This window comes from Euleptes europaea, chromosome 3, assembly GCF_029931775.1.
Source record: "Euleptes europaea isolate rEulEur1 chromosome 3, rEulEur1.hap1, whole genome shotgun sequence".
Classification (NCBI taxonomy): Eukaryota; Metazoa; Chordata; class Lepidosauria; order Squamata; family Sphaerodactylidae; genus Euleptes; species Euleptes europaea.
The window spans coordinates 13,703,406-13,774,888 of NC_079314.1; the positions used below are offsets into that span (position 1 = coordinate 13,703,406).

The 71,483-nt window shown below is 46.5% G+C and overlaps 2 protein-coding genes across 2 annotated transcripts; both read right to left on the reverse strand.

Annotated features, from left to right (window-relative positions):
- Positions 1–19,870: 19,870 nt before the first annotated feature.
- On the reverse strand, positions 19,871–28,319 carry LOC130474675 (protein NKG7-like). Its single transcript, XM_056846373.1, has 4 exons — positions 28,145–28,319; positions 27,012–27,158; positions 23,026–23,154; positions 19,871–19,914 (listed from the first exon to the last, which is right to left on the reverse strand). The coding sequence occupies exons 1-4, from the start codon at positions 28,317–28,319 to the stop codon at positions 19,871–19,873; spliced, it is 495 nt and encodes a 164-aa protein (XP_056702351.1).
- A 6,290-nt stretch (positions 28,320–34,609) lies between these two features.
- Positions 34,610–41,698, reverse strand: LOC130474676 (lens fiber membrane intrinsic protein-like). Its single transcript, XM_056846375.1, has 4 exons — positions 41,536–41,698; positions 40,444–40,590; positions 37,933–38,061; positions 34,610–34,653 (listed from the first exon to the last, which is right to left on the reverse strand). The coding sequence occupies exons 1-4, from the start codon at positions 41,696–41,698 to the stop codon at positions 34,610–34,612; spliced, it is 483 nt and encodes a 160-aa protein (XP_056702353.1).
- Between the last annotated feature and the right edge of the window lie 29,785 nt (positions 41,699–71,483).

The window sequence follows — 71,483 nt, forward strand, 5'->3', positions numbered from 1 at the left end:
TATTTATTTATTATTTACAAAATTTGTGTGCCACCCTTCTGCCTTTGCAAGGGCCACCAAGGTGGCTAACAATATTATGTGCAATAAAACCACATTTTAAAACCATGTGAAACCAACCCCCCAAGCACACAAAATAATTTTAAGTGTTAAAATACACATAAAACGTAAAAACAGCAAAGCGATTTTAGGGTTCATTTAAAGAAGCGGAAGGGCTGTGCCTCTCCAGTTGAAAGGACCAGGTGATGTAGGGTTGCCAGCTCCAGGTTGGGAAATACCTGGAGATTTTGGGGATGGAGCCTGAGGAGGGTGGGGTTTGGGGAGGGGAGGGACTTCAATGGGGTATAATGGAGGGTTGCCAGGTCCCTCTTCGCCACCAGTGGGAGGTTTTTGGAGCAAAACCTGAGGAGGGCAGAGTTTGGGGAGGGGAGGGACTTCAATGCCATAGAGTCCAATTGCCAAGGCAGCCATTTTCTCCAGGTGAACTGATCTCTATCGACTGGAGCTCAGTTGAAATAGCAGGAGCTCTCTTGCTGCTACCTGGAGGTTGGCAACCTTGCTATAATGCCATGGAGTCCACCTTCCAAAGCAGCCATTTTCTCCAAGTGAACTGATCTTTGATGCCTGGAGATCAGTTGTAATTGGCAACCCTACGGTGATGGTCATCCAGCTTGCCAACCAAGAGACTAATTTAGAAAGCAAACTTGGTCAAATACAGGCCCAGTTCAAGCAACGGAATGAAATCTGTTCCAAAAGAGTTCCTTTCTCAATGAGCTAACACGTTGTCGAGACAAAGGACTCAAAGAAAGTCAGGGATGGGCAGGGGAGAGGATCCACCGGGGGTCCCAAAGCAAGCATGTCTCTCCAGGTTTCTGATTCCCAATACAAACTCATGTGTTTCCCCTCAAAATCATGCTGCCCTCTAAATATATAAAGTTGTGCCAGGTCCCATGTGAAACAGTGCAGGCTCCATGTTGCTGATATGGCTCTCCAGCTAGGCCAAAGAGGTAGCTCAGATTCCGCCTTTGGAAGTCATTTCGGTACACGGGTGTGAATTCTGTGGACGAGCCAATCTGGCAGGAGAGAAAAGTCATGTGATGAGAGCAGAAAGTGAATGGAAGAAGAAGAAGAAGAAGAAGAAGAAGAAGAAGAAGAGTTGGCTTTTATATGCCGACTTTCTCTACCACAAACCGGCTTACAATCACCTTCCCTTCCCCTCCTCACAACAGACACCCTGTGAGGTAGTTGAGGCTGAGAAAGCTCGAAGAGAACTGTGACTAGCCCAAGGTCACCCAGCTGGCTTCATGCGTAGGAGTGGGGAAACCCACCTGGTTCTCAAATCAGGATGCCCATCCTTTACTGCAGTTTGTATCCTGTTTGGGAACATGGTAACTTGTTATTTGATGCTGTGAGAAAATTGCTGAACAACCGCTTGCAGTAAAGGATGGACATCCTGATTTGAGATGACTGAACAATTGGAATATTGTAGTGGATGCAGCCATTATCCCTTTGGGGAACTTTCTTGTGAAAAACTTAATAAGCTGAATTTGAACAAGTGTGTACACTGTTGATGATATAAGTGGGACTGAGGAAGACTCCAAAACGATCGTATCCCATCTTACTCTTCAGTTTCAAGAAGCCAACTTTGGATGTTATGATACCTTGATACCTTATATGGACATTAGAAACTATACTGTACATACTTAGTTTCACAGTCACTTTTTGTATATATTTTCACTTGTGTGCAGCACATCATTACAAGTTTGTTATGCTATGTCAGTGTCAGCATTTTCCTGTACTAATACCTGGAGGTTGGCACCCCAACTTATACAAAGTCCCTTGTTTACCTGCCCAGGGAGGGAGTACCCATCTCTAACCCCAATTTCCTGCCCCCGAGGAACTAAGGAGCAGGAGAAACAAATAGCCTCCACATTGTGGAGCTCTAGGAATTTCCCCTAGTCTCGGTGGTAGAGACCATAGAAACTAGGGGAGGCTGCCTAGAGTGTCACCTACAAATCTGATGGTGGTCCGCACAACCCAGCATTATCTATCCTAACCAGCAGCTGTCCGGGGCCTCAGGCAGCGTTTCCTTTCCTAGTCCTTTGACCCAAGAAGATCCCTGGAACTGGAGATGCACCTTAAATTAATCTATCCCCAAGAGAACTCCTTCACATTTCAAATGAAATCAGGTTCTTCTGGTCACCCCTGACTGCTATGAAACAAAAAGAGCAGAGACATAAATGTCCTACTGTAATGATGTGGGGTTTCTGGAAGCTCTGTGGGTTTCAGTATTACCATTCTGCACATACGCACCAGTTATGAAGAAGAGAGGTCCAGGTACCCAGCCCAAACCGTAAGTCCATCCCAACGATGGTACCATCACCACTCCGCTCACAAAGACGCCTCCTGTGAAAGTGCCCAAGGCAGCCAAGGCAGCAAGCCCTAAGAATCCAAAAAAGTGGCACTGAGATCCCCAAAGGCAACCGTGCTGTTCTGTAGCAAGATACAATTCTTTACGATGATGGTAGGACTATGCAGGTGCCGGAGGTTGACTTCCAAAGACAGGCTTTCCTTCTTTGGGGGTTTTTAAGCAGAGGGCTAGACGGCCATCTGACAGCAGTGCTGATTCTGTGAACTTAGGCAGATCACGAGAGGGAGGGCAGGAAGGGTTGTGTCAGTGTTTGACTCTTGTGGCCCTTTCTTGAATGCCCAGGGAAATGCCAATTTCCACTTTGGGGTCAGGAGGCAATTTTCCTCCAGGCCAGATTGGCCAGGGATCCTGGAGGAAGCTTTTTTGTTTTGTTTTTTGGACATCCTCTGGGCAGGGAGCAGGGGTCCCTGGGGGAAGTGTGGGGGGAAGTAGTTGTGAATTTCCTGCATTGTGCAGTGGACTAGATGACCCTGGCGGTCCCTTCCAACTCTATGATTCAGACACTTATTTTCTGTATACTCAGCCCAGCGTCAAACATTTTAGAATTCGTTTGAATTTGCATTTTTTTAAAATGTTCTAATTCAGCTACAATTTAGAAACATACAGGCATACCGGAGAAAACAATTGAACCGGAAATAAAGGAAGGTCATGAGGAAATGCATTAGAACCACTGAAATATACCTGCAAAAAAGCTGGCTTTAGATGTGAACTTGGTCACGGTGCCGGCGGCAAAATAGGCTGGACTAAACGAGGCACAAAGATCAATGAAGGAGACAGTACCAATTAGCAGTCCAATGATCAATAAGGCTCGGGTAGCGTGGATGTAACCTGAAGGGAGACACAAGGCAGAGAGAGAGAGAGAGAGAGAAATGAACTAAATGTGTGTGTGTGTTTATTTAACTTATTTTATAATTGGGGTTGCCAACTCCGGGTTGGGAACTTCCTGGAGATTTGGGGGTGAAGCCTGGGGAGGGCAGGTTTTGGGGAAGGGAAGGACTTCAGCAGGGTATAATCTAGGGTTGCCAGGTGGGTGGTTTCGGCGGGCAATAGTGGAGCGGGGCTCAAACCTTGGGGGTTTGAGTGCTACAGTGGCCGCAGCGATGCGGCGCTTCTGGGAGTAAACCTAGAAGTGGCGTCAATCGCATTGGGTGCAGCCGCTTGCACACGCAACCACCCCACCCCAGCCCTTTAATACCTCCACCAATGGAAAGGGGGGACCTGGCAACTAGGGTTGCCAGCTCCGGGTTGGGAAATACCTGGAGATTTTGGGGGTGGAGCCTGAGGAGCCTGAGGAGGGCGGGGTTTGGGGAGGGGAGGGACTTCAGTGCCATAGAGTTCAATTGGCAGAGTGGAATTATAATATAACTGCAATAGAACTTTAGATATATAAGTAAATTGTTCCCATGTTAATTGATTAGTAGTGAGTATTTCCAGATGTGATAGCATAATTATTATGAGAACTGAATGGCATAATGGATATAAAACAAGTAGGCTTACTTAACAACTGTACATATATCCTGATTTTCTATAGCAATTTTTTGGTTTTAGAATAACTGTAATTTTGTAACTTACAAAATAATGTCTTGTCTACGAAATGGAGCTTTAAGTAATTATGTTATGTTACGTGTCCTGTATTTTTGTGTGTGTTTTCTATTGTGTTGAAACATTATATACAATTTAAATTTTTTAAAAAAAAATTGGCAAAGTGGCCATTTTTTTCAGGTTGGGTTGCCAGGTCCCTCTTCACCACTAGCAGGAGGTTTTGGAGGCAGGGCCTTAGGAGGGCGGGGTTCATTAGCAGCTTGTATCTTATTGAAGATGCCTGCAAGATCAGACCTTCAAATCATGGCCTGAGAAAACTGCCTTCGACCCCCTTCCATCTTTTTAAACGTTGTAACCTCTAGCCTGATGAAGAGCGCTGGTGAGTTTGAAAGCTTGCAGAGTTTTGTGGCTGTTTGGCTGGTCAAGATAAAAAAGTATGACATGGATTCTGTTCTGGTAGTTAGCCTGGAAACCAGCAGGAGTTTGGGGGTGGGAATAAAGGAGGTGCAGCATCTTGTGCACCACGATGTCCCTTCCTGGGTAAACCTGGAAGTGACATCAGCTCTAGGAATCACCGGAAAGGGTTGCCAGATCCCTCTTTGCCACCGGCAAGCGTGTTTTGGGGTGGAGCCTAAGGAGGGCGGGGTTTGGGGAGGGGAGGGACCTCAATGGCATAGAGTCCAATTGCCCAAGTGGCCATTTTCTCCAGGTGAACCTGAGGGAAGTGTAGAATTTCAATTTATTTGATTTATTAGTTATTCACAAAATACTTATAAATGAGCACAAAAGTATACTTGTAAGCTGTAGTTATCTATATAAGCCAGTAGGGAGCGGTATATCATAACAAAAGTTTAAAAGTTCTGAACAGGTGTCTATGATGTCAGAGACTGGTACGAAAAGTTATAGACATGAGCTCATGGAAGGGCGGGTATATCACGAGACTGCTGCATCATGCAATCTGATCTAACAAAGGACTCTAGAAGTGTATAAATATCTCTCCATTTTGTATAATAATTCAGAGGTGTGGTTTAGGTCGGGAGACCCACATTCTCTCTTATGCTGGCATAAATAAATATACCTCTTGCTTCTATTAAAAAAAAAAAAAGATCTTGAGTCGTCTCTGTTCATGGTAAATCTGGCCAGTGAACAGGGGAGTGGCTATTGCAGCCAACAAACCGATCTCTATTGGCTGGAGATCAGTTAGAATAGCAGATCTCCACCTAGTGCATGGAGGTTGGCAACCCTAGCGGGAGGCCTGGCAGCCCTATCCTAGGCTTGCCAGGCCCCGTAGCTTTGCAAGCCATAAAGTTCCCATAGAGTTTCAGCTGAGGTTTCCATAGAGTTTCAGCCGAAGTTGCCAGAGAGTCCATGTCGCCTCTGGGTAAACCCGGAAATGGCGCGTGCGGAGTGTGTGCATGCGTGTGCCTGCTGTGCCTGCCGGCTCTCAGCTGGCGGGCACATCCCATTTTACCCACCATCACCGGGCACCTGGCAACCCTACCCTATCCCCATATGATATACAAATGATGACTTCTTACCTTGCATGTGCATTCCAAAGGGGTAGCATATGGTATCGTTGCAAATTTTCCATAGGCCTGAGTGGCCAGTGGTCTCCACCCAATGGGGAGAGGCCAGGACAATGGCGAGCAGCGTGATGCTGATGAAGCAGCAAGTCAGAGCACTGAGCTTTATGGCGTCCATTGCAGGGAACGATCAGATCTGTGACGGCCCAATACGTTTGCAAGGAACCTAGAGAACAGAGCCTTTATTGTTACCGTATTTACCCAAAAGGGGAGCAGAGTATTTTCTCCCAGGCATGACACTAAGAAAAAGAGAGGGTTGTCTTACATTCGCATGCAATTTACAAGCATGTACACCAAGAAACGTTTTGTGTGTGACCTTTTTTTGGGAGTCGTCTCACTTTCACTTTTTAAGTAAATGCGGTATTGCTAGGGTTATCATCTTTCAGGTGGGGGCTGGAGTCCTCTCAGTATTACAAATGATTTCCACATGACAGAGATCAGTTCCCCTGGAGGGAATGGCAACTTCAGAGGGCGAACTCTGTGGTATACCACAAATTCTAGGTGAAATCCCTCCCCAAATGCCTTCCTCCACAGGCACTGCACCCAGATCTCCAGGAATTTCCCAGGCCAGCATTGGCAACCCTAGGTATTGCATGCCTGTGAAAATCTATTTTTATATTGTATGGATTATATATTGTATAATTAATGTTGTCAGCTGCTCTGAGTGGCCTAACAATCCAATAAATAGGCTTGCCATTTTCCCGGTGACCCTCAGCTGGTTAGCGGGCAGAAGCAGGATCACAAAGGGGAGGAAGCTATCAGTGCGGTGATTCGGGTTGCCAGGTCCCTCTTCGCCACCGGTGGGAGGTTTTGGAGGCAGAGCCTGAGGAGTAGGGTTGCCAACCTCCAGGTAGTAGCTGGAGATCTCCTGCTATTACAATTGATCGCCAGCCGATAGAGGTCAATTCCCCTGGAGACAATGGCTGCTTTGGCCATTGGCCTCTATGGCATTGAAGTCCCTCCTCTCCCTAAGCCCCACCCTCCTCAGACTCTGCCCCCAAACCTCCCACCAGTGGGGAAGAGGGACCTGGCGACCCTACTGAGGAGGGCGGGGTTTGGGGAGGGGAGGGACTTCAATGCCATAGAGTCCAATCGCCAAAGTGGCCATTTTCCCCAGGTGAACTGATCTCTATCAGCTGGAGATCAGTCGTAATAGCAGGAGATCTCCAGTTACTACCTGGAGGTTGGCAACCCTAGTGATGATGTTTATCCCTGAAACGCCACCATTGCAACAGGGACGCTCTACCATTCTCCTCCCCAAAACTCTATGGAAACTCTATGTAGACAGTGCTACAGTGTCCTGCGCCATGCCAGTGCTTCTGGGGTAACCCAAGAAGTGATGTCTTCGCACCAATCATTTCCCCCCCTTCAGTGGGCCTGCTTCCGCCTGTTTACCAACAGATCGCCACCCCTAGCCCCACATCCTGAATCTCCTGCCAATGGCATGGGGGGATCGGGCAACCTTACCAATAAATTGTTGTTGTTGTTGTTATGATGATGATGATGATTATTATTATTATTAAAGTGCCCTTCTTAGCTTCCACTGCCCACAGGTGACCTGATAGGGAAGGGCCAACATCACTTGTATGCACACCTGAACCCACACCTATCTACTGGTCGTGGACTGTAATAATACATAACTGGAACCTGAACTTGAACCCACACCATCTGATGACTGCATTGATGGCTGGCAGATGAATGCATGAACTCTCCACTCAAAAACTGTTTACGATGATTCTCATAAACTGCCAGACTGCACACATTGGTGGGTTGTTTTTTTTTAAATACCGTTTTCTCAAAGTGCAGCTCATACAGAAAACAGAAAACAAAACCTTTATTGGCATTTACAGTAACAAAGCCAACAGGTAAGGCAGCTAAATATGGATCTAAAAAAAGAATGAATACACAGTTCATCAGTAAATTTTTTAATAAACAATTAAATGAGGATTCCCCTCCTTCTTTCTCCCTCCTTTAGGACCTTGGCCAGGAACTTGGCTACTTGAGTGGTAACTTTGAAGCTTTTGTCATCCAATAAATGGCCTATGTTTCCAGTAGTCATTGCAATAGTAAATTGAGGAAGAGAGCTAATTAAGCTACATCGAAGTTGTGTGAAAAGTTGACAGTACAAGAGAATATGTTGTATTGTTTCAGGTTCTTTGCATTGACACCTACAACATCTTGCTTCGCGTGGTATTCCCTTGTATCTACCACTATCAACAGCTGAAGGGAATATATTAAATCTGGCCAACAAAAATGCTCTACGGTGAGAGGGTATAGTTAAGTTAGAAAAATACTGGGCCACAGAGTTTATTTGATAAGAAAGGCCTAAAAAACGAGGGGAGCAGATACACACACCTGAACCCACACCTATCTACTGGTCGTGGACTGGAATAATACATAACTGGAACCTGAACTTGAACCCACACCATCTGATGACTGCATTGATGGCTGGCAGATGAATGCATGAACTCTCCACTCAAAAACTGTTTATGGTGATTCTCATAAACTGCCAGACCGCACACATTGGTGGGTTGTTGTTTTTTTAATACCATTTTCTCAAAGTGCAGCTCATACCAGATGAAGGTTGCCAGCCGTTTTACGGGCCCCTCCTCTGTACTTTACCCTAAAAGAGTGGCTTTTTTTTGCAGACATTGGCAGCTGATGGTACCAATCTCTGTCGTGGGAAAAACTTCACCCACTGATTCCTGCCAACTTCACCCACTGATTCCTGCTATTAAAAGTGCTGGAGGAAACTATTTATGTGTGTGTGTTTTTCCCCCTGGTCAGCAACCCTGCCACCCCTTGGCTCATATGAAGCAGCCAGCGGGACAGGGGAGACCGGCAGCACAGATTTTGTCTGATAAAACACAGGCACCGCTCTGTGATTTCTTCCTGCACATGTCCCTATTGTGGGCACAAACCATCCACTATAGCAAAGTGTGCATAAGCACATTGATTCCTTGCTTCTTGATGCTTAACTGGGGTTGCCAACCTTCCGGTGGGGCCTGGAGATCTCCCAGAATTCCAACTCCATCTCCAAGTTACAGAGATCAGTTCCCTTGGAGAACATGACTGCTTTTGAGGGTGGACTCTATATAGGGTTGCCAACCTCCAGGTGGCGGCTGGAGATCTCCCTCTATTACAACTGATCTCCAGGTGACAGAAATCAGTTCCCCTGGAGAAAATGGCTGCTTTGGCAATTGGACTCTATGGCATTGAACTCCCTCTCCTCTCCAAACACTGTTCTTCTCAGAGTCCATCCCCAAAATCTCCAGGTATTTCCCAACCTGGATCTGGCAACCCTAACTCTATAGCAAGGGGGTCAAACATAAGGTCCCAGGGGTGGATCCAGCCCCTTGAGAGCTCTTATCCGGCCCACGAGCCCACCCACCCCCACTCTCAATCTGGGCTGGCAAGGTAGGGCCCAGCCCGACCAAGTTATATTTATGTCATATCTGGTCCTCGTAACAGTTGAATTCGACACTCCTGTTCTATAGCATTATACCTTACTGGGGTCCCTCCCCACTCCAAACCCCCAGTCTCCAGGAATTTCCCAACCTGTAGCTGGCAACCTATGGTTAACCAATGAAATTCATTTCCATAAGACATGGTGGTGACGGTTGGCCTACATGATCTTTTTTTTTTTAAAGTCAGTAGACACAAATCCATGGATGGGAGATATATCAGCTGATGGATACGTGTACCTGCCATGGTTAGGAGCAATCTACCTCTGAAGAGCCTAAACAGACAAGGGAGGGCTTGTAACATTCATGCCTGTTTCCTTGAATATTTTTTAGTGTAATCTAGTTCGCCTTTGTTGGACGGAGGATGCCGATATAGATAGGCCCATGGTCTGACCCAGCAGGGCTCCCCTTATGTATTCTTGAATAAGTTCAGCCAGTTTGTCCAATGTAATAAACAAAATCAGCTACAGAGAAAATAAGAACAAGGCTTTTTCCAAAACAAACCAACAGAAATGATAGTTTTTCACTTTAACATCTGGCACAGGTGCAAACTAACCGATGTATAAGATGCCCTTTAGATGTTCTCTTCCTTACTTTCACAATCACGTTGTCTGAAAACTCACCGGCGTTTCAAGCTATTGAAAACAGATGCCTTCCCCACCCACGGCCGTGGATAGATGCTAACTGCTCACCTGGCTGTGTGTCACCTTGTCCTTTCTTCCGGTGAAGTGGCCATTCTGTGTCGAGCGAGTCTGGGAGATGCTCTGGCTTGACCACCCTTGGCGTACCGTTTTTATCAAGGATGGGCAGGATTGGCGCCTCCTCCATGCAAAGTCCACACAAACCTGGTAGGGACCGTTCCCCATCCCTCCAACCATTTCTCTTCCCCACCAATATGTTTCTCAGCCTGGGTCACGTCAAACTTTGTTGCTGCTCTAGGCAAACATTCATTCCCCCACCCGTCTTGGACTTTGGCATTTGCTGGAAGGAGAACTGCATTTTGACTTCATGGATCTTCCTAGCAGCAGGTGTGGGGTGGGGGGTGCATTTGGGAAATTGGCAAGGGAAGCGAAGAAGAGGCATTTGATTAGCCCCTCAAACATTTTCTTGGTGGCAACCTCTAAAAAGGATATTGCAGAGTTTGAGAAGGCACAGAAAAGAGCAACCAAAATAATTAGGGGGCTAGAGCAACTGCCCTATGAGAAGCAGTTAAAACGCTTAGGGTTGTTTGGCTTGGAAAGAAGGCGGTTAAGGGGAGACATGATAGCGGTCTATAAAATTACGCATGGTATGGAGAGAGTGGACAGGGAGAAGCTTTCCTCCCTCTCTCATAATACTAGAACGCGGGGTCATCTGCTGAAGCTGGAGGAAGAGAGATTCAAAACAGATACAAGGAAGTCTTTCTTTACACAACACATGGTTAAATTGTGGAACTCCCTGCCCCAGGATGTGGTGATGGCTGCCAACTTGGAAGGCTTTAAGAGGGGAGCGGACATGTTCATGGAGGAAAGGGCTATCCATGGCTAGTAGTCAAAATGGATACTGGTCATGATGCATACTATTCTCTCCAGGATCAGAGGAGCATGCCTATTATATTAGGTGCTTTGGAACACAGGCAGGACAATGCTGCTGCAGTGGTCTTGTTTGTGGGGTTCCTAGAGGCACCTGGTTGGCCACTGTGTGGACAGACTGCTGGATTTGATGGACCTTGGTCTGATCCAGCATGGCCTTTCTGGTGTTCTTATGTTCTCTTTCCCCCCCTGCACCCAAATCAACAGAGTGTAATGCAACATCTTCCTTGCGTAGAGGAGTGAGATCTATGTGCCCAGGGTTGTGGGGTCGGCTTTTTGGGGCCTTAGCTAGTGTTGCCAACTCTGGGCTGGGAAATTACTGGGGATTTAGAAACCTGTGGAAGGTGGCATTTGGGGAGGGGAAGGACCTCAGTGGAGTATAATGCCATACAGACCACACCCCAAAGCAGTCATTTGCTCCAGGGGAACTGATCTCAGTCATCCGGAGATAAGTTGTAATTTCAGGAGATCTCCAGGCCCCTCCTCGAGGCTTGTAATCCTAGGCCTTACTGGTATGGTTTCCAGCTCTGGGTTGGGAAATACCTGGATATTTTGTGGGTGGAGCCTGAGGAGGGTGGGGTTTGGAGAGGGGAGGAACTTCAATGCCATAGAGTCCAATTGCCAAAGCAGCCATTTTCTCCAGGTGAACTGATCTCTGTAGGCTGGAGATCAGTTATAATAGTGGGAGATCTCCAGCCACCACCTGGAGGTTGGCAATCGTCAGCAGGAGCGTCACTCAGAGAATTTCAGGAAGGGCTTATAGGAAGGGCTGCCTGACATGGCTGTTTATGCATGGCTGTTTCCCTTGCGGTCACCCCTCTGCCGACTTCGGGTCTTTGTTCTGACTATGCATGCCATTTCCGATTGCCAGAGGCAAAACGTGGGGAAACTCAGCAAGAGAGCGAGGCCACCTCTGACAATCGGAAATGGCATGCAAACAAAGACCCGAAGTCGGCAGAGGGGTGTCTGCGAGTGACACAGCCATGCATGAAAGACCAGAGAATTTCAGGAAGGGCTTATAGGAAGGGCTTGGGTTTGCCAGCTCTGGGCTGGGAAATACCTGGAGGTTTTGGGGGCGGAGCCTGAGGAGGGAGGGGTTTGGAGAGGGGAGGGACTTCAATGCCATAGAGTCCAATTGCCAAAGCGGCCATTTCCTCCAGGGGCACTGATCTCCACCGCATGGAGAAGAGTTATAATAGCAGGAGAGCTCCAACCACCACCTGAAGGTTGGCAACACTGGGCGAAAACGCATGGTCGCTTTATCCTCCTTTAATCCCTGTTTTAGCCAGGATCGAACGCACATTAGGCGAAACGCACGCGTTCGATCCAGGCTGAATCCTGGCTGAAACAGGGTTTAAAGGAGGATAAAGCGACCATGCGTTTTTGCCCACTGTTTACCCCGCAAATGCCAACATTGTGACAGGGATTCTCTAGCATTCTCCTCCCCAGACAGTGCTAGAGCGTCCTGCGCCATGCCAGCTGGACAGCTTTATTCTTTTCTGCCTTCACTACTGTATTTTAGGGCATCTTGGGGACAAATTCCCTCACCATCAGATGGCGCTGAGAGCATTTGGGGGAGTCGGGTGCATGGCGGGTATTCAGACAGGGAAGTTGTAAGGGGAAAACCCTGGGTTGCTATCTGGAGTTGAGCCAAAGTTTTGCAAGGATTTATAGCACCTGCTCCAGCGTTTGGTCTTTCTGTGTCAGCTCATTAAAACTTTTCCTTTACGCTCCTCGTGAACTTATGGATTTCTCTATTGGCTGGAGCCGGTGAGTAGATTTTTTCTTCTGATGATGGCGGAAGCCCAGGTAGTCAAGAAACTGGGAAAAATAGGAACTGGGGAAACATTATGTGTGCGGAAAGGGCTGTCAAACTGCAGTTGACTTATTGAGACCCCTTTTGGGGGTTTTCAAGGCTAGAGATGAACAGAGGTGGTTTGCTAGTGCCAACCTCTGCCTAGCAGCCCTGGACTTCCTTGATGCCCTCCCACCCAACTACTAGGGCTGGTATTGGAAGGAAGATATAAGAAGGTCCCGATCCCGATGGAGGTCGGTTTCAGGTCGCCGGCTCAACGTCGACTCCTCCTTCCATCCTTCTGAGGTCGGGAAAATGAGTACCCAGCTTGCTGGGGGTAAAGTGTCAACGACTAGGGAAGGCACTGGCAAACCACCCTGTAAACATAGTCCGCCTAGTAAAAGTCGGGATGGGACGTCACCCCATGGGTCAGGAATGACCCGGTGCTTGCACAGGGGACTACCTATAGCAGAAAGACTCTGCCCTTGTGGGTCAGGGGATACTGAAACCTCTGATTCATTGTTCGTTCTACCAGGATGTCTGCACAAGGTTTATTTCTCCTATGTTTAACAATTTCCCTGGCCAACACAACACATTTTTGGCCAAGATGCTTCTAATAGATGAAAAACTGTAGTTTTCACTTCTGACCACTGTGAGGGTCTGTGTGTCTTTGCCTTGAGTGAGGCCTTTGCATTTGTCTGGTTTCCCCCCCCCTCTCTCTGGACTCGTAAAAGCAGTCCAGGTCAATTCCCTTGGTTCAGGCACGGCGCCTGACGGGGCCCAGGTTGGAATGTGTCTCTTCTCTTCCCACGTTCCTCCCTTGCCCTCTCCGACTCCCTTCCTTCGGCTACGGCCTTGGAGAGTAGATTGTACTAACAAGCTCCCTACTTGCTTTGATGTTCTGTACCATGCACAGCCATTGCTTCCCATAACATATGCTTGACCTCTGCTCCCCTGTAGGGGTTATAATTCTGTCTTTGTGAATCAGTAGTCACTTGCAACTTTAACAGTGTATGGCTTACACCTTCTGAAGCTCTCAATAAAGATCCTTGTTTCTGCACGACTGTCTGAGCAAGTGGTTTTATGGGATTTGCAGAGAGGTGGGGAACCCTCACATTAAGTTGCAAGTCCTCTGCCTCGTTGTCCTGCTCCTGTACAGTTCCTGGACAGCTATGGCAGGCAACGGGGATGACAACGGCAAACCGGGCGACAGCGACCAGAAGGACAATGCTGTACCCAAAAAGCCTGACCTACCCCCTTCAGACGGGAAGTCGACTGGGAACACGCCCAGTGGAGCTGACTCCGGGTCAGGTTTGGGTGCAAAGTCCAAGCAAACTCGCTTGGAGTCCTGGCTGGAATCACCCCGGCGTTGGTCGCTCCCGCAGAGCGACGCGCGGTCACGATGGACTGCGGTTCCTGGGTTGGGGTTCGAGGACGACCCCGCCCGAAAGGAAGCCCTGCTGCTTCACCAGATGGATGAGGAGCGGCAGCGCTGGCAGGAAGAGCGCCAGGGGTTACTGGAACGTATGGATACCATGCAAGCAGTGATGCTGGAGATGGCCCGAGCCATGGATGAACTGAAAGTTCAAACTCCTCCCATGGACCCGCTGGACGGAGGACGACAGCCACCCGTGGCCCCCGCACCTCCCATCCGTCCCACTCCACCGGCTCGCAGAGATTTGAAAATCACGTATGACGGGTCGAGTGACCAGCTAACGTTTTTTATGGTGCAAGTGGACATTTTTATGCGCGAACAGGCCCGGACTTTTACCTTGGAAGACTCCCGGGTCCAATACGTGGCTTCTCTCTTACAAGGTGAGGCGGCCGCCTGGATGGTACAGCAGTATGAGCTCCGCTCCCCGGTCCTGCGACGCCTCGATGACTTCATGGTCGCCCTTCGACACCGCTTCGAGGACCCGCATTTGGGTGAGCGAGCAAAGACTGCCTTGCAACAACTGCGCCAAGGGACTAAATCTGTCACGCAGTATGCAAGCGAGTTCCAGTCTCTCTCGAGCCGCATTTTGGACTGAAGTGAAGCTACCCGGGTGCAGTGTTTCCGTGAAGGTTTGAACCCGGATTTGCAACACTGGGCCTTCATGCAGGGCAACCCTCCTGATGTTGAAGGCTGGGTTCGCCACGCCGCCGACATCGAAAACCGGAAGCAACTGCTGCTCCTGTCCCGACAGCGCACCGGACGGGAGACCAAGACCCGTGGAGACAGGCCTGGTGGTCCGAAGGACTCTCGTCCCCCCTCGGGGGGAGGAACCTCCATGACCGAACGCCGTAAACGCTTTGAGAGCGGGGTCTGTCTCGTTTGCGGGGGAAAAGGACACTTTGCTGCTCAATGCCCTTCACGACCCGGACGTCCGGGACCGTCTCATCCGGCAACGACCGAGCCTGAGAAGCCCCCTCCCGAGGGGCAGCCTCGCCGCCGGAGCGGCGCACCGAGCCGACGAAGCACACCCTCGGCTTTGCACGCACGCACTGAGGTCGAAGCCTCGGGCCCTGCCGACCCATCGGGGTCACGGATTACAAATGAAGCCTTTGACTCATCGGAGTCACGGATTACAAATACTGCAACTGCTTCCTCCAGCGAGGAGGAGGACTGGGACCTGCCGGCAAAAAACGCCGTCGGTCTGCTGTAAGGGGGGCTCCTCAGCAGACCGCTCCGAACGTTGTGCAAGGAGCTCCACTAATGGTAAGCGCTCAAGAAGACAATGTGTATGTAAAGGTCAAACTCTCACTACCTAAAGGGGAGCCCACGTTAGAATTCACGGCCCTAGTGGACTCGGGTTGTGCCCGCACCATGATGAGCGAAGAGGCTGCCCAACTATTGCGCGTTAAGCGGAAGCGGTTACCCGAACCCATCTGCTTTTCCCAAATGGATGGCAGTGACTTTAAGAAGGGACCCGTAACCCACCGCACCGCAGCAGTCGTCATGGCTATAGGGGAGCATTGGGAACGCCTTTATTTTACCATTGCCCCCATAGTCGCACCTATTGTATTAGGGATGAATTGGTTGCTGGGGCACAATCCCTCCATAGACTGGGTTGAGCGGACGCTCACCTTTCCCCGCAACCCGTGTGAACTTCATGATAGAGACCGAGTACTGCACACCCCCGCAGCCGCCCTCTTAGGGGCCCCTTCCGTTGGACTCCGCTGCCCCAGCTCCCCAACGAGTATTCCCAGTTTGCCGATGTGTTTGACGTGCGGGAATGCGACGAGCTGCCCCCCCACCGGGAGACGGACTGTGCCATCGAAATAGTGGGGGATGGCAAATTGTCCAAGGGGAAGGTTTACCCCATGAGTCCCAGTGAAAAGGCAGTGCTACGAGAGTATTTGGACACCAATTTGGCGCGAGGCTTTATCCGCCCGTCTAAGGCTCCCTACTCGGCCCCCGCCTTCTTTGTCAAGAAAAAGACGGGAGACTTGAGACTGTGTATTGATTTTCGTAGACTGAATGCGGTCACACAGTCTAATGCATACCCCCTCCCTCTCATTCCAGACCTTCTCGCACAGTTGAAAGAGGGCCGAATCTTCACCAAATTGGACTTGGTGGAGGCCTACCACCGAGTCCGCATACGAGAAGGGGATGAACCAAAGACTGCCTTCTCCAGTTGTTTTGGAATGTTTGAGTATTTAGTGATGCCCTTCGGACTTTCGGGGGTCCGAGTGTGTTCATGCAATTAATTAATGAAGTGCTTCATGATTTATTGTTTCGCGGGGTGGTGGTTTTCTTGGACGATATTCTCATTTATACGAAAACCATGAAGGAGCACGTACAATTGGTGCGCGAAGTGCTGCAGTGGCAGCGCGAGCACAAACTGTTTGCTAAGGTTTCAAAATGTGATTTCCATCAACCATCCATCACCTTCTTGGGGTACGTGATTTCCCATCAAGTCTTGGAAATGGATCCCGAAAAGGTTCGGGCGGTAATGGAATGGGACCCCCCCACCACGCGCAGACAATTACAGCAGTTTTTGGGCTTTGCTAACTTTTACCGAAACTTCATCCCCAATTTTGCCCAAGTAGCGCTCCCCCTCACTTCGCTTCTGCGCACGAAAGGGAAAGGGGCGGGGGCCGCCTTGCCCTCGGCTCGGTTGCAGTGGAGTTCGGACTGCCAGCGGGCTTTCGATACGCTCAAGCTGCTTTTCTCATCCGAACCCGTTCTTGCGCACCCTGATTGTGAAAAGCCTTTCGTGGTTCAGGTTGATGCGTCCGACGTTGCTATGGGAGGGGCCCTCTTGCAACGGGACGAGAACGGCCTGCTGAGACCTTGTGCCTATTTTTCTAAAAAATTCTCCCAATCCGAAATCAACTGGGCCATTTGGGAGAAGGAAGCCGCGGCGGTTAAACATGCCCTCACCATTTGGAGGCATTTCCTGGAAGGGGCAGAGATCCCTTTTGAAGTTTGCAGCGATCACAAGAACCTAGAGGCCTTGAAAGGGGCCAGAAAGCTCAACGCAAAACAAATTCGTTGGGCACAGTTTTTTGCCAAGTTCCGCTTTGTCCTGAAACATGTGCCAGGGAAGGACAATGCGTTAGCGGACACTCTTTCTAGGCTTCCCCAGTACCGCAATGACTTTGACCGTCCGGTGGATTCCTTGTTCACCCCTGAACAGAGGGGGGAGGTCTCGGGACTTGCAGTGACCACCCGATCCCAATCCCACCGTCAGGAGGTTCCCCCCCTTAAGGGAATCCCTGAGGCTTTTCAACAGCGGCTCCGGGACGCTTCTCAGAGGGAGGCGGATTTGCAGGTCCTCCCCGCAAATCTCGACTGACAGGGCTCCTTGTGGCTGCAGGGGGGTAAGCCTTACGTCCCCAAGGCGCTCCGAAAAGAGGTGTTGGGACTGGTTCACAGGGCCAAGCTTGCAGGGCATTTTGGGTTTGTCAAGACTTTGCATCTATTGCGACGCCAATTTTGGTGGCCAGGCATGTGGAATTGTATGTGCGCAGCTGCCCCATCTGCGCCACGGCCAAAAAACGGATGGGAAAACCCCCCGGACTATTAAAGCCTCTAGAGACCCCAACCATGCCCTGGGAAGTGATTGCCATGGATTTTATCACTGATTTACCCCCAAGTCGGGGAAAAACGGTACTGTGGGTGATAACAGACTTATTTTCTAAACAGGTTCACTTTGTTCCTTGTGCGGGACTACAGTCGGCCCAGAAGTTGGCTAAACTGTTTATTAGTCACGTGGTGAAGCATCATTCGGTCCCGAGAAAGGTCCTCTCTGACAGAGGGGCCCAGTTCGTTGCCAAATTCTGGAGAGCCTTCCTGAAAGTCGTGGGGGTGGAAGAGCAAGGACTTTCTTCAGCCTATCACCCCCAGACTGATGGCCAGACCGAACGTGTCAATGCTGTAGTTGAATGTTATCTCAGGTGTTATGTCAATTATCACCAGGATGATTGGGTAGACCTGTTGCCTTTTGCTGAATATGCCTATAATAATGCCCCCCATTCCTCCACAGGTTTCAGTCCGTTTCGAGTGGTTTATGGAAAGGACTTTGGGCCCTTTGGTTCCCCCAACATCACTCCTGAACTTGAGGGGGTGCAGGAGGTTCAAGATTGGGTACAAGTAGTGCAAACCACTTGGCCCTGGCTGCAGAAAAACCTGGAAAGGGCCAAGCGCAAATACAAAGACCAGGCCGATAAGCATCGGTCCCCAGGGTGGGAACTCAAGGTGGGAGAGCAGGTTTACCTCTCCACCAAGAACCTACGGTCACTTCGGCCTTGCAAAAAGCTTAGTGACAGGTATGTAGGTCCCTTCCCCATCACCCGGGTGATCAATGACGTCACGGTGGAGTTGGAACTTCCCAAGTCTCTTTGGGGGGTGCATCCGGTGTTCCATATCAGTCTACTTAAACCGTACGTCGCTGCCCCTCAGTTCCACCCCCTCCCTAAGGCTGAAGTTCCTACAGTTGTGGGAGGGGAATCGCATCTTGAGGTTTCTAAAGTGTTGGACTCTAAGCTGAAAAGGGGGAAACTGTTCTATTTGATCCGCTGGAAGCACCTGGGCGCCGCCCAGGATGAGTGGGTAGCTGCTCCCCATGTGGCGGCTCCCCGCCTGGTTCAAGAGTTTCACTCTGCCTATCCTGACAGGCCTCATCCTCCCGGACTTGGGGGAGGGGGGCCTTAAGGGGGGCAGAATGTGAGGGTCTGTGTGTCTTTGCCTTGAGTGAGGCCTTTGCATTTGTCTGGTTTCCCCCCCCCCCCTCTCTGGACTCGTAAAAGCAGTCCAGGTCAATTCCCTTGGTTCAGGCGTGGCGCCTGACGGGGCCCAGGTTGGAATGTGTCTCTTCTCTTCCCACGTTCCTCCCTTGCCCTCTCCGACTCCCTTCCTTCGGCTACGGCCTTGGAGAGTAGATTGTACTAACAAGCTCCCTACTTGCTTTGATGTTCTGTACCATGCACAGCCATTGCTTCCCATAACATATGCTTGACCTCTGCTCCCCTGTAGGGGTTATAATTCTGTCTTTGTGAATCAGTAGTCACTTGCAACTTTAACAGTGTATGGCTTACACCTTCTGAAGCTCTCAATAAAGATCATTGTTTCTGCACGACTGTCTGAGCAAGTGGTTTTATGGGATTTGCACAGAGAGGTGGGGAACCCTCACAACCACCAAATTTTGTGCTGCAGCTATTAAAATACATCATACACTGCTAGGAAAAGATTAATTGAAATATTCTACCATTTTGAAATGTTAATGGGATTATGTCAAGTTGTGTGATGCCTATATAAATTCCATTATATATTTGTAATTTTTCATTTTAGGTCTAGGTTATATGTTTTGTATTTTTCTTGCTTGTCATTCATCGTATTAATAAATTTGATTTGATACTAGGGCTGACCCTGCTTAGTTTCTGAGATCTGACGAAATCCAGCTACCCTGGGCCACCCAGGTCAGGGTTGGAAAAATCATAGGGCTCTAGAACTGGAAGGACCCTCACAGATCACCTAGGGGGTCACTGGGGGTGTGGGGGGAGGTAGTTTTGAATTTCCCGCATTGTGCAGGGGGTTGGACTAGATGATCCTGGAGGTTCCTTCAACTCTGTGATTCTATGCTTCTATAAGCTTTACACCGGCTAATGTGTTTTAAGCAAACATTAAAATGTGTCCCTAGGAAGAAAACGAAAGGCCCACCATCATTCTGTTGCACATCCTTATTGCAAAAAATATCACACCTCTCAAAACCAGCATTCTTTTAATTTCCCCTCTCCCAAACCCCCACCCTTCATAACTGTTGAGAAAAAAGGACAGTATTTGCTACCAAAAAAAAAATGTCTTTATTTTTAAAAAGTTGATAATGTAATTAGGCAACTTAGTGGGGAGAAATTCATTCTTGTTCCCTTAAAAAAACACACATACAACAACAGCAACTACTGCCTCTGCCTTTCTGGTTTCCTCTGGGATGACATCCGGGCTCCAACTTCCTCCCTACAAGTTTAGCAGCAGAGACCACCCCAAAACGGCAGCTCAGCTTTTCTCACTCTTCTGTAGTACGACGGACTACCATATAAGCAAGCCCACCTGCCAGGAGAGAAAAGAAACACGATCAGGGTAAAAGGTGAATGGCAACACTCTTAATGGGTAGTATAAATAGCTTATAATCATTGTGCAAATAGCTGTTTTACAATTTGTGTAAGCCTGTGATTAGAATGCAATACTCAAGGCTTCTGGAGGTAAATTGTGAAGAGCTGTGCTAGTCTATGACTGTTTTAATAAAGATTGATTGAAGGATAAAAGGTCAGGTAGGATGGAGAATCTCCTGAAGCTAGGGTTGCCAACCTCCTGGTACTAACTGGAGATCTCCTGCTATTACAACTGAGCACCAGGTGATAGAGATCAGTTCCCCCAGAAAAAATGGCTGCTCTGGCCATTGGACTCTATGGCATTGAAGTTCCTCTCCTCCCCAAACCCCGCCCTCCTCAGGCTCCACCCCAAATGCTTCCTGCCGGTGGTGAAGAGGGACCTGGCAACCCTACTTGAACCATCCAGACCACTGACACATCTCGTTGCTTATCTAGCCCTCAAGCTCTCCCATGCTGAGATTTCAAGACTTGTATTTTTCACTGTTGAGCACTGCGTGGCTGAAATGCTTTGAGATTTCTGCTCTAAAGTACAGAAGATGAACCAGCATGGTTAAGAGAGGCATACTCTAATCTGGAGAAGCAGGTTCGATTCCTCACTCCTCCCCATGAAGCTTGCTGGGTGACCTTGAGCCAGTCACAGTTCTCTCTGAACTCTCTCAGCCCACACAGAGGCAGGCAATGACAAACCACCTCTGAATGTCTCTTGCCTTGAGAACCCTGTGGGGTTGCCTTAAGCCAGCTGTGACTTGATGGCACACACACACACAAACAGAAGAGGGACAACTAAGATTATTAAAAGGCGAAAGCCCCTTTCCTGTGACGAGAAATGAGGAGTCTGGGACTTTTCCGTTTAGAGAAGAGATGACTAAGGGGAGAGTGGGGCAATGATAAAAGGTTTATAGAATTACACACAGGCTAGAGAGAGCGGACAAAGAGAACTTTTTTCTCCCTCCTCCAGAATACTAGAACTGGGGGCAGGGGACCGAATGAAGCTGATGGGCAGTAGATTCTGGACGGACAAAAGGGAATATTTCTTTTCTCAACAAGTGACTTCTGTAGCATTGATTTATTACCTTACCTCTTGAAGAGAAAAGATACTCTCAAACCCAGGACTGTAAATATTCCCTGCAGTGGCTTAAATAGTATATAGAATTTACTCGGCTGGATATTGTCCATGTTTGTTGTACCATATGTATTATTTGTTGTTTAATACAAACTTGTAATGTTTTGCAGTTTGAAGCTGTTTTTTTTGTTTGCTGCCAGGTTTGCTGCTACTACTGCCAGGTAGTAGCGGGAGATTTCCTGCTAATTCAACTGATCTCCAGCCAATAGAGATCAGATCACCTGGAGAAAAATGGCCGCTTTAGCAATTGGACTCTATGGCATTGAAGTCCCTCCCCTCCCCAAACCCCGTCCTCCTCAGGCTCCGCCCCCCAAAATCTCCTGCCGGTGGCGAAGTGGGATGGAGTGATGGACGTGGGCATAGACGGCTTTAAAAGGGGGTTAGACAGACTCATGGAGGAGAGCTCTATCAGTGGCAACTAGCCACTGTGACGAAAGGGGACCTCCACATTCAGTCCACCTCTGAAAATCAGTCCTAGGAGGCAGCATGGGGCGGGGGAGGCCTTGGCCTCCATGCCATATTGTTGGTAGGGTTGCCAGGTCCCTTTTTGCTACCGGAGGGAGGTTTTTGGGGTGGAGCCTGAAGAGGGTGGGGTTTGGGGAGGGGAGGGACTTCAATGCTGTAGAGTCCAATGGCTAAAGCGGCCATTTTCTCCAGGTGAACTGATCTCTATTGGCTGGAGATCAGATGTAATAGCAGGAGATCTCCAGCTAGAACCTGGAGGTTGGCAACCCTAGTCCAATTGCCAAAGCGGCCATTTCCCAAGGCTAGGTGATCTCTATTGGCTGGAGATAAGTTGTAATAGCAGGAGATCGCAAGCTAGTACCTGGAGGTTGGCAGCCCTAATTGTTGGCCATCCATAATAAATGGTCGGCCACTGTATGAGCCAGGCTGCTGAAGTACATGGACCCTTACTGGTTTGATCCAGCAGGACTTTTCTTATAACATTTGGAAGGCACACTGATAAAAACCAAATGGAGACTAGCTGGCTCCAGTGGAGAAATCGTAAGCTTTTCCAAGTGGGTGAGGGTGAAACTCTTCTTGGACCTATTTAGATCTTGGGAAAGTCTTCAGTCTGAAAATATGAAGCTTCCTGAAACTGAGTTAGACCATTAGTCAATCCTGTCCATTGTTGGGACAATATTCCTCCAAGGTTTCAAGTGTCAGATGGTTATTCTGGCGTAGTGGTCAGACAAAGATCTAAAGAGGTCCAGATTCAAACCCTGACTCTGCCACTAATCAAACTTATTTAATACAGTCGGAGACCAATAAAAAAAATCAGTACAATAATCCAAACTTCCAGAATATCAATTAACTCATGGTAAAAAAAAGGAAAAAAAACATTTAAAATTGTAGAATCACAGAATTATGCATTATAAAACTTATAGCTAAAAAGCCTATATATGGCTCATCCAAGTTTCCTAATCTTGAGGCTAAAAGTTATTGCTAAAAAGCCTATATATGGTTTACCCAAGATTTCCTAATCTTATAGGCTATCCAACCAAATTTGGCAACCTTAAAAGTGATGTCTCGATTCATATCTGCTGACATTAGTGAGAGGAGAGTCCTAAGTTTACCGGGATGGCAGGAAATTAAAGGGTTTCCTAATATGACTATAGAACTTACAATAAAACAAGGTATGCTCCAAGGTCTCGATATGACTCTGCCACAAAGTTCACAGGGTGACCCTGGGACGCTTATTCTCAGTCAGTGTAACTTAGCTTACAGGGTTGTTGTGAGGATAAAATGGGGGAAAGGAGAGCTGTGCAAGCCACCTGGAGCTGCTTGGAGGAAGGGAGGGATAAAAAGGCTGAGAGAGAGAGAGAGAGAGCACACCTCACAACTTATACATGGACGCAGGGTCTCTGGCAATCCAGGGTCAATCTTAAAAATAAATTTCAGCATTGCCATTCGGCACACACTTACCAGTTATAAGAAACAGAGGGAATGAGGCCCAGGCCAAACCGAAGGACCATCGGAAGATTCCCCAGAGTCCCATGTATTGGGCAATGGACACTCCTGTGAAAGATGCCATGGCGATCAGGGAGCAAACACCTAGGAATGCAAAAAAAGAGGTTATCTCTTAGGAACTGCAAATTCCCGCAGACTTCCTTTCCCCTACCTTACCATTCAGAAGAGTTGGCAGGACTGTTCTAGAAGTCAGATATTGGCAGAATAGGCGGACCTCGGAAGCCACGGAGATGAAGAGCCTTGCAAAATCTCAGGGCAATCCAAATTAGGGTTGCCAGCTCTGGGTTAGAAACTTCCTGGAGAAATTCCTGGGGAGGGTGGAGTTTGGGGAAGGGAGGGAACTCAGAAGGGTATAATGGCATAGACACCATTCTCCAAAGCTGCCATTGTCTTCAGAGGAACTGAACTCTGTAGTCTGGAGATCAGTTGTAATTCCAGGAGATCTTCAGGCCCCACCTGGAGGTTGGCAACCCTGTTTACAATGCACAGGGGCATGGATTCAGATAGGCAAAACCCTGCAGAAAAAGGATCTCAAGGCCATTCATAACAGGAACACGCTACACTTGGTTTTGCATTGTTTTATTGCAAATGCCCCGAAGGGAGTTAAAGTCTTGCCAAGTGCATATCTTCCAATCCTGGGATTAATTTGAGAACTCCTGTTTGGTCGGTACTTGTAGGTTATCCGGGCTGTGTAACCGTGGTCTTGGAACTTTCTTTCCTGACGTTTCGCCAGCAGCTGTAGCCGGCATCTTCAGAGGAGTAACACTGAAGGACAGTGTCTCTGTGTCAAGTGTGTAGGGAGAGTAATATATAGTCAGAAAGGGGTTGGGTTTGAGCTGAGTCATTGTCCTGCAAAAAAGTAATGTGCTAATCATTGTCCTGTAAGTATCCAGATAATGTGCAAATGAGGGTGTGGTATGTTAATATGGAACCATTGTATCCTGAAGTGATCTGTTAATGTGTGAAATCCAAAGCTAATCTGCATGGCTATTGTGGACTGTAGTCTTTGCTAGTCTGGAGGTTTTCAGGACAGGAAGCCAAGCCTTATTCATTCTTAAACTCTCTTCTTTTCTGTTAAAGTTGTGCTGATGTTTATGAATTTCAATGGCTTCTCTGTGCAATCTGACAAAATAGTTGGTAGAATTGTCCAGTCTTTCAGTGTCTTGGAATAAGACCCTGTGTCCTGTTTGTGTCAGTCCATGTTCAGCCACTGCTGATTTCTCAGGTTGGCCAAGTCTGCAGTATCTTTCATGTTCTTTTATCCTTGTTTGTATGCTGCGTTTTGTGGTCCCGATGTAAACTTCTCCACAGCTGCAAGGTATACGATATACTCCTGCAGAGATGAGGGGGTCTCTTTTGTCTTTTGCTGATCGTAGCATTTGTTGTATTTTCTTGGTGGGTTTAAACACTGTTTGTAAGTTATGTTTTTCAAATGTTTCTCCATCCTATCAGTGACTCCTTTAATTAATGGCAAGAATACCTTTCCTATGGGAGACTGTTTTTCTGGAGTTTTCTGATTTTTGTTTGGTTTAATTAATTTTAATTTTGTTTGATTAACCAGATTTTTCCAGAAGAAACAACAGCCTTATTTCACCATTGTTTGACAACAAGTTACTTCCTATGGGATCAAGAATTTTATGAACAGATTGATGGAGTAGCTATGGGAAGTCCACTCAGTCCAGTAATAGCAAACCTTTACATGGAATATTTTGAAAAGACAGCATTAGAATCGGCACCTTACAAACCTACAGTCTGGTTCAGGTTCGTAGATGATACATTTACTATTTGGAGCCATGGTAAAGAAAAATTAATGGACTTTCTAAACCATCTTAATAATATCCATCCAAACATTCAGTTTACCATGGAAAAGGAAATTGAGGGTAAACTCCCATTTCTTGATACCCTTGTCATCTGTAAAACAAACTTTCAGTTAGGTCACAAGGTCTACCGGAAACCAACTCACACAGATCGCTACTTACACAAAAACTCCAACCACCACCCCTGACAGAAAAGAGGAATAATCAAAACATTAATGGACCGTGCAAGACGGATCTGTGAACCACAGTTTCTCAAGGAAGAAACTAATCATCTAAATCACGCACTGCTAGCAAACGGCTATTCCAAGAATGAAATCAGAAGGGCCATTAAACCAAACAAAAATCAGAAAACTCCGGAAAAACAGTCTCCCATAGGAAAGGTATTCTTGCCATTTATTAAAGGAGTCACTGATAGGATGGAGAAACTTTTGAAAAAAACATAACCTACAAACAGTGTTTAAACCCACCAAGAAAATACAACAAATGCTACGATCAGTAAAAGACAAAAGAGACCCCCTCACCTCTGCAGGAGTATATCGTATACCTTGCAGCTGTGGAGAAGTTTACATCGGGACCACAAAACGCAGCATACAAACAAGGATAAAAGAACATGAAAGATACTGCAGACTTGGCCAACCTGAGAAATCAGCAGTGGCTGAACATGGACTGACACAAACAGGACACAGGGTCTTATTCCAAGACACTGAAAGACTGGACAATTCTACCAACTATTTTGTCAGATTGCACAGAGAAGCCATTGAAATTCATAAACATCAGCACAACTTTAACAGAAAAGAAGAGAGTTTAAGAATGAATAAGGCTTGGCTTCCTGTCCTGAAAACCTCCAGACTAACAAAGACTACAATCAACAATAGTCATGCAGATTAGCTTTGGATTTCACACATTAACAGATCACTTCAGGATACAATGGTTCCATATTAACATACCACACCCTCATTAGCACATTATCTGGACACTAACAGGACAATGATTAGCACATTACTTTTTTGCAGGACAATGACTCAGCTCAAACCCAACCCCTTTCTGACTATATATTACTCTCCCTACACACTTGACACTGAGACACTGTCCTTCAGTGTTACTCCTCTGAAGATGCCTGCCGCAGCTGCTGGCGAAACGTCAGGAAAGAAAATTCCAAGACCACGGTTACACAGCCCGGATAAACTACAAGAACCAATGAACTCTGACCGTGAAAGCCTTCGACAAGATCCTGTTTGGTCGTTTATGCAGGGGTACTTTCACTCATGTTCGCCCCACCCCATCTGTCTCGGTTGTTCCTTGGAGTTCTGCACGAGGTTCCTGTCCATTAGAGATGATCTCGGGGCCAGCCCACACAAATCCCAGGACTTCCCGTTCCTCTGTTAACCCGATTCTTCTCTTTCACCTGAGCTCAGCCCGGGTGAAATCCCCATGCATAATGAAAAGAGTGGGACACTCAAGCTTGGTTTCTATCTAGGGTTGCCATGTCCCTCTTTGCCATCAGTGGGAGGTTTTTGGGGTGGAGCCTGAAGAGGGCAGAATTTGGGGAGGGGAGGGACTTCGATGGCATAGAGTTAAATTGCCAAAGTGCCCATTTTCTCTAGGTGAACTGATCTCTATCAGCTGGAGATCAGTTGCAATAGCAGGAGATCTCCAGCTTCTACCTGGAGGTTGGCAGCCCTATTTCTATCACAGAAATCATGCAGCCAATTACAAAGCAGTGTGTAAAGAGGCAGGGATTCAAATGCTTCCTGCTTCCTCAGAAATCTTTCTGAGCAGAAGAAAGGCTTTTTAAAAAGGAGGCTTGGATTTCTCCCCCCTTCCTTTCAGGTTGCTCCGTTTTTTGTTCTTAAAATGCTTTTTTACATGGCAATTGGGTTGGGGGGGAATTTCTCTCACAAAGTAAGCCAATTACAAAGCAGCATTTAAAGGGGCAGGGACTTGATTTGAGCTTGGAGACTGCTGGTGCATGGACTCCCAACAGGAATGTGTGGGTCCAGTGAGCAATGTACCTCAGGTAAAACTCCCATGCATAAGTGACCTAAGGTACACAAGGCCTAGCAACCCCAGTAAAAGAATGGAACTGGGGAAATTCCAATTTCACTAGGCATTTAAATGAAATACCTGCTGCAATGCTGGCTAGGACTGCAAGAAGAGCTGTAGAAATGGAACCAATCTTAGGTCGATAAAATGAGGCGCAAAGACTAAAGAAAGAGGCAGCGCCAGCGAACATGCCCATCAGGAGGAAGGCTCGGGTGGCATGCATATAACCTGCAATCAGACAGAAGGGGATTAAATGCACATTAATGAAACACAGCAAAAAAGCAATTTGATGTGCGCTTGTGTATGAGCTATCATGGTGTAGTGGTTAAGAGGAGTGGACTCCAATCTGGAGAACCGGGTTTGATTCCCCACTCCTCCATGTGAGAGTCACACTTTAATCTGGTGAACTGGATTTATTTCCCCACTCCTACACATGAAGCCAGCTGGGTGACATTGGGCTAGAACTCTTCTTCTTCTTCTGCTTCTGCTTCTGCTTCTTCTGCTTCTTCCATCCCCATTCTAATTGTGTGTGTCTGTATGTGTTGTATTTTAGTAACATACAGGATTATACATATGAAATAGCATGGTGCAATGGCATAGTACAATATCTTGATGTAAGTTGCAGCAGGATTGCTTTTCTGCGGTGTTGAATATATACATATCAAGGATCATCGTAGTGAGGCCGATTTACACATCCCCAACCACCAAAAGGTCCCACTGGTTCGAATCTCTGTTCTGCCATGGAAACTCACTGGGTGACATTGGGCCAGTCCCACTCTCTAAGCCTAACCTACATCGCAAGGTTGTTGTGAAGATCAAGTGGAGGACACGAGAATGATGTAAGCTGTTTTTGGTCTTCACTAGGGAGAAAGCTGGGGTATAAATGAAGTAAAAATAAACAAACAAATAAACATACAATTCTGAAGGTTAGCTTAAACATTCTTGGACACTTCCCACAATTTTTTGCAATGGGCTGGAGATCTGGGTCCGACACTCCGGTAGAGTGTTTCAAAACACCAGTTGCATATAACAATGGGGATGCTAACTCAGCTACCCATGCCTGTGTGTGTCATAATTGCTGCTGTCTTTGACATCTCCTTTACACCATAAATTGGCCTAGATGTTTCTGCAAAACGTTCAGAGAGAAGGAGAAAGATAACAACTTTGACCATCACTCAAGTAGTTCTCTTAGTACAGGAGAGGGAAGATCTTACCATACAGATCATTCATTGAATATGAGGTACAAGTGATGCCTGAACAGACTCTCCAGAGTCCGACTCCAGTTGAATCGGTTCTAGACCCTGTCCAGTAGTCTGAAGCCATACCAATGATAAGCAGCAAGAGGCTTAAGAAGGAGCAGAAGGAGGCGGCAATCCTCAGGACATCCATGGTGAAGAAATGGTGAGGGGTGCGACTGAACGGCGCAATTGGGATGGACCTGGAGAAGGAAGATGTCAGTGTTATGCCGTATGGGATCCTGAGTTGGGATGTGCAGTGTCTCCTTTGTGAGATGTAGGAGCTCCAAAGCCACATACATACAAACAGACATTATCATCATGGCATGCAAGCCACTAGAGGCCTATGTGCAGCTATAGCATTTCAGCACCCTCAGCCCATTCTCATGTATCCTACCACTCTACTAGGGTTGCCTGTGCCTGGCGCCAGCAAGAGCTTGTTGGAGTGGAGCAGGGGGAGAGGCAAGCATCACCTGAGATGTCACCACAACAGGGACACTCTAGGAATCTCTCCAATCTCAATCATAAAAGAGCAAAGAAATTGGGGGGATTCCCAAGTTGCTTGACACAGTGATGTCATTTCCAGGTCTTCACCCAGAAAAGATTTTGCGGCGTCACACAATGCTGATCTCCCATCCCACCCCCGCTATTCCAGGGGAATGGGGGGGGGGTGTCGGCCAGGGGTGTGTGTGCTTAATTATAGTGGGCAAATGGCAACCCTACACTCCATTCAGCAGAGCTGGAAGCCTTCCTCCATACTTCGAGAAGAGCACGAGTCCAGTAGCACCTTAAAGACTAACAAAATTTCTGGCAGGGTCTGAGCTTTCGTGAGCCACAGCTCACTTCTTCAGAGCCGCTCTGAGCCCGACCAGCGGGTTGGGGAGCACGGGGTAAAAATGCTATAAAACAAATCAATAAATAAAATAAGTGAGCTGTGGCTCACGAAAGCTCATGCCCTGCCAGAAATTGTGTTAGTCTTTAAGGTGCTACTGGACTCTTGCTCTTTTCGACTGCTATTGACAGACTAACACGGCTACCCATCATGATCTATCTGACAGAAGAGGTCCTTCTACCACAGGAAGAGCCTCCTCTGATGGAGGACTTTTCCTTAGGGTGGAGGAAGGACTCAAAATTTGCTGACACAATGGTAGGATACACACTAGTAGCTGTGACTTCTATCCCTTTCTTTCTCATGAGGGATATCCAGGGTAGAAGCAATTGTTTAATGCCTATGCCAGGACAGGGCAAATAATTCTGTAGTTTATTTCATTCATTCATTCATTCATTCATTCATTCATTCATTCACTTCACTTCTGGTTTTAACCAGTGTGGTCAGACCCCACCTCCTTTTGTTCCCAGTGGTTGCTGGCTGTGGCCTGGCAACCATGAAGTGTTACACCACCCAAACCTGCCCCCCCAATTTCCTGGAAACAAATCACTTAACTGCCTCCCCCCCCAGAATATTGACACTTTCTCCACCATTCTCAACAACCCCGACCTCTTGTGGCAACCCAAAAGCACACAGAAATATCTCTGTTTCCATTAAAACTTTAATATATTTATAATTTCTTTAAAAAAAAAATCTGGGCATACTAAAATGCAAATTCCAGACTTTTTTTTTTTTTTTAAAGACTTCTTAGCTGTTAGAGCAGCGTTCTTAAAACAAGCATTCTTAGAAAATATATCTAGGGCTTTTTAATTTTTTATAATCATTTGATTATCCTGTATATGAAGCACTTCCACTTTTGATATTAATGTTTGATCTTTAGACTTTGGAGCCTGCAAAGAGTTGGGCTTGTTTGTGCAGAAATGATTAGACGTTTCCAAGAAGCAGTAAACCGGATTTTAAAAGAAGAATTAAAAAAAGCCAACACAGAATAAATGATTTCAAAATGGCTTATGCATGAAAAAAATTCTTATATGTAAGATTGGAATATATTTTTTAAATATAGGTCCATCAATAGCTATTAGTTATGAGAGATAAATGGAACCTCCATATTAAAGGACAGTCTACCACTCACTAACAGGGCTAGGGACAAATAACCCCAGGAGTATCCCTTCAGGTCTTCAGGTCTTACTGGTGAATTTCTTTGCATCTTTTGGCTGGCCACTGTTGGAAACAGGATGCTGGAATAAGTGACCTTCTTGCTGTCTTTGAAGCATACCCTTTCATACTAACTCCACAGGCTATGTCTATCCACCTGGCTCTCTCGCACCCATTTTATCACAACATCCCTGTGATGTAGGTTACTTTGAGAAAGCCTGACTCAAGGTGCAGTGAGCTTCCATGGCAGAGTGGGGATTCGAACCTGGGTCATGGTCCAGCAACCTAGCCCTTAAACACCCTAGCGTAAAGGGGGGGGGGAAGCTTTTTTAAAAATCTTGTGTTTCTGTTTCCTTTTCTTTCGTGCACAAGCCCGGAGCAAAATAACCAATCAGTTAACCTACCTTTCGATGTCCCTTCCTTGGCTCCACGTTAAGGCAAATATCAAAACTCCTTCAAGTGACTGAACAGTATTGCTTGCCTTCCTACAGAAAAAAATTGACATTATCATCTCACCTGCCTCAGAATTGGGTCTTCCTTTCTTCAATGGAAAACGGCACTCTGCGTGGAACGAAGCTCTGGGATGCTATGGGATGCTCTGGGACTCTATGATGCACGGCATGCCCTTTCATCAGGCGTGGGCAGGATTGGCCCCTCCTCCTTTCCAAAGTGCACACAAACCTTCCAAAGAGATCCTGCTCTTTCCACTCCTCATTAACTTCTTTAACTGCCTGTTGGAACAGTAGGGTTGCCAGCTTCGGGTTGGGAAATAACTGGAGATTCGGAGGGAGGGGAGCCTGAGGATGGCGGGGTTTGGACAGGGGAGGGACTTCAATGCCATAGAGTCCAATTGCCCAAGTGGCCATTTTCTCCAGGGGAACTAATCTCTGTCGGCTGGAGATCAGTTGTAATAGCAGGAGATCTCCAGCCACCACCTGGAGGTTGACTGACAGGAAGATAACACCTATGCTGTAAAATGAGCGGCTGGCAAAAATGAACAGCACAAAGCTCAATACTTATCAATATCAAAGACACTATATTATACAAAAAAGTGTGACCCTGTGCTTGACACCCAAAATTGTGTGAACAAACAATTACAAATACACTTAAAGACACAGTCAAAACATTCTCAACGTTGTCGAAGGCTTTCACGGTCAGAGTTCATTGGTTCTTGTAGGTTATCCGGGCTGTGTAACCGTGGTCTTGGAATTTTCTTTCCTGACGTTTCGCTGGCGAAACGTCAGGAAAGAAAATTCCAAGACCACGGTTACACAGCCCGGATAACCTACAAGAACCAATTCTCAACGTTGTTTTTACACAATCTTATTGCAAAGTTCTTATCAAAGATCATAAGCTGAATAGTGCAACTGAGAATAATATCTTCGTCTTGCCTGGACGGCTAAAGGTAAGTAGACTTGGCTTCTCAAAGAAGTCTACACAGCCAGGGAAGGAAATTGTTCAAGGAACGTTTTCCGGATTAATTGTTAAACGTTTTCGCCACTAGAGGGCTTTGTCAGCCTGGAAGCTGGCAACCCTATCGAACAGTCAAACTAACCTGCTGGGTGAATGGTAGGATACACACTGGTAGCTGTGACTTCTATCCCTTTCTTTCTCATGAGGGATATCCAGGGTAGAAGCAATTGTTTAATGCCTATGCCAGGACAGGGCAAATAATTCTGTAGTTTAGTTCATTCATTCATTCATTCATTCATTCATTCATTCATTCATTCATTCATTCACTTCTGGTTTTAACCAGTGTGGTCAGACCCCACCTCCTTTTGTTCCCAGGGGTTGCTGGCCTGGCAACCCTGAAGTGTTACACCACCCAAACCTGCCCCCCCCCAATTTTCTGGAAACAAATCACATAACTGCCCCCCCACAGGAATGTTGACACTTTCTCCACCATTCTCAACAAACCCGACCTCTTGTGGCAACCCAAAAGCACACAGAAATATCTCGGTTTCCATTAATACTTTAATATATTTATAATTTCCTGAGTGTTTATTTTTAAAAAACTGGGCAAATTTAAATGCAAATTCCAGACCTTTTTTTTTAAAAAAAAAGAAGAAAAAAAAGACTTCTTAGCTGTTAGAACAGCGTTCTTAAAACAAGCATTCTTAGAAAATATATCTAGGGCTTTTTAATTTTTTATAATCATTTGATAATCCTGAACATGAAGCACTTTCACTTTTGATATTAATGTTTGATCTTTGGACTTTGGAGCCTGTGATGCAAAGAGGTGGGCTTGTTTGTGCAGAAATGATTAGACGTTTCCAAGAAGCAGTAAACCGGATTTTAAAGAAGAGTTTAAATAAGCCAACACAGAATAAATGATTTCAAAATGGTTTATGCATTAAAAAATTCTTATATGTAAGATTGGAATATATTTTTTAAAAATAGGCCCATCAATAGCTATTAGTTATGAGACATAAATGGAACCTCCATATTAAAGAACAGTCTACCACTCACTAACAGGGCTAGTGATAAATAACCCCAGGAGAATTCCTTCAGGTCTTAAGGTCTTACTGGTGAATTTCTTTGCATCTTTTGGCTGGCCACTGTCAGAAACAGGATGCTGGAATAAGTGATCTTCTTGCTGTCTTTGAAGCATACCCTTTCATACTAACTCCTCTCTGTGCCACAGGCTATGTCTATCCACCTGGCTCTCTCGCACCCATTTTATCACAACATCCTTGTGATGTAGGTTACTTTGAGAAAGCCTGACTCAAGGTGCAGTGAGCTTCCATGGCAGAGTGGGGATTCGAACCTGGGTCATGGTCCAACACCCTAGCCCTCAAACACCCCTAGAGTAAAGGGGGGGAAGCTTTTTTAAAAATCTTGTGTTTCTGTTTCCTTTTCTTTCGTGCACAAGCCCGGAGCAAAATAACCAATCAGTTAACCCACCTTTCGATGTCTCTTCCTTGGCTCCACGTTAAGGCAAATATCAAAATTTTTTCAAGTGACTGAACAGTATCACTTGCCCTCCTACAGAAAAAAATTGACATTATCATCTCACCTGCCTCAGAATTGGGTCTTCCTTTCTTCAAGGGAAAACGGCACTCTGCGTGGAATGAAGCTCTGGGATGCTATGACTCTACTATGCACGGCATGGCCTTTCATCAGGAGTGGACAGGATTGGCCCCTCCTCCTTTCCAAAGTGCACACAAACCTTCCAAAGAGATCCTGCTCTTTCCACTCCTCATTAACTTCTTTAACTGCCTGTTCAAACAGTAGGGTTGCCAGCTTCGGGTTGGGAAATAACTGGAGATTCGGGGGGGGGGGGAGCCTGAGGATGGCGGGGTTTGCGCAGGGGAGGGACTTCAATGCCATAGAGTCCAATTGCCCAAGTGGCCATTTTCTCCAGGGGAACTAATCTCTATCGGTTGGAGATCAGTTGTAATAGCAAAAGATCTCCAGCCACCACCTGGAGTTTGACTGACAGGAAGATAACACCTATGCTGTAAATTAAGCGGCTGGCGAAAATAAACAGCACAAGCTCAATACTTATCAATATCAAAGACACTATATTATACAAAAAAGTGTGACCCTGTGCTTAACACCTAAAATTGTGTGAACAAAAGAATTACAATTACAAATACACTTAAAGACACAGTCAAAACATTCTCAACGTTGTTTTTACACAATCTTATTGCAAAGTTCTTATCAAAGTTCATAAGCTGAATAGTGCAACTGAGAATAATATCTTCTTCTTGCCTGGATGGCTAAAGGTAAGTAGACTTGGCTTCTCAAAGAAGTCTTCACAGCCAGGGAAGGAAATTGTTCAAGGAACGATTTCCGGATTAATTGTTAAACGTTTTCGCCACTAGAGGGATTTGTCAGCCTGGAAGTTGGCAACCCTATCGAACAGTCAAACTAACCTGCTGAGTGAATGTGGGGGGGAGCACATCTGGTCTGGGAACCTGGCACATCCACAGGGCTGCCGAGAGCATCATGCCCCCCATATGACACTGATCCAAACCAAATATCCATTTGTGGGAGACAGAACAGTGTAAGGTGCTTTTTTGTCCCTGCTGGGAAGAAAACTAAAGGCCCACCATCGTTCTGTTGCACATCCTTATTGCAAAAAATATCACACCTCTCAAAACTGGTATTCTTTTAATTTCCCCTCTCCCAAACCTCCACCCTTCATAACTGTTGAGAAAACAGGACAGTATTTGCTACCAAAAAAATAATTTCTTTATTTAAAAAAAAAATTGATAATGTAATTAGGCAACTCAATGGGAAAAAATTCATTCTTGTTTCCTTTAAAAAAAACACACACAACAACAGCAACTACTGCCTCTGCCTTTCTGGTTTCCTCCGGGATGACTTCCGGGCTCCAGCCTCCTCCCTACAGGTTTAGCAGCAGAGACCACCCCAAAACGGCAGCTCAGCTTTTCTCACTCTTCTGTAGTACGATGGACTAACATGTAAGCAAGCCCACCTGCCAGGAGAGAAAAGAAACACAATCAGGGTAAAAGGTGAACGGCAAAGTTTTCTGTAGGATCTGCCAGACGCTGCTGAGAACCTCAGTCTGCCAACACTCTTAATGGGTAGTATAAATAGCTTATAATCATTGTGCAAATAACTGTTTTACAATTTGTGTAAGACTGTGATTAGAATGCAATACTCAAGGCTTCTGGAGGTAAATTGTGAAGAGCTGTGCTAGTCAATGACTGTTTTAATAAAGATTGATTGAAGGATGAAAGGTCTGGTAGGAGGGAGAATCATCTGAAGCTAAGGTTGCCATAGGGCTGTCGATTCGGTTCGTCCGAACTGAAAAAACAGCCGAATTTTCCGCAATTCGGGGGGTTTCAGTTCAGATGGAACCGAACTGAAAAAAGGTGGGAAAACGACGCCCTGAACCCAGCAAATTCGGGGCGGTCGCTGAATAAATTTGGCAGGTTCGGCGTTCCCGCCTTTTTTCAGTTCTCCCCCCCACCGTGCCTTTACGGGGCTTCCCTGAAGGCTTGGGGGGGGGGGGGGACTCTTTAAACAGATCTGCGCCTTCCAGCTGGATCTGTGCCTTCTTCACCATGGCTCCAAATAGTAAATGTATCATCTATGAACCTGAACCAGACTGTAGGTTTGTAAAAGAGACCCCCTCACCTCTGCAGGAGTATATTGCATACCTTGCAGCTGCGGACAAGTTTACATTGGGACAACAAAATGCAGCATACAAACAAGGATAAAAGAACATGAAAGATACTGCAGACTTGGCCAACCTGAGAAATCAGCAGTGGCTGAACATGGACTGACACAAACAGGACACAGGGTCTTATTCCAAGACACTGAAAGACTGGACAATTCTACCAGAATACAGAATACAGAACCTTTATTGGCTTTTACAGTAACAAAACCAACAGGTAAAGCAGCTAGATATGGATCTAAAAAAAGGAATGAATACACAGTTCATCAGTAAATTTTATAATAAACAATTAAATGAGGGTTCCCCTCCTTCTTTCTCCCTCCTTTAGGACCTTGGCCAGGAACTCGGCTACTTGAGTGGTAACTTCGAAGCTTTTGTCATCCAATAAATGGCCTATGTTTCCAGTAGTCATTGCAGTAGTAAATTGAGGAAGAGAGCTAATTAAGCTGCATCGAAGCTGTGTGAAAAGTGGACAGTACAAGAGAATATGTTGTATTGTGTCAGGTTCTTTGCACTGACACCTACAACATCTTGCTTCACGTGGTATTCCCTTGTATCTACCACTAACAACAGCTGAAGGAAATATATTAAATCTGGCCAACAAAAATGCTCTACGGTGAGAGGGTATAGTTAAGTTAGAAAAATACTGGGCCATAGAGTTTATTTGATAAGAAAGGCCTAAAAAACGAGGGGAGCAGATACCTTCAGCACCGGCTTTTATTATTTGGGAATCACTGTCCCATATCCTTTTTTGGATTGTCCTAAAAATGTATAATTCCCTGGAATTGGACAAGGAATCAAGATCAATCCCGAGTGATCTGATCCTATTTAAGATAAGCCGAGACCATCTAGAAACAGTTGAGTCAGTATGTAAAGCTGCCAATAAACTACTTGGGGGGGGATTGAAGACAATTCTACCAACTATTTTGTCAGATTGCACAGAGAAGCCATTGAAATTCATAAACATCAGCACAACTTTAATAGAAAAGAAGAGAGTTTAAGAATGAATAAGGCTTGGCTTCCTGTCCTAAAAACCTCCAGACTAACAAAGACTACAGTCCACAATAGCCATGCAGATTAGCTTTGGATTTCACACATTAACAGATCACTTCAGGATACAATGGTTCCACATTAACATACCACACCCTCATTAGCACATTATCTTGATACTTACAGGACAATGATTAGCACATTACCTTTGATACTTTTTGCAGGACAATGATTCAGCTCAAACCCAACCCCTTTCTGACTATATATTACTCTTCCTACACACTTGACACTGAGAGACACTGTCCCTCAGTGTGGCTCCTCTGAAGATGCCTGCCACAGCTGCTGGCGAAACGTCAGGAAAGAAAATACCAAGACCACGGTTACACAGCCCAGATAACCTACAAGAACCAATGAACTCTGACCGTGAAAGCCTTCAACAATAATTTGGAAGGCACACTGATAAAAACCAAATGGAGACTAGCTGGCTCCAGTGGAGAAATCATACGCTCTTCCAAGCTGGATGAGGGTGAAACTCTTCTAGGACCTATTCAGATCTCAGGAAAGTCTTCAGTCTGAAAATATGAAGCTTCCTGAAACTGAGTTAGACCATTAGTCAATCCTGCCCGTCGTTGGGACAATTCCTCCAAGGTTTCAAGTGTCAGATAGTCAGTCTGGCGGAGTGGTCAGACAAAGATCTGGGAGGTCCAGATTCAAACCCTGACTCTACCACTAATCAAACTTATTTAATACAGTCAGAGACCAATAAAAATAAAATCAGTTCAATAATTCAAACTTCCAGAATATCAATTAACTCAAGGTAAAAAAAGGGGGGGGGAAACATTTAAAATTGTAGAATCACAGAATTATGCATTATAAAACTTACAGCTAAAAAGCCTATATATGGCTCATCCAAGTTTCCTAATCTTGTAGGCTAAAAGTTATTGCTAAAAAGCCTATATATGGCTTACCCAAGATTTCCTAATCTTATAGGCTGTCCAATCAAATTTGGCAACCTTAAAAGTGATGTCTCAATTTTTATCTGCTAACATTAGAGAGAGGAGAGTCCTTCAATGGGCGAAAACGCATGGTCACTTTATCCTCCTTTAATCCCTGTTTCAGCCAGGATTCAGCCAGGATTGAACACATGCGTTTCACTTAATGTGTGTTCGATCCTGGCTAAAACAGGGTTTAAAGGAGGATAAAACGACCATGTGTTTTCGCCCTAAGTTTACTGGGATGGCAGGAAATTAAGGGATTTCCTAATATGACTATAGAACTTACAATCAAACAAGATATGCTCTAGGGTCTCGATATGACTCTGCCACAAAGTTCACAGGGTGACCCTTGGGCGCTTATTCTCGGTCAGTGTAACCTAGCTAGGGTTGCCAGGGTTGTTGTGAGGATAAAATGGTGGAAGGGTGAGCTGTGCAAGCCACCTGGAGCTGCTTGGGGGAAGGGAGGGATAAAAAGGCAGCTGAGAGAGAGAGCGCACACCTCACAACTTATACACGGACACAGGGTCTCTGGCAATCCAGGGTCAATATTAAAAATAAATTTCAGCATTGCCATTCGGCACAGACTTACCAGTTATAAGAAACAGAGGGAATGAGGCCCAGCCCAAACCGAAGGACCATCCGAAGTTTTCCCCGGGTCCCATGTAGCGGGCAACGGACACTCCTGTGAAAGATGCCATGGCGATCAGGGAGCAAACACCTAGGAATGCAAAAAAAGAGGTTATCTCTTAGGAACCGCAAATTCCCACAGACTTCCTTTCCCCTACTTTACCATTCAGAGGAGCTGGCAGGACTGTTCTAGAAGTCAGATATTTGCAGAACAGGAGGACCTCGGAAGCCACGGAGATGAAGAGCCTTGCAAAATCTCAGGGCAATCCAAAGTAGGGTTGCCAGCTCAGGGTTAGAAAATTCCTGGAGAAATTCCTGGGGATGGTGGGGTTTGGGGAACGAAGGGAACTCAGCAGGGCAGGGGTGGGGAACCTTTTTCCTGCCAAGGGCCATTTGCACATTTATGACATCATTCAGGGGCCATACCAGGTGTAGATCTCCCGGTGGGGGGGGGAAGAGGCTAGGGTTGCCAGGTCTCCAGCCACCACCTGGAGGTTGGCAACCCCAGGGGAGGCCACACAGAGAATGCCTGCAGGGTGCCCCCACTCCCCCCTCCCAGGCAGAAGGGCAGCCAGCAGTGGGCCTGAGCAAACGAGGTGCCAGGGGGGTACAGCCCACAGTCAATCGCCAAGGGAGGAAGGAAAACAGAGAAAGAGGAAAAGGGTGGGAGGGATAAAGGGAGAGAAAGGGAGGAAAAAATGGAGAGAAATGGAGAAAGAAAGAAAAGGACGGAGGGAGACAAAGAAAAAGACAGAAAAAGAGGGAGACAAAGAAAAAGACAGAAAAAGAGGGAGAAAGAGAGGGAGAGAAAGGAGAAAGAGTGACAGAAAAAGAGGAAGAAAAGAGAGAAAAGCCTTCCCACACACACACACACACACACACACACACACACACACACACACACCGGCCCCGCGCGACCGGGCCCCAGCCTCCCCTGCCCACACACACACACGGCAGCGCACAGAGCCCCACGCAACCGGGCCCCAGTCTCCATGCCCTCTCCTCCCCAGATTCCACAAAAGCCCCCCCCCCCCCGAAGCCCAATCGGCTCCTGCATGCATGTTCTGCCGCCGGGAGCCGCCAGCCTCTTTCCCCCTCCCTCTCATTGCTCAACAGCCGACAGTCGGCGAGAGGAGGTCCAAAGGGCGCCGCAGCGCCGCTGTAAGCCGTGGCACCAGGAACACCCTCTGGGAGGGCCGCCCTGCGCCCCGCCTTTGCAGCAGGGCCCTGGAGCTCCCGAGGGCCACAAAAAATGTCCTCGGGGGCCGCATACGGCCCCCGGGCCTGAGGTTCCCCACCCCTGCAGCAGGGTATAATGGCAGAGACGCCATTCTCCAAAGCTGCCGTTTTCTTCAGAGGAACTGAACTCTGTAGTCTGGAGATCAGTTTAATTCCAGGAGATCTCCAGGCCCCACCTGGAGGTTGGCAACCTTGTTTACAATGTGCAGGGGCATGGATGCAGATAGGCAAAACACTGCATAAAAAGGATCTCAAGGCCATTCATAACAGGAACACACAACACTTGGTTTTGCATTGTTTTATTACAAATGCAAATGCCCCGAAGGGAGTTAAAGTCGTGCCAAGTGCATATCTTCCAATCCTGGGATTAATTTGAGAACTCCTGTTTGGTCATTTATGCAAGGGTACTTTCACTCGTGTTTGCCCCACCCCCATCAGTCTCGGTTGTTCCTTGGAGTTCTGCATGAAGTTCCTGTCCATTAGAGATGACCTCGGGGCCAGCCCTCACAAATCCCAGGACTTCCCGTGCCTCTGTTAACCCGATTCTTCCCTCTCCCCTGAGCTCAGCCCGGGTGAAATCCCCATGCATAATGAAAAGCGCGGGACACCCAAGCTTATTTTCTATCTAGGGTTGCAAGGTCCCTCTTTGCCATCAGCGGGAGGTTTTTGGGGTGGAGCCTGAAGAGGGCAGAATTTGGGGAGGGGAGGGACTTCGATGGCATAGACTTAAATTGCCAAAGTGGCCATTTTCTCCAGGTGAACTGATCTCTATCGGCTGGAGGTTGGCAACCCTATTTCTAACACAGACATCATGCAGCCAATTACAAAGCAGTGTGTAAAGAGGCGAGGATTCAAATGCTTCCTGCTTCCTCGGAAATCTTTCTGAGCAGAAGAAAGGCTTTTTAAAAAGGAGGCTTGGATTTCTCCCCCCTTCCTTTTAGGTTGCTCCGTTTTTTGTTCTTAAAATGCTTTTTTACGTGGCAATTGGGTTGGGGGGGATTTCTCTCACAAAGTAAGCCAATTACAAAGCAGCATTTAAAGGGGCAGGGACTTGATTTGAGCTTGGAGACTGCTGGTGCTTGGACTCCCAACAGGAATGTGTGGGTCCAGTGAGCAATGAACTTCAGGTAAAACTCCCATGCATAAGTGACCTAAGGTACACAAGGCATAGCAACCCCAGTAAAAGAATGGAACTGGGGAATTTCCAATTTCACTAGGCATTTAAATGAAATACCTGCTGCAATGCTGGCTAGGACTGCAAGAACAGCTGTAGAAATGGAGCCAATCTTAGGTCGATAAAATGAGGCACAAAGGCTAAAAAAAGAGGCAGCACCAGCGAACATGCCCATCAGGAGGAAGGCTCGGGTGGCGTGGATATAAGCTGGAATCAGACAGAAGGGGATTAAATGCACATTAATGAAACACAGCAAAAAAGCAATTTGATGCATGTTTGTGTATGAGCTAGCATGGTGTAGTGGTTAAGAGGGATGGACTCCAATCTGGAGAACTGGGTTTGATTCCCTTCTCCTGCATGTGAGAGTCAGACTCGAATCTGGTGAACTGGATTTATTTCCCCACTCTTACACATGGAGCCAGCTGGGTAACATTGGGCTAGAACTCTCTTCTTCTTCTTCTTCTTCTTCTTCTTCTTCTTCTTCTTCTTCTTCTTCTTCTTCTTCTTCTTCTTCTTCTTCTTCTTCCTTCTTCTTCTTCCCATTCTAATTGAGTGTGTCTGTGTGTGTTGTATTTTAGTAACATACAGGATTATACATTTGAAATAGCATGGTGCAATGGCATAGTGCAATATCTTGATGTAAGTTGCAGCAGGATTGCTTTTCTGCAGTGTTCAGTATATACATATCATACAGTATATACATATCATATACATACATATCATATACATACTGGGTGACATTGGGCCAATCCCACTTTTTAAGCCTAACCTACATCACAAGGTTGTTGTGAGGATAAAGTGGAGGACACGAGAATGATGTAAGCTGTTTTTGGTCTTCACTAGGGAGAAAGCTGGGGTATAAATTAAGTAAAAATAAACAAACTAACATACAATTCTGAAAGTTAGCTTAAACATTCTTGGACACTTCCCACAATTTTCTGCAATGGGCTGGAGATCTGGGTCCGACACTCAGACAGAGCGTTTCAAAACACCAGTTGCATATAACAATGGGGATGCTAACTCAGCTACCAAAGCTTTTACACCATAAATTGGCCTAGACATGTCTGCAAAACGTACAGAGAGAAGGAGAACGATAATGACTTTGACCATCACTCAAGTAGTTCTCTTAGTACAGGAGAGGGAAGATCTTACCATCCACATCCATTGAAAATGACAAACAAATGCCTGAACACAGTCTCCAGAGTCCCACCGAATCGGTTCCAAACGTTATCCAATAGTCTGAAGCCATACCAACGATAAGCAGCAAGAGGCTTAAGAAGGAACAGAAGGAGGCAGCAATCCTCAGGCCATCCATGATGAAGAAATGGTGAGGGGTGCGACTGAACGGCACAATTGGAATGGACCTGGAGAGGGAAGATGTCAATGTTATGCCATACAGGTTCCTGAGATGGGATGTGCAGTGTCTCCTTTGTGAGATGTAGGAGCTCCAAAGCCACATACATTATCATCAGACATTATCATCACGGCATGCAAGCCACTAGAGGCCTATGTGCAGCTATAGCATTTCAGCACCCTCAGCCCATTATCATGTATCCCACCACTCCACTAGGGTTGCCTGTGCCTGGCGCCAGCAAGAGCTTGTTGGAGTGGAGCAGGGGGAGAGGGAAGCATCACCTGATGTGGTGACATCCCTTCCAGGTGAAGACCTGGAAGAGATGTCACCACAACGAGGGACACTCTAGGAATCTCTCCAATCTCAATCATAAAAGAGCAAAGATATTGGGGGGATTCCCAAGTTGCTTGACACAGTGATGTCATTTCCAGGTCTTCACCCACAAAAGATATTCGGCGCCACACAATGTTGATCTCCCATCCCACCCCTGCTATTCCAGGGGAATGGGGGGGGGTGTCGACCAGGGGTGTGTGTGCTTAATTATAGTGGGCAAATGGCAACCCTACACTCCATTCAGCAGAGCTTGAAGCCTTCCTCCGTACTTCGAGAAGAGCAAGAGTCCAGTAGCACCTTAAAGACTAACAAAATTTCTGGCAGGATCTGAGCTTTCATGAGCCACACCTCACTTCTTCAGAGCCGCTCTGAGCCTGATTATCGGGTTGGGGAGGGCGGGGTAAAAATGCAATAAAATCAATAAATAAAATAAGTGAGCTGTGGCTCACGAAAGCTCATGCCCTGCCAGAAATTGTGTTAGTCTTTAAGGTGCTACTGGACTCTTGCTCTTTTCGACTGCTATTGACAGACTAACAAGGCTACCCATCGTGATCTATCTGACAGAAGAGGTCCTTCTACCACAGGAAGAGACTCCTCTGATGGAGGACGTTTCCTTAGGGTGGAGGAAGGACTCAAAATTTGCTGACGCAAAGGTAGGATACACACTAATAGCTGTGACTTCTATCCCTTTCTTTCTTGTGAGGGATATCCAGGGTAGAAGCAATTGTTTAATACCTATGCCAGGACAGGGCAAATAATTCTGTAATTTCATTCATTCATTCATTCATTCATTCATTCACTTCTGGTTTTAACCAGTGTGGTCAGACCCCGTCTCCTTTTGTTCCAAAGGGTTGCTGGCTGTGGCCTGGCAACCCTGAAGTGTTACACCACCCAAACCTGCCCCCCCCCAATTTCCTGGAAACAAACCACATAACTGCCCCCCCCCCGGAATATTGACACTTTCTCCACCATTCTCAACAACCCCGACCTCTTGTGGCAACCGAAAAGCACACAGAAATATCTCTGTTTCCATTAATACTTTAATATATTTATAATTTCCTGAGTGTTTTTTTTAAAAAAACGGCATACTAAAATGCAAATTCCAGACTTTTTTTTTTAAAAAAAGACTTCTTAGCTGTTAGAACAGCGTTCTTAAAACAAGCATTCTTAGAAAATATATCTAGGGCTTTTTAATTTTTTATAATCATTTGATAATCCTGTACATGAAGCACTTTCACTTTTGTTATTAATGTTTGATCTTTGGACTTTGGAGCCTGTGATGCAAAGAGGTGGGCTTGTTTGTGCAGAAATGATTAGACGTTTCCAAGAAGCAGTAAACCAGATTTTAAAAGAAGAATTTAAATAAGCCAACGCAGAATAAATGATTTCAAAATGGCTTATGCATTAAAAAAATTCTTATATGTAAGATTGGAATATTTTTTTAAAAAATAGGTCCATCAATAGCTATTAGTTATGAGAGATAAATGGAACCTCCATATTAAAGGACAGTCTACCACTCACTAACAGGGCTAGGGACAAATAACCCCAGGAGTATTCCTTCAGGTCTTCAGGTCTTACTGGTGAATTTCTTTGCATCTTTTGACTGGCCACTGTTGGAAACAGGATGCTGGACTAAGTGACCTTCTTGCTGTCTTTGAAGCATACCCTTTCATACTAACTCCACTCTGTGGCACAGGCTATGTCTATCCACCTGGCTCTCTCGCATCCATTTTATCACAACATCCCTGTGATGTAGGTTACTTTGAGAAAGCGTGACTCAAGGTGCAGTGAGCTTCCATGGCAGAATGGGGATTCGAACCTGGGTCATGGTCCAACACCCTAGCCCTCAAACACCCTAGCGTAGGGGTGGGGAACCTCTGGCCCGTGGGCCGGAAAAGGCCCACGACGTCATTGGCGGTGGCCTGCAGATTCTCCCGCGGAAGCCGCCGCCGCCATTGCCATCGCAGGGCCACACACATGCATGCGGACGAGAAGCCAGGAAGTCTGCCTGATCGCTCCCAGCCCCTTGTGTGCCTGGGCGCCTGGGTGTGTGTTCCCAGCTTCCCCTCTCCCATCGCTCCCTGCCCAGCCGGGAGTGTGCATGTGTTTAAGTGTGTGTGTGTGTGGGAGGAGCTGAAAAAGCTTCTCCCCGATTGCTCCTGGCCAGGCACGGCCGGGAGCATGCGTGCATGTCTGTGTGTGGGAGGAGCTAGAAAAGCTCCCCCCCCCATCGCTCCCAGCCGGGAGCGTGCGTGCATGTGTGTGTGTGTGTGTGTGTGAGGAGCTGGAAAAGCTCCCCCCATCTGCTTGAGTGGGTAGGCGCATGCTGTGTGTGTTTGGGAAGGGGAAGCTGGGAAGGCTTCACCCGTGTGTGTGTGGGCGGGAGGGGAGCCTCTTCCTCTTTTTCTTTCACTCTCTCTCCTTTTCTTTCTCTCCCTATTTTTCTGTCTCTGGGCGAAAATGCATGGTCACTTTATCCTCCTTTAATCCCTGTTTCAGCCAGGATTCAGCCAGGATCGAACACATGCGTTTCGCCTAATGTGCGTTCTATCCTGGCTAAAACAGGGATTAAAGGAGGATAAAGCGACCATGCTTTTTTGCCCTCTGTCTCCTTTCTTTCTTTCTTTCTTTCTTTCTTTCTTTCTTTCTTTCTTTCTTTCTTTCTTTCTTTCTTTCTTTCTTTCTTTCTTTCTTTCTTCCTTCCTTCCTTCCTTCCTTCCTTCCTTCCTTCCTTCCTTCCTTCCTTCCTTCCTTTCCCTTCCTCCATTTCTTTCTCCCTTTCTCTCTCTCTCTCTCTCTCTCTTTGTCTTTCTCTCCTTTCTTCTTTCCCTCCCTCACCTTCCTTCCTTCTTTCTCTGCGTAGCCTCTCCTAGGGTTGCCAACCTACAGGTGGTGCAAAAATATAACAGAGTTGCTTTAGGGAAAGGCTTATTTAGAAATTGCAACTACTATGGCTCAAAAAAAGAATAATATCACTTTGTGTGTACGATATTTCTTAAGCTAAGTACAATGGTGCTGAATATATAAAATGAGACACTGCAAAATGAAACTCTGACAACGAACTATTTCCTTTGTATTATTTTCATACAAATGGCTTTTCAATAGGTATAAGGATATGATCAATGTAATGCTTCTTACATTGAGTCAATAAGACAAATGAATCAGCAGCTTGTTACAAATATATCATACAACATATAACAAAAATGTGGTAAACTTAAATGAGGACACAAAAAGGTGAGACAAATCCCAGGTAAAAGATCTTGTTTCTTCCTTCTTCTGCCACCTATGTCCAGTCCCGTGTCCTCCTTTTATGTTGCAATGAATTACATTAATTTAACAATTTCTTTTCAAAGCATAAGCTTTGTGCAACGTAGTTGTAACAAGAGCCTAAGCTTTTTGTGTGCTGATTGTTAGCTAAAAGTAAAGACAATGCTTGCTAAGTCATATTATAATTCTAAAGCAAAAAGCAAAAATATTTTATAATATTACAAAGATACTCACGAGTATTAGCTTCTTATAGTTGAAATAACATACTTTGAGGTAGTTTAATGTCCTGTGGGATCCTGAGTAGTGTAAACTGTTTTATTTTCATAGTCCTGGGAATCTCTATTGAATTTTGTAATTTTGTAATTCCTAATTTGTTCTGAATAGTCATCAAGATCATTCTCAAGTTAAAGTATTTTCTGTTCCACATGGCTAAGTGCTAGAAAAAGAGAAGGCCCTATAGACCGCAGAACAACCCATTCCTCTTATGAGGATTGATAGGGGAAAATGAAGTAATTTCGAGCTTCCATAGAAAAGCGCAGCGTGCAATAACAAAGGGGTAGCTTGTCAGGGCTTTGGCCAGAACTATCTCACATATAATCTTAAAACTCTTCTATGTCTTCTGTAACAAACTGTCCCCTGAGTTGGAAAGTACCGAGGACAGTTCTGTGGAAGAAAAGGACAAAAAAGGTGGGGGCAAGGCAGAATGAGCTAAGATCTGTATCGGCCAGGTGACACTGACAGGTTAGTGCAACAGGAAGCTTTCAGCCGACCACAGACTTTGGTTGCTAAGAACTAGCTCACCTCAAGTTGGTTGCTAAGCTTTGCTAAGAAAATTACTAAGAATTGCTAACAAGAGCCGGAAATCATGTAACCACAAACGCTGAACCAACAGCAAGGTGAGGAATTTCCAGGAGTCAGAGCTAAAGGTGATTGCTTTCTGTACATGCTCGAAGTCAAAATAAGTCGCTTGCTTTTATACTGAAAAAGGGGGAGGGGGGCTATGCCATATAAAGTTATCAGTACCATATTTGCGTCGGATAGGTAGATTGTGAGCCTTTCGCTTGGCCTGGTTGGCCAGAGGGAGAGAGAGGGAAGTCGCGTCGGAAGCCTTAAAATTGAGCTGTCTACGTACAGACCCTTCAGAGAGCTGGGCTCACATACACCTCTCTCCATCTCTGCAGACATGCTTTTCTGAATAAAACCATTTTTCTGCTAGCTGCCCTTGGTCTGAGTGGTCCTTGACCGTTCATATCAGGATGAATCAGAATCTTCTAGCACAGTGATGGCGAACCTTTTAGAGACCGAGTGCCCAAACTGCAACCCAAAACCCACTTATTCATTGTAAAGTGCCAACACGGCAATTTAACCTGAATACTGAGGTTTTAGTTTAGAAAAAACAACTCATACGTTAACATCTTATGCTCACAAGCATAAAATGATCCAAACAAAGTAAGGAAAGCAATCCCAAGTGCTTTCATTGACTTAAAATTATTTGGCAGAGAATTCCACACTTTAAGGATTTTATTTTCAGAACGAACTGTACTATCCTTTGTCATCCATAAAATTAAATCATGGCAATGACTGACAAACACCATTTTCCCCATCTGCATTCTCAAAACTCTGCAGGAGGGCTTATTGTTGAGTTGTGCATCTGAGTGGCAAGTCCAAGGCAAAACCTCCCATTCACAAATGGACAATAACCCCCCCAATGCAGTTTTGAGAATCTGGATGGGGGAAATGTGCATCTGAGTGGCAAGTCCAAGGCTAAACCTCCCATACACAAATGGACAATAACCCCCCCCCCCATGCAGTTTTGAGAATCTGGATGGGGAAATGTGCATCTGAGTGGCAAGTCCAAGCGAAAGAGCCGCCTGCCGCAAGCCTCCCGCAAGCTTCCCATCACCCCGCTCCACCTCAGCAGCAGTGCCGCCGCCCCACCCAGGTGCCGCTTTGGACCTGCCGCGGCCGCGGCCGCTCATGCTCGGCCCCGAGGGCTGCCCTGCCAGCCGCCCCGCTACGCCCGCCGAGTCGCCCCCGCCCCTCGACAAAGTTGGCTGCGGCGCGGCGGAAACGTGCGCTGAGGCTGCGGGGAGGGGCAGAGGAGGGGGACGGGCAGCCAAGGGGGTGGAGGAGGGGGCGGGGGCGACTTGGTGGGCTTAGCGGTGCGGCCGGCAGGGCAGCCCTCGGGGCCGAGCATGAGTGGGCTGCGGCGGGTCTGGAGAGGCGCCTGGGTGGGACGGCGGCGCTGCTGATGCTGCTAAGGCAGAGCGGGTCGGCGGGAGGCAGATGGCGTCGAGGCCGCGAGGAGGGGGCGGGGGACGGGCGGGGGGGACGGGGGCTCCACGCGTGCCTATAGAAAGGGCTCGACGTGCCGCTTGTGGCACGTGTGCCATAGGTTCGCCAACACGGTTCTAGCATGTCCAGTAGAGCTTCAAGCAGGGATTACCTTTTAAGACCTAGAAATTTTAGAGGAGCTTATTTCCCCATGCGGGAACAAGAGAACATAGTTGTAAATTTCTTCCTTCCCTCCCTCCTCTGCATAGCCTCTCCTAGGGTTGCCAACCTCCAGGTAGTAGCTGGAGACCTGGCAACCATAAGCTCTCCCCCCTCCCGCCGGGAGATCTATGCCTGGTATGGGCCCCGAATGATGTTAAAAATATGCAAATTGCCCTTGGCAGGAAAAAGGTTCCCCACCCCTGCCCTAGTGTAAAGGGGGGAAAGCTTTTTTAAAAACCTTGTGTTTCTGTTTCCTTTTCTTTCGTGCACAAGCCCCGAGCAAAATAACCAGTCAGTTAACCCACCTTTCGATGTCTCTTCCTTGGCTACATGTTAAGGCAAATATCAAAATTCCTTCAAGTGACTGAACAGTATCACTTGCCCTCCTACAGAAAATATCTGACATTATCATCTCACCTGCCTCAGAATTGGGTCTTCCTTTCTTCAAGGGAAAACGCCACTCTGCATGGAACGAACCTCTGGGACGCTATGACTCTACTATGCAAAGCATGACTTTTCATCAGGTGTGGGCAGGATTGGCCCCTCCTCCTTTCCAAAATGCGCACAAACCTTCCAAAGAGATCCTGTTCTTTCCACTCCTCATTAACTTCTTTAACTGCCTGTTCGAACAGTAGGGTTGCCAGCTCCAGGTTGGGAAGTAACTGGAGATTTGGGGGAGGGGAGCCTGAGGATGGCGGGGTTTGGGCAGGGGAGGGACTTCAACGCCATAGAGTCCAATTGCCCAAGGGGCCATTTTCTCCAGGGGAACTAATCTCTATCGCAGGGGTGGGGAAACTTTTTCCTGCCAAGAGCCATTTGCATATTTTTAATAACATTCGGGGGCCATACCAGGCAGAGCTCTCCCAGCAGGGGGGGGAGAGGTTAGGGTTGCCAGGTCTCCAGCCACCACCTGGCTGCATTCCCAAGCAGCCCAAAGCGGGTGGTAAACTCCATCTAAGGCTAAATACTGGCACGAGACCAATAGTCTACAAGTACCGTAAGGGAAAGTTGAGAAGAACTTTGAAGAGAGAGTTCAAGCAACCTTTTCCCATGTTTGTTTGATTGTCTAAAAATAACTGGAAATATTTACAATACTGAATATGAGAATCTCAAGAGACTGACAATCATTTTCTACCAACTATTGCAACTTTGTTGCTTCTGTAGCCTTGCTTCCAGCTACAACTTGTGGTCTTTGTCCTGTTCTACTGATTGTTTGTTTGTATTTGTATTGAGTTTATTCCACCACCTGGAGGTTGGCAACCCTAGGAGAGGCTATGCAGAGAAAGAAGGTGAGGGAGGGAGGGAGGGAGGGAAAGAAGGAAGGAGAGAAAAACAAAGAGAGAGAGAGCTTCCGTCTATCAGCTGAGCCGCGGGAGAACAGCTAAGCCCTGGGAAAAGAGGTGGCAAACGAAATGGCTGCTGGAGAAGCTGCATCGGAGGACATCGAGCTCCTTTCCGATGCAGATCAAGAATTGGCCTTAAAATTGGATCCCGCCTTTAGCCACCCTGGCGGACTATCAGAGAGGGAGACCGGAAAGTCGCCACCGCCATCTACTTCAGCTGGAAAATCGCTGAAGAAAAACAAGTCTAATGGCGGGGGGAACGGCAGCGGCCGCAAAGCGCCAGCTTAAGCAGAGTTCCGCTTCGACCTCTAAGGTCCCCGCCGGATCCTCTGCTGTGCCTTTAGATGTGGAGCCCAGGATACCTACAGAGGGTAAAGTAATCCCCCTTCTGAGGAAGGGGGATCCCCCAAGAACCCCATGTTTGAACAGGTATGTAATATGATAGAGGGCTCCATGGAAAGACATTTTCAGAGGCTCCAATCTCATAGCCTACCCTTCCAGCAGGGTTACCCTCCTCAAAGACTCCTTCAGCCACTTCTTCAAGGGTTTTCATATACTTGGGACATCTTCCCCTGGGTCCTCAGCCATATTTGAACCCATGCAGGAGGAGCCTGGCTACAGCCAAAGCACCCCTTCTAGGCAGTGGCCCACTCTAAGGCAGATACGAAAGCAGTGCCAAATATCCAAGAGCAGAGAAATGAAACCAACCAAGAGCAGAGAAATGAAACTGACCAAGAGCACAGAAATGAAACCTACCAAGAGCAGAGAAATGAAACTGACCAAGAGCAGAGAAATGAAACCGACCAAGAGCAGAGAAATGAAACCTACCCTGTGGATAGGGATTCTGGGGCTGACAATAAGGAGAGAGAGAGAGTTTCAGACGAAGACCTCCCCATTGTTCAGGAAGAGCAGCCTCGGCTGTTCTGTTCTGATGATTTCCAGCCTCTTTGGGCCAAGACATTTTTTGCTTTAGACCTATCTAATGAAGCTGAAGCACCTGAGGAATCTGAGTCTAAATCCAGACATAAAGGTGCCAAGGAATATTTCCCACAATGGAGGCCCAGACTATGAAGGACCCCTTACCAGAATACTTTGAGAAAGTTATTAGAGCTGAATGGGACAAACCCCTACATAATAAACAGTTCTCTGGCAATGCCAAGAAACTATATGATATGGCCTCATATGCAATGGATATGTTGGAATTGCCTGTGGTAGATGCTCCTATCTCTGCCCTTCAATCCTCTGACTTCCTGGCGGAGGAAGGAGTGGGCTTTATTAAAAATCAGCTCAATAGGAAAGTGGAATTTCTTTCCAGAAAGGTGCATGAGGCAGCTGTACTGTCTATTCAGGCCAATACCACTATAACACTCATGGCTAGGGCTTCAAATGCCTGGATAAAGAAGCTCACTCAGCTTCTACCCACCACAGATTAAAAAAAAATAGCCAAGGGCCTGTCTCGAGTGCTAAAGACATCCTCCTTTATGGCAGATGCCTCCTTGGATGTAGTGATCTTCGCTGCTAGAGCGGTCGCCTCCAATACGGCCATTCGCAGGACTTTATGGGTAAGACCATGGTTGGCTGAATCCAGGTCCAAGACCATGTTAATGGGTCATCCATACAAGGGTGGAAAGTTATTGGAGAGAGACTAGATAGGATGCTCTCCGAAATTAAGAATAAAATAAGGCGATCCTTAAATCCCATAAAAAGGAACCCCGTCCTGGCCAATACTCTCAGTCCTTTCGATCCTACCATACCTTATCCAGGTTCAGACAGGATCAGAGACTCCCACACTGGGCTCCTCAGAGAGGGTCCTTTCGACATTTCAACAGATTCAACCACCCCTCACAACCATAGTCCTTTAGGGCGGACAAACCTGACACCAGGTATACAGTGGTGGGGGGAAGGTTACTACTTTTCCTTCCACAGTGACGCCACTCCCAGACAGATGTCTGGGTACTACAACTAATTCAGCAGGGATGTCTAATAGAATTTCATCACAAGCCTCCAGATCACTTTGTCGCATCGCCATGCTACCGCAATGCTGTAAAACATCAGAGAACGATGGAAGCCATTCCTCACTTGATCCATATAGGGGCCATAGAGGAAGTACCTATTCAGGAACATCTCCAGAGAGTATACTCCATATTTTTCACAGTCCCCAAAAGAATGGGGACTGGAGGGTTATCCTGGATCTCAAATTTCTCAATTGATTCATCCAGGCCAAACATTTTCCCATGGAGACACTGCGAACCATCATAGAGGCACTGCGTCCAAACACCTTCATGACATCCATAGCTCACAGAGGCTTATATGCATATCCCCATCCATCAGTCCTACCGGTGCCTTCTGAGATTCAACTATATGAACCTTCATGTACAGTTCAGGGCACTACCATTTGGGTTGACATCTGCCCCCCGAGTTCCCCCCCCCAAAGTGATGGTAGCTATTGTGGCAATGTTAAGGAAGGAAGGAATCCCAGTACATCTCTACCTAGACAACCTACTCATATGCGCCTCATACAACCTGGCACTTCAGCACTCACTCGAGTCATCACGGCACTCGAAACGCACGACTTATAATCTCTTTGATCTTATAATCAAAGCCAAAAGCTTGCTAAGCTCGTCACAGAGGATCCTATATCTGGGAGTGGTCATAGATTCCATCACCAATTCAGTATTTTCCTCCCAACAGACAAGGCCTGCAAAATTGCGGCGGTGGCCAAGTCCACGGTAAAGTTGTCACAACATCGACTGATGGCTCTGACAAGGCTCCTAGGCCTCATGGTATCCTGTCTAGGCCTGATTCCTTGGGCTCACTTCCACTCCCAACCACTTCAAGCAGCACCACATCCATTCCAGCTGTTCATCACACAAAAGATAGACAGGACCCTCTGCCTCAGTCTGGTGGCCAGGATGAGCCTCTTATGGTGGATCAAAGTCAACATGCGGACAACCATCTACACAAACAGCCGGTCCAGGTGTTTACAGACGCCAGCCTCGAGGGAGGGGGAGCCACAGTGGCAGACTCTTTGGCTCAGGGCATATGGAGTCAGTCAGAAACAACTCTCCTCAAACTCAGGGCAGTACACCTAGCCCTCATCAAATTCCACGACCTTATCAGAAACAAACACGTGCTAATCAGGACAGACAATGTGGCGACCAAGGCCCACATCAACAAGCAGGGCGGGTCTCGCTCCTCTTGCCTGCACCAGAAGTCATTGGCCATCATGATCTGGGCAGAAAAACACCTTTTGTCTCTCAGGGCAGAACATGTACGGGGCATCCACAACATTCAGGTGGATTGGTTAAGCCGTCAGACCCTCCAGGAAGGGGAATGGATGCTGAATACACAAGTCTTTCAAGCCATCACCAGCTGGTTTGGAACGCCCATGGTGGATCTGTTCGCCTCAGTCCAGAATCGTCAGGTGGACAGGTTCTTCTCCCGGTTCTACCATCCAAAAGCAGAGCAAGTGGATGCTCTTCGGACTCAGTGGCCTCCGGGTCTCCTATATGCCTTTCCACCACTGCCTATCCTTCTGAAGGTCATCAGGAAGATAAGGGCAGAGAGAGCGGAAGTCTTCCTGATCGCTCCCAATTGGCCACATCGGCCGTGGTTTCCGGCACTCATGGGGCTCTTTACCAGGGCACCTTGGCAGATTCCGACATCCTCGGATCTCCTTCTACAGGGACCAATGATTCATCCAGATCCAGGATGGTTTCAGTTGACCGCTTGGATGTGGAAAGGGCAAGGCTCTTAGCCCTCGGTCTTTCCGTGGAGGTGGTGGGGACCATCCTTAAAGCCAGACGTCCTTCTACTACAAGGATATATCAATACACCTGGAAAGCCTTTTCCAGGTGGTGTCACCGGAAGACAGTCAACCCTAACTCTCCTAAGCTACCTCAGTTACTGGATCTTTTACAGAATGGTGCACAGCAGGGCCTTAGAGCGGCAACCTTACGAAAGCAAGTGTCTGCTATTGCCTCAGTCTGTCTGGATATTGATGGGATTCCTCTGTCATCGCATCCTCAGGTTAAGGCTTTTATTAAAGGAGTCACTCAATCTATCCCTCCGGTGACTCACTGCTTCCCTACCTGGAGACTGAACACTGTACGTTCTGCTCTAACCAAAATCCCTTCGAACCTATGAGAGAAGTTCTCTTACGATTAGTAAGGATGAAGACCTTATTTTTAGTTGCCATAACCTCTGCCAGGAGGGTTTCAGAATTGGGTGCCCTCTCTATTCGCAAAGACTTATGTATCTTTCACAAAGATAAAGTCGTTCTACATACTGATCCCTCGTTCACCCCCAAAGTGGGTTCCCGGTTTCATCAGTCTCAGGGGCTTCACCTCCCTTCCTTTTCTCCTAATCCTTCTACTCCCAGAGAGCGGAGTTGGCACACCTTGGACTTGGATAGAGCTATTCATATTTTTATATCTAGAACTGAATCCATTAGGAAAATGGAATTATGTTTATCTCCATTTCTGCACCCAGCAAGGGACTTTGCATGTCCCAACTGTCTATCAGCATATCCATTAGACAATGCATCAGAGAAGCCTACCTAGCCAGTGGTCTCCAAGCTCCGAATGGGATCACAGCCCATTCACTATGAAGCGCAGCCACGTCGGCCGCATTTTTCAAACAAGCCTTGATTAAGAAATCTGTAAAGCGGCTACTTGGTCCAACGTGACTACTTTCATTAGACATTATCGAATCAATACTATGGCATCCACTGAAGCAGCATTCGGCAGACGTATTTTACAGCACATGGTGGAAGATGATGAAGACTGAGTTCCCACCCATTATATCATTGCTCTTGGAGATCCCAAAGATCAAGATGCCCTTCCTTCAGAGCGGGAAAGGTACATTGTTTACTCACCGAGAAGGTCCTTTCTGCTCTGAAGTAGAAGGGCAACTTGCCCACCCAGAGATGGCAACATCATCTTACAAAGGTGGACTGAAGCACACCAAACTAGCCTATGGATTCAATTGGCCTAATAATACTGTAGCAATACATATAGATTAGTTCTAAGTTTATTGTTCAGTTTATTGTTGTTTGTACTCCTTGTACAAGTGCTTTTCCCTGTCTCTTTAGCTTGCTGTAGAATAACTGGAAGGGGAGGAGTTCCTCGCCAGGAGACAGGAAGTTTAGTCCTGCCTACCCCTAGCAATGGGCGAGTAACACCCACAGATCAAGATGCCCTTCTACTTCAGGGAGGAAAGGACCTTCTCAGTGAGTAAACAATGTACCTTTCTCTTCATACAGTGAGAATTATGAATCTGTCATGGAAATTAAAGCCCCGTCCCCTCTCTCTGAAGAACTGATTCATTGACATATACATTCTGTTGCCCAGCTCTTTTGTAAAGAATATCACACCTCTTAAAATAACTGGGGATTCTTTTATTTTTTAAAAAACCATATTTTGAACAGAGAAAACATGGAGAGAGAAAGAACAGAATTGGCTATCAAAAATAATTCCTTCATACCAAGCAGGTGTTATAAATGCTCTCTTTAAGTATTTGAAGAGCTGTCACTTAGAAGAGGGCAGGGAGCTGTTCCTGTTGGCAGCAGAAGATCGGATTCACAATGATGGGTTTAAATTGCGGGCTGGAAGGTACCGGCTGGATATTAGGGAATTTTTTTTTTACATTAAGAGTTGTTCGACAGTGGATTTGGCTGCCTAGGGAGGTGGTGAGCTCCTCCTCACTGGCAGCCTTTAAGCAGAGGCTGGACAATCACTCATCAGGGATGCTCTAGGCTGATCCTGCATTGAGCAGGGGGTTCAACTAGATGGCCTCTATGGCCCCTTCCAACTCTATGGTTCTATGATGCTAATTAGGCAACTTGAAGGGGGCGTTAGTTTTTTCTTTCCTTAAAAAGTCAGAGTTCTGCCTTTCTGGTTTTCGCCAGGATGAGTGCCCTGGATCTGAACTTTGCCCTGCCAATTTAGCATCCGACACTATCCCAAAGACGCAGTTTATTCCTGTGTAGTACTAGAAACCGTCTTGTAAGTAAGCCAACCTGTAAGGGGAGAAAAGAAATGGGATGAGGGAGGAAAGTGAAGTAGGGCAGCATCCAGACCACTGGTTGATCTTGCTGCTCATCCCGTCCTCAGAGCTCTCCCATACTGATAGTCAAAGACCTATATAGTCACTTCTATCGAGCCCTGCATGGCTAAAATGCTTTGAGATTTCATTTCAATGAAATTGACTATGCCATGGATTATGCTACTGAGCACAGAATGTGCTGTCTATTTTCTGTATGCATTTTCCTGCTCTCTCTGATTGGTTTGTATACTTATGGAACACCATGTTCTGCATTGTTCAATGGATCATGTCTAATGCTTTTTGCTTGTTACATATTTCTGTAATCTTGGTCCTATTACATTGCTTATTAGATGTCTCATTCTACTGGTTGAATGAGCTTACACGGTGTATCGCACCTGGAGCCCAGTGAGAAAGGCAGACTATAAATAAAGCAAATAAAATAAAAATAAATATATCCAGCTGCATTTAAAACTTTTTTTTGGCTCCACTGTAGGAACTGATTAAACTGATTTGGGCATGCTTTATATTGAATCTGGGAAATGTGGATTCATTCAATTTTAAGGGAAGGAGGGGAAATATTTGTTCCCTTCAAATTTAAAAAAAACCCCTCAGTTTGGGTGTAGAAAGCTAGCACCTCAGGGAGAAAGCTTCCTGTCTAGTCTGCTGAATGACACATTTTATATGCAGGGAGTTCTACTTGTGGAGATGGGAAGATTCACCAGCAGCCTAGACTGGTAAATTTAAGAACATAAGAAGAGTCCTCCTGGATCAGACCGGTGGTCCATCTAGTCCAGCATCTTGTCTCATACAGTGACCAACCGGTTCCTCTGGAGGTTCAACAACTGTACAGAGAGGCTGAAGCCTTCCCTTGATGTTGCCTTCTGGCACTTGGTTTCAGAGGTTGACTGCCTCTGAATGTGGAGGTTCCCTTTAGTCATCAGGGCTAGTAGCCACTGATAGACCATGAATCTGTCAATCCTTTTTTTAAAGTTGCCTCTGTCTGTGACCATCACTACATCCTCTGGAAGCGAATTCCACATTTCAATCACTCATTGTGTAAAGAAGTAGGAGGACTTCCAAGATAAGGTTGCCAACCTCCAGGTACTAGCTGGAGATCTCCTGCTATTACACCTGAACTCCAGCCGAGAGAGATCAGTTCACCTGGAGAAAATGGCCGCTTTGGCAATTGGACTCTATGGCACTGAAGCCTCTCCCCTCCCCAAACCATGCCCACCTCAGGCTCTGCCCAAAAAATCTCCTGCCGGTGGCAAAGAGGGACCTGGCAACCCTACAGCTTCTCCATCTGGTCCACACTCACCAGTTATAAAAACCAGAGCGGACGAGGCCCAGCCAATACCAAAGGACCATCCAAATGACATTCCAGGTATCATGAAGTAAGTTGAGAACACCCCTGTGAACGTGGACATGGCAATCAGGGTAGATACGCCTAGGGACCAAAAAAGGAAGTATTGGCATCCCTTAGAAACCAGATGTTCCTGCAAAGCTTTCCCATCAGGAGGTGCTGGGCAAGATTGTTTTGGATGTCGGAGGCTTCCAGCAGAATGGACGGATCTCAGAAGCCATGAAGAAGACAAGCCTTGCAAAGGAATCTCAACTTTTCTAGCCACCTGAGTGAAGTACCTGATGTAAGGCTGGCTCGGAGGGCAAGAACAGCTGCAGAAATGGAGCCAATCTGAGGTCGGTAAAATGAGGCACAAAGGCCAAAGAGAGAGACAGCATCAGCTAACGTCCCGATCAGCAGGAAGGCTCGGGTGACATGGATGTAATCTGCAATAAGACAAAAGGGTGAGGGGGCTAAATGTGCATTAATAAATCTAAGCAAAAAAAGGAAATTTGATGTGAACCTGTGTATGATTGTATTGAGATTCTTTTTCTGTATGTGTTGCTTTGTAGTAGCATGCAAGATCACACATGTACAACAGCACAACACTATACAAAAAGAGTCTTGAAGTAAACCTAGGATACTTGAAGCAGGATTGGGGTTAAGAGCGGTGGACTCTAATCTGGAGAACAGTGTTTGTTCCCCCACTCCTGCACATAAAGCCTGTTGACCTGGGGCTAGACACAGTTTTCTCCAAACACTCTTAGCCCCACCTGCCTCATAAGGTGTCTGTTGTGGGGAGAGGAAGGGAAGGCAATTTTAAGCCAGAAAGGTAGAGAAAATCAGAGTATTCTTCACAATGTTTTAACTATCTATACAGGGCACTTTCATACATGCCAAATAATGCACTTTCAATCCACTTTCAGTACACTTTAATGATTGTTTGCAAGTGGATTTTGCCAGTTCACACAGAAAATCCAGCTTCAAAGTGCATTGAAAGTGGTTTGAAAGTGCATTATTCAGCATGTGTGAAAGTGCCCTGTGTTTACATCTACGTCTACGTCTACATCTACATCTCTACACACACATGTAAAGGAGAATAAGGAGGGGAAGGGAAAGGAAGATCTCTTCTGGAAGTGAAAGAAATGATTCCTCAAAACAAATAATGGGAATCAATGTAGAGACAATGTCTCATCTACTGGATTAGGCAGGATTAGCTCTTCAGCAAGGGAAGGCAGCACAGCTTTTCAAATTCCCCTCCTCCAGACATTCCTATCTGGGCAGAAGCCCCAGTGGGGGAAGCAGGAGGTTGATCAACATGTATACTTTGGGGCACCCAGGAGCCTTGAAAAGATTGAGGCTTGGGTGCAACAGAGACTTTGGTCAGAGAGATTCGTTCTAACTGCCTGGGAAGACCTGGGTTCAAATCCCTGATCAGCTGCGACACTCACTGGGCAACACCGGTCCCACTGTTCTCTCTCTCAGCCTGGCCTAGCTCGCAAGGCAGTTGTGAGGATTAGCTAGAGGAGGGCCACATATGCCAACCTGAACTTCTTAGATGAAGGGGGTGATAAAAATGTCATCACTATATAGACAGACTGCCAGGGGCACAGAAGTTTTTGGATTACTTACTAGGGCTGTCAATTCGGTTCCATTCGAACCGAAAAACAGCCGAATTTTCCCCGATTCGGCAGTTTTCAGTTCGGATGGAACTGAATTTTTAAAAAGGCAGGAAAACGACAAGCCGAATTTGGCGAGTTTGGGGCGATCGCTGAATAAATTCGGCAAATTCGGGGGCTCCAAATCAGCAGCATAACCGTCAGTTAGTAAGCAACTAGCAGCATTCTCCCGCTGCCAATGGTGGCCAAGCTGGGTCTTCTTCTGGCCAATCAGTTGTGGATGAGTGCTGAGCTGCTGTGTGGCCCAGGGAGAGAGAGAGAGTGTGTCTGTGTGTGAGAGAGATCCCCGTGGGTGGGGTGTGTGTGTGCGTGTGCACATTCGCGGCTTTCCACGGCTCCGGGGGGCATTTTTGGAGGTAGAGGTCCCAAACTTTAAGTGTAGCTTGAGGGGACCCTTCTTGCAGAATCCCCAAGTTTTGTAAAGATTATATCAGGGGGTCCTGAAATATGGGGCCCGGAAGGGGTCCTCCCCAAAATCGCCAATTGTAATAAAGCCATTAAAAACACATTTGCGGCTTTCCACGGCTCTGGAGGGGCATTTTTGGAGGTAGAGGTCCCAAACCTTCGGGGTAGCTTGGAGCGACCCTACTTGCAAGAACCCCCAAGTTTTGTAAAGACTGGGTCAGGGCCCCCCGAGTTATGTAGTCCCCCCCAATAGGAATAAAGCCATTAAAAACACATTTGTGGCTTTCCACGGCTCTGGGGGGGCATTTTTGGAGGTAGAGGTCCCAAACCCTCAGGGTAGCTTGGAGGGACCCTACTTGCAAGAACCCCCAAGTTTTGTGAAAGTTGGGTCAGGGCCCCCCGAGTTATTCATACCCCCCCCATCAACCCACTGGAATGATTGGGAGCAGGCAATCCTTAATGTGTATCTAGAGAGCGGCAAATCCAAGGCAAAACCTCCCGTGCAGAAATGGCCAGAGAGAGTCTCTGTGTGTGAGTCTGCTAGAATTGTATTGGATTACTCCTGAGTCCTGACTCCCAGTCCCTGCTCCTGATGGAAGAGAAGAAGACATCCACAGTAAGACCCATTTTGACCTCTATAATTGGCAGAAACCATGCCTCTAGTGCTCCTGGCCTGGACAGGGAAGATCTTACCATACACATACATCCCAAATGAGCGACACTCGCCGTTGTTTCGACACGCTGTCCACAGTCCCATGTGGTCTAAAACATCCTCTGCCCAGTGGTCTGTTGCCAGAGCAATGATGAGCAGCAAGAGGCTTACGAAGGAACAGAAGGAGGCAGCGATCCTCGGGCCATCCATGGTGAAGACACAGCCAGGGGTGTGACAGCCAAGCCAAGCACAATTGGGATGGACCTGGGGAACATAAGAACATAAGAAAAGCCATGCTGGATCAGACCAAGGCCCATCAAGTCCAGCAGTCTGTTCACACAGTGGCCAACCAGGGGCCTCTAGGAAGCCCACAAGCAAGACAACTGCAGCAGCACCATCCTGCCTGTGTTCCATAGCACCCAAGATAATAGGCATGCTCCTCTGATCCTGGAGAGAATAGGTATGCATCATGACTAGCATCTATTTTTACTAATAGCCATGAACAGCCCTCTCCTCCATGAACATGTCCGCTCCCATCTTAAAGCCTTCCAAGTTGGCAGCCATCACCACATCCTGGGGCAGGGAGTTCCACAATTTAACTATGTGTTGTGTGAAGAACGATTTCCTTTTATCTGTTTTGAATCTCTCGCCCTCCAGCTTCAGCAGATGACCCCATGTTCTAGTATTATGAGAGAGGGAGGAAAGCTTCTCCCTGTCCACTCTCTCCATACCATGGATGTTATGTCACAAGTATAACAGCTGGTTTAGGAACACATGCAGCGTAGCCAAGGAGGAGAAGACCCCATTCGTGAGGTGCTGGGGCTCCAAAGCTCCATGTGTGCAGAGGACTACAGAAGACTTTGGAGGCACAAGGGTCTTTTATGCATGGCTGTTTCCTTCACGATCTCCCCTCTGACCACTTCAGGTCTTTGTTTGGATTATGCATGCCATTTCCATCCGGCAGAGGTCGCCTGGCTGTCCCCCTTCATTTCCCCGCATTTTGCCTGCGTTTTCAGGGACGTGTTTTATTTCAAAGTTGAAAACACGGGCAAAACGCAGACAGAAACGGCATTCATAATCAACACAATGACCCAAAGTCGTCAGTGGGGTGACTGCGAGGGAAACAGCCATGCGTAAAAGGCCAAGGAGAGCTTATTGCCATTGTAGGGTTGTGGGTAGGTATAGCATGTCTGCACTTGCTGTGTATTTAAATGTGCCCGCCTTGCCCCCTCCAATTCAGCAAAGTTCCTCTCCAGCCTGGGTAATTCTAGCGATCGGGGGGGGGGGGGCACCTGTTAAGGGAACACACATAAACACACATGAAGCTACCTTATACTGAATCAGACCATTGGTCTATTAAGGTTGGTATTGTCCACTCAGGCTCGGGTTGCCAGCTCAGGGTTGGGAGATACCTGGGGATTTGCGGGTGGAGCCTGGAGAGGGCGAGGTTTGGAGAGGGGAGGGACTTCAGTGAGGTATAATACCATAGAGTCCACCTTCCAAATGGGGCCCTTTTCTCCAGGTGAACTGATCTCTGCTGCCTGCAGATCAGTTGTAATAGCAGGAGATCTCCAGCCATCACCTGCAGGTTGGTATCCCTAACTCAGACTACCTTCTAATGGGAGATTAGGGGCATTGAACCCGAGCCCTTCTGCATGCCAAGCTTTGCCACTGAGCTGGTGCTTTGTCATCTGTGCTAGGGTTGCCAGCTCCGGGTTAGAAAATACTTGGAGATTTTTGGGGGGTGGATCCTGAGGTGGGCAGGGTTTGGGGAGGGACTTCAATGCCATTGAGTCCAATTGCCAAAGCAAAAAAGGGGGGAGAAACCTCTGATAGTAGACAGAGGGGGGGAAAGGTGTGCGAAGCACCAGAAGTTACAAGGCATTTATCGAATCATTTGTAGCTACACCAAAGTATTACAAAATACTAGTAACATCAAAGGCTCAATTAAATTGCAAACACGTATTACAGCATACAAATAATGAGCAAACACAAAAAGCAAAAGTGTTGATAACATAAAACAGTGACCAACCTCCAGGTACTAGCTGGAGATCTGCTATTACAACTGATCTCCAGTTGATAGAGATCAGTTCATCTGGAGAAAATGGTTGCTTTGCCCATTGGACTATGGCATTGAAGTCCCTCCCCTTCTCAAACCCCGCCCTCCTCAGGCTCCACCCCAAAAACCTCCCGCTGATTGCAACGAGGGACCTGGCAACCCTAAGGGTGACTGTGAGGAAACAGCCATGCATAAATGTCCTGTTGACCCAAGAAACCCTGCCCATCTGCTTGTAAAGAAAAGGTTCTGTAGCATCTGAGCCTCAGAGAGAAGTCGAGGTGTCTACATTTTGTTCCTGACTGTGAAGCAATCACCCCAGGGCGTTTCTATGGGCTTCTGCCTCAAGTGAGCAAGGAAAATAATTGACATGAATGGCTGCATTTTTTTAAAAAGCAGGCTAGTGAGCTCATCAAGGGTATGGGGGACTTTAGGGATAAGGGTGTGGTGCAGAACCACATTTCTTGATGCCACAAACGACTGCTTCTTAATTCAGTCTTTTCAACTATAGGAAAACAAAGTCAATGCTTTTGGCAGTGGTCTGGTCTTGTTAAGACAGGCGATCCCCCAGCACCACATGCCATGAAACCTTTTGTACCCCCGGATGCCACATTGGGGATCATGGTCTTAGACAGTTGACATTGTTTGCTGATTTATTTGCGGGGGTTGGTTCTCAGATCCTACTGAATAGAACCACTAATAAAACCAACATTTGATGTATTATCGTCTCATCTTATTACCTTACATGGTGGGAGGTAATGGACTCGCAAGCCCCCATTCATTTGGTTAGAGTTGCCAACCTCCAGATGGGGCCTGGAGATCTCCCAGAATTACAATTGCTGTCCAGAAAACAGAGATCACTTGATCAAGGAGAAAATAGCTGATTTGGTAGATGAACTATATAGCATTACAACCCACGAAGATCCTACCCAGCTTCATCACCAAATCTCCAGGAATCCCCCAACCTGGAGCTGGCAACCCTATTGGGAGTGCAATCCCAATGGTTGGAATAGTGGGGTGGAGGGCATTTCTCCACACGTAGCATTGAATAAGGTGAAAGGGGGTTAGAAATATTTAAAATATCTGTATATGAAGAGCAACGAGGATGATCAGGGGTCTGGAGACAAAGCCCTATGAGGAAAGGCTGAGGGAGTTGGAAATGTTTAGTCTGGAGAAGAGGAGGTTGTGGGGGGGGGGACATGATTGCAATCCTTAAGTATTTGAAGGAATGTCACTTAGAGGACGGCGGGGAGCTGTTCCTGTTGGCAGCAGAGGAGAGGACTCAATGGGTTTAAATTGCGAGCGGAAAGGATATTGGGGGGGGGGGGGTTACAGTAAGAGTTGTTCGACAGTGGAATCAGCTCCCCAGGGAGGTGGTGAGCTCCCCCTCACTGGCAGTCTTCAAGCAGAGGCTGGCCAAACACTTGTCAGGGATGCCCCAGGCCGATCCTGCATTGAGCAGGGGGTTGGACTGGATGGCCTGTATGGCCCCTTCCAACTCCATGATTCTAAGATAAGACCTCCAATTTTAGAAACTAGTTTTGGGAGGCGTGATTTTCAAGCAAACTCTTCCACCTCACTTTAGAGAGTAGGATATGTAAAAAACAAACGCCACACCCATCACAATCCTGAATTTGACAGGTTAAAGGGCTGATTCACATGCTAGAGATCACAAAGGCTGGATGTGGGATACGCAGCTTGTGTAACCGTAAAATGTGAGTTGAAAGTTCTCCTCAGTTCCTGCATAAGAGGTGCCAGATTTGGATCAGCACCACACCGCATGGGAGAAAGCCTTCCCTCCTGCTCCATTTTCCCACAGGTTTCCCCAACTGCCTCAACAGGACCCCCATATTATTTCAGGTCAGGAAAATGATGTGTGTGTGGGGGGGTGGAGGCTGATGCCCCTTCCCCCCATGAGCCATAGTTCCACAGAATCAAGGAGAACCCGCAACTACTTACTGGCATTCAGGGCAGGGACCCCAGACTCAATCTGTGCAATCTGGAAGAAGAAGAAGAAGAAGAAGAAGAAGAAGAAGAAGAAGAAGAAGAAGAAGAAGAAGAAGGAAGGAGGAGGAGGAGGAGGAGGAGGAGGAGGAGGAGGAGGAGGAGGAGGAGGAGGAGGAGGAGGAGGAGGAGGAGGTGGTTTTTTATATTCCGACTTTCTTTACCACTTAAGGCAGAATCAAGCCGGCTTACAATCGTCTTCCCTTCCTCTCCCCACAACAGACATCCTGTGAGGTTAGGCTGAGAGAACGTGACTAGCCCAAGGTCTCCCAGCTGGCTTCGTGTGTAGGAGCGGGGAAACAAATCCAGTTCACCAGATTAGCCTCCGCCACCCATGTGGAGGAGTGGGGAATCAAACCCAGTTCTCCAGATCAGACTCCACCACTCCAAACCACTGCTCTTAACCACTACACCACGCTGGCTACACCACGCTGGGGTGAATCAGCTTCAGAGTTGTTGTTTTGATCAGCAAGACATATGATGTAATTTATTAACTTCTTTCCAACAAAAATTCCAAAACCAACAGATTCAGGTACGCACTGCAAACGCCTGCCTCATTTCCGCTGTACCCACAAGCACATTTCCAGTCTGTCTGAGGCAGGATACTAGGCAAATTTGACCCAGGGTGATTTCATTTGTAAGAAAATGTACCCAAACCAAAGCTTACCTGGAAGGTATCCCTCAAGCTGCCAAGGATTTTCAGGTAGGAAATATAGAGCGGGATTTTGGATTTGTCCCCTTGTCTCTCTACGTAGCCCAAACTTTATTCATTTCTGAGGACAGTTGCTAACATCTCTTGTGGAGAGACAAGCACACAGTGTGAGAGGTCCCCCTTTTATATATCATTTGGGAGGGTGGGGTTAGGCTAAAAACATAATTTTCTTAAGGGTGAGAGTTTCACAATACTGTTATTAGAAAACAGAGAAATATGTCATGCTATTATCCCCTGAGATGTAGGGGGTGGGGGACATGCATATAGGCGGTGGTCTGATGCCGCAACGTCACTGCTAGTAGAAACCCAGAAGTGACATCATTGCATCTGCACAACACTCTAGGGTTTTCCCCAAATTATGGCTTTACCATAGAGTTTTAAGTCCTCACCTGCTGCTGCTGCGACTGCCGACCCGGGCTCAGGGAGGGTGCCTGCATCCTCCTCTGCATGTGCAGACAACACTTTTTAAAATTGGGGGGTATTTACCTCCCCAATTATTATTTTAATTTTTTTCCCTGCAGACCAAGGGGGCCCCCCAAGTCTGCATAAAAACCTGTTAGGGGTCAGTCGGCCTGCTATCTGCGGATTTAAGTATCCCCAGGCAGGGGGCAGACTTTGGAATTGGATATATAGATTATTTCGCCAGCCCTGATCAGGCAATGCTTTCCAGCAAACTCATAGATGCATTCCCCGAAACTGAGGGTAAATTCATAAAACCACATTTTCATAATTTAAATAATATAAATGATGGGGTTGAGGTGGATGACAGTTTAAAACATTGTTGTTGTTGTTGTTGTTGTTGTTGTTGTTATTATTATTATTATTATTATTTTAACCCACCCTTTCCCGACCAGCATCAGGCTCAGGGAGGTTTACATCCAAACACGATTTCCAAACACATTTCAGTTAAAATACAGAACACCGTACAATAAATATCATTAAAAACCTAACATATATTTTAACAATCCACCAGATTAAAACCAAGAAATTCAATGACGCCTTCATAGACTGAGGGAACAGACTGCAGTGAGCTCTCTGTACCTTCCCCCTCCTAAATTTTTGTAACAATTTCATTCCTTTCCAAAGACCCTTGATTAATGGTGAAATCCCATCTAGGATCATCATAATTACCTGTTTGCCCCATTCCCTATTAACTGGGAAGTGGTCGGAGTGGATCGACTGAGCTCCATTCCAGTCAAAAGCAGGAATAATTTCTTCTCAGTTCCACCCACAATGAAATAGTTTTCCCTCAGGCCTACTAACCGGTAATCTAGGAAATATATGCCAGTTTGCTCAGATGAGAGATTAAGGATGTGGACATGATTCACACCTCAGAAAAGATTATGGCTTTTCCAGCACACAATGACTTTTGTTGTTTGCATCACCGGACCTGAAAGCATTGACATATTATGGACGTTACGGCCATGGGACTAGTGAGCGAAAGGAAATGTTATCTGGAGAGTGTCTGTGCCCTGCCCACTGAGGAATTCTCTCCACCTTCAAACCCTCAACCCTCCACCTTCAAATTCTCAACCCTGCCCACATCTGGTATCTTCTGTGATCTCCAGCAGGCTTCATGTGTAGGAGAGGGAAAACCAACCCAGCTCACCAGATTAGAGTCCACCGCTCATGTGGAAGAGTGCGGAATCAAGCCCGGTTCTCCAGATTAGAGTCCACCACTCTTAACCACGACACCACGCTGGAGTGGTGTGGTCCAACAAGCTGCTCTGATCAATATTCTGGACTCATTTTTCTGAACCAGTTGAAACTTCCATACACTTTTCAAGGGCAGCCCCACATAAAGCTCATCACACTCATCTGATCTAGATGTTAACAGGTCGGGTATCACAGTGGCAATGCTTTTTTTTACCCAGGAAAGGCTGCAGCTGACCCACAGACCAAGGCTGGTGAAAGGCACCTCTGGCTACTGCTGCCGCCAGCTTTTCCTGCAGAAGGCCCCATCCAGCTCCACTCCCAAGCTACAAATCTGCTCCATCATGGCAGAGTGCAACCCCATCCACACCAGGTAGGGTTGCCAACCTCCAGGTAGTAGCAGGAGATCTCTTGCTATTACAACTGATCTCCAGCCAATAGAGATCAGTTCCCTTGGAGAAAATAGCCACTTTGGCAATTGGACTCTATGGCATTAAAGTCCCTCCCCTCTCTAATCCCTGCCCTTCTCAGGCTCCACTCCAAAAATCTCCAGGTATTTCCCAATTTGGAGCAAGAAATCCTAAAACCAGGAGACACATCAATTCCTGGGTTAATTCTCCTGCCCACCAGTAGCAGATTACGTTTCAGCTGCTTTATTTACTGCTGGATCTTACTGCTTTGACAACATAAAACGCATCGTTTAGTACTGAGTTGTGATTGTCTGTGGCCGAAGGCTGAAGTTTGTTGTCTGAGGCCGAAGGCCATCACAATCCACTATACAAAACATTAAAATAACATAATATACCATTAAAATAACTTTAAAACAGTCTGACCCACAAGAAACTAGTATTTAAATATGTTAGGTTCCCTGATTAAAAACAGCTTTAGCTCGGATTTTCTTAGCTGCTAAAGCAAAGAGTGACACTATGTAGGACACATCAGGATTGGCGTCTGATAGGAGAAAGAGCAGCTGAGTTAGCAGATAACATTGTGTGTACAGAATTTAAAATGAGAAATGCCTTAGTTTGCAACATTATGGGTGTGTATTCGAATATACCTGAGCTAAAATTAAACCTGAAATCAGCTGTCCCAACTTGGCTCAGGGGTACCTGAAATGACCCAGAACACTACCAAAATTGCATGAGCAACAGTAACTCATTTCCCAGGATTTCAGAAGAGTTTCTGGTTTCAGAGAGGCTTCAAAGCAAGGAGGGCAGGAGACAGGAAGGAAATGTTCAGGTCTGCCACCATTGAAAATAATGATATACCCAGGAATGAACATTATATAATGCTGAAGATTATCTTATGTATTTTTCTATGCTACACATTTTGAGTAAATAAAACCCTGATTTATGCACCATTTCAATCATTCCAAAAGAGAAAATATTTCATTTCATCCCCCCCCCTCCAGAGCTACTGTCAGAAAAATTGGGAAGGAAAGTTGTAAAAAACATTTGCTCCAGAAATTTTCTGATTTCTTTCCAGGTTTTCACTTCTCTAGATGACATTGGTTCCAGGTTTGGGAAGACCTGGGGAGACAGTTCCTAGCCCCCCCCCCTTTGGCTCATCAGCGGGCTGTCCTCATGCTTCCCTTTCCACCCACCTATCTGCATGTCCCCCCACCTCATTGTGCATTAGGGTTGCCATCTCTGGGTTGTGAATAGGGCTGAGCATATTGATAAACCCGAACCAAAAATAAACCCGAAGAAGGCCTTTTCGGCTTCTTTCAAGTTTAATTTAATCTGAATATTAAAACTGGGAATCAAGCCGAAGCCGGATAGCTGATTGCTGAATCAGCCGAATACATATTCGGCTTTTTTCGGGTTCGGCTTTTCCCTATGGGATTTTTTAAAAAAATATGCTCTGGAGGAAGCCTTTTTGGAGGTAATAATAATAATTTATTGCAGTCATAGACCAGAAAATGTCATATTGCACTTCTATGCTACATTTCCAAAAGCATTTCAAGAATTACTAATGAAACATATAAAATAAAGATAAAATACTAATTAGACCAATTATAACAGTATATGTTTGTTTCAAAGAGACAGTAGAACAGTTCAGGCACCAAAGGATGTCATTATCAGTCTGTGCAGAGTAGACTTACCATTTGCTCATCTGGAGGTAAACTCTCAGTCCCTGTCCCCCACAAGAAATCAAGAAGCAGGAGAAAAACTGGTCAGGAAATGGCCTCCATAGTGATACTCTAGGAATTTCCCCATCACTCTATGGTCTTTACCATAGAGATTAGGGGAAACTCCTAGAGTGTCACCCAGAAGTGTCGTCATATCCTCCTCAAAGTCCACCCTCTCCAGGCACAATCCTCAAAATCTTCTGGCATTTGCCAAGATGGTGCTGGCAACCCTAGCTGCAGACAGCTATAGCTCTAGATGATAAAAATTAGAGAAAGAAAAAAAAATGACAGTATATTTTCATACCACAAACAAAACCAGATTACAAAAACTGGCAAACAATGTAAAAACAGTATTGCACACAATGTGAAATGACAGTATATTATTTACAATACACTGTGCAATTATAACAGCATTGTACATACAATGAATGTGTGTGTGTTAAGTGCCGTCAAGTCGCTTCCGATTCATGGCAACTCTATGAATCAATGTCCTCCAAAAGTCCTATCTTTAAAAGCCTTGCTCAGATCTTGCAAATTGAGGGTCGTGACTTCCTTTATAGAGTCAATCCATCTCTTGTTGGGTCTTCCTCTTTTCCTGCTGCCTTCAACTTTTCCTAGCATGATCGTCTTTTCCAGTGACTCTTGTCTTCTCATAATATGACCAAAGTTATGATAGCCTCAGTTTAGTCATTTTAGCTTCTAGAGAGAGTTCAGGCTTTATTTGATCTACAGCCCACTGGTTTTTTTGGGGGGTTTTTTGGCAGTCCACGGCATCCGTAACACTCTCCTCCAACACCACATTTCAAAGGAATCTACTTTCTTCCTATCAGCTTTCTTCATTGTCCAGCTTTCACACCCATACATAGTAATAGGGAATACGATGGCATGAATTAACTTGTTTCACATAAAGCTGCCTTATACTGAATCAGACCCTTGGTCCATCAAAGTCAGTATTGTTTACTCTGACCAGCAGTGGCTCTCCAGGGTCTCAGGCGGAGGTCTTTCACATCACCTACTTGCCTAGTCCCTTTAACTGGAGATGCTGGGGATTGAACCTGGGACCTTCTGCATGCCAAGCAGAGGCTCTACCACTGAGCCACAGCCCCTCTTGGTTGCCAGTGACCCATCCTTACACTTAAGAATCTGTTCTAGCTCCTTCATGGCTGCCCTTCCCAGACTCAATCTCCTTCTGATTTCTTGGCTGCTGGTTATAAAACAATAAAAAGTGCAATAAATAGTGCAATAGAAGTTGCCCTAGTACAAGTTGACTTAGTACAAGTAGGAGTTGACTTAGTACAAGTAGGGCTGTACATGAGTCCGTATTTGGAACTGTGCTGCTTGCGGCCATCATACGGCTTGCAGATGGCAATACTGACATATTTTAATCACCATGAATTCACACACTCCCAGCATCAAACCAGGTTGAGGAGTACCAGATTTCTATGGGCAGAGATTTTGCATCTGCATCCTTCTCAGAGGCCATCTACCTTTCGATATCAGGTGTGGGGCTGGTGTAGTGGTTAGGCACTAGGAGATGCCCAAGTGCTGGTGGGGTGGTTAGAAGATGGCATTAGGAGATGCCCAAGGGCTGGCGTGGTGGCTAGGACACGGTACTAGGAGATGCAGGTCCCAACAGGAGATGGTTGAGAGACTGTGAGCCAGAAATTCTCTTTCAGTCTCTTCTACCTTGCAGAGTTGTTGTTGTGAGGATAAAATGGAGGCGAAGATAACAGTGATGTAAGCTGCTTTGGCACCCTCTGGGGAACAAAAGCAAGGTATAAATTTCTCAATAAATAATTAAGATTAAAGAGGCTTCTCAGGACCTCTGGATAGACCTGTTAGCTGCCCTGAGAATGCTGGGAAAGGGCGGGATACAAATCCCTTTCCTTTGCCGGGAAAGGGCGGGATACAAATCAAGTAGAATAAAATAAACAAACCATTTTGTGAAGTGGAAACTGATCATATAAAAATAGGGAGAAAGACTTCTAAAAAAAAGCCTGCTTTTTTTGTTTGCTATCCTGCCTTTGTCCAATACCAAACCAGAGATGCATAAACTTGCCTTAGATGTCTCTTTCTTAATTCTCACATTGGCATAGTCTCAACATCCACCTGCCTGTGAGCTATTGGGAAAAAAAGATCACTCCCTCACCACAGAAATGCATCTTCTCACCAGCCCCAGAATCACTTCCTGGATTCTTTTCATGCTGGATTAAATCTCTGGCCTGCTCTGACTTCATCAGCCACGGCAGAGAGTTTTATCTGGGATGGGCAGTATTGGCTACTCCCCGAGCCAAAGTCCATAAAACGTTGCTGGGATGGTTCTCATCTCCCACCCAGCCCTCTTCCCCATCTTCATCATTTCCTCCTGGTCATGAGCCAGGTCAGGCTCTAAGCTTCAAATTATCTCCCCTCCCCCTTATGCTTGGCACGTAGGACTGCCAACCTCCAGGCAGTAGCTTGACATCTCCTGCTATTACAACTGATCTCCAGCCAATAGAGATTAGTTCCCCTGGAGAAAATGGCCACTTTGCCAATTGGACTCTATGGCATTGAAGTCCCTCCCCTCCCCAAACCCCGCCCTCCTCAGGCTCCACTCCAAAAACATGCTGCCAGTGGCAAAGAGGTATATTATTGGTGCATATGGCAACTCTATTGGCGCATATGGCAAGAAGTATATCATGTCCATGGATTTTCCCAATCACAATCCCATTGGAGTTTTCTATGAGAGGGGGCAGCTTTTGGGAAATGGGAGAGAAACTATTATTTTCTTCATTTCTCTTTCCCCTCCTTCACACAAGAGAATGGAGCAGAATGCCTCTCCTCACTGTGAGTGGAGGAAATTAACACCTGACTGCACTACTGTACATACAGTTCCTGGATCTCTACTTAGGTTCCCCTATGGATTCTGTCTAGGATTGCCAGCCGTGTAATAGCAACCCCGGGGAGATTTGGGGTAGTTTGGGGAAGGGGAGTGCTGCTGATGCAGCAAAGTCACTTCCAGGTGATCAGCTCAGAAGTGATTGTCACCACTCCAGTCACACTCTAGACATTTCCTCAATCTCTAATGGTAAAAACTGTAAAGAACAAGAAAATTCCAAGAGGATCATGAACGCAGAGGAAGTGACTTTAACAGAAGAATTGGAGTTAAAGACTAAAGTGGAACCTATATATTGATTGGGTGAAAAGTGGAGAAGCCAACGAAGAGACTTTAGTAAAATTAAAAAGTCTATGCTCATGGCTAAAAATATGAAAATATGGTCTATTTGACTTGGTTCGTAGGGGGAAGGAGATGGGGGGAAGGGGTTAAAATTGTATTGGAAGAAAGGAAGTGTAATTTTGTAATTATAAAAGTATGATGTAAAAATGACTTCCAATGCAATAAAAGGGGGGGGGAGAAAAAAAGCTGACAATAAACTAGTTTGGGAGCCATTAGACTATAAACTAGTTTGGGAGCAGGGAATGGTTTTTCCAGATAGTCTTTGTTTTAAGTGACGACCACACAGAAGATCAACATACTAGGGCTGTTGATTCGGTTCGGCCCGAACTGAAAAACAGCCGAATTTCCCCTGATTCGGTGGTTTTTAGTTCGGGACGAACTGAACTCAAAAATGGCGGGCAACCGGGGGGG

What these genes read in the sequence shown, in the direction of transcription:
- LOC130474675 (XM_056846373.1), bottom strand. Translation starts at nt 28,319, where the DNA reads ATGGATGTCCTGAGGATTGCCGCCTCCTTCTGCTCCTTCTTAAGCCTC. An exon ending in TTCAATGAATGATCTGTATG is followed by an intron (nt 27,159 to 28,144) that starts GTAAGATCTTCC and finishes GTCTGATTGCAG; the next exon opens with GTTATATGCATGCCACCCGA. An exon ending in CCTAGCCAGCATTGCAGCAG is followed by an intron (nt 23,155 to 27,011) that starts GTATTTCATTTA and finishes TTGCATTCCTAG; the next exon opens with GTGTTTGCTCCCTGATCGCC.
- LOC130474676 (XM_056846375.1), bottom strand. Translation starts at nt 41,698, where the DNA reads ATGGATGGCCTGAGGATTGCTGCCTCCTTCTGTTCCTTCTTAAGCCTC. An exon ending in ATTTTCAATGGATGTGGATG is followed by an intron (nt 40,591 to 41,535) that starts GTAAGATCTTCC and finishes GTCTGATTCCAG; the next exon opens with CTTATATCCACGCCACCCGA. An exon ending in CCTAGCCAGCATTGCAGCAG is followed by an intron (nt 38,062 to 40,443) that starts GTATTTCATTTA and finishes TTGCATTCCTAG; the next exon opens with GTGTTTGCTCCCTGATCGCC.